Source organism: Parus major, chromosome 1 (assembly GCF_001522545.3).
Source record: "Parus major isolate Abel chromosome 1, Parus_major1.1, whole genome shotgun sequence".
Taxonomy (NCBI): domain Eukaryota; kingdom Metazoa; phylum Chordata; class Aves; order Passeriformes; family Paridae; genus Parus; species Parus major.
The window spans coordinates 33,954,784-34,026,872 of record NC_031768.1 but is presented as its reverse complement, the minus strand read 5'-3'; the positions used below and the strand labels follow the sequence as shown (position 1 = coordinate 34,026,872).

Sequence of the window (72,089 nt, the reverse complement as noted above, 5' to 3'; positions counted from 1 at the left end):
CTTTTATCAAGGAAGGCTTGTCAGAGTAGAGCATCTAATTTTTCCAAATTCAGGACAAGCATTTTTTCCCATTTGATCAATTCCAGGTGTCATTTTGATTAGATCTGGCAGGAAAGCAGTTGTCAATCTGCAGGGAATGTAACTTAAAAGAAAATATAAGGGCTTCTGAGCTTATTCAAGCCAAAGTCTGTGATGTTACCTGAAAGAGAGATATTCCATGGATATTTGCACTTTCTAACTCTGGAGCCCCCCTGGCAGCTCTGCCTGGCAGCCTCCTCCAGGACCACTGACTCAGAAGCTTGTCCAGCACCTCTGGGTGCTTTCTCCTTTTTTCCTGAAATGGGCAGAGGAAGATCTTACAGATGGATTATTTAGACTATTCAGCAGAGACCAGAAAAAGCTGTTGCTGAATCAGCCTTAACAGTGCTGAAGCAGGAGCTCAAAAATTTGCTTCTAGGGAACTTGTTTTACTGATTTATCTCTTTTGCCCTCAAAAGTCTGCAGCACTTCTAACACATGCTACTATAGCAGGGTAACTGATGGAATCAGAAAGAAATAAAAATGCTTTGTACTTTTGGTCCAGTCAGTTTAACTCTCTGCAATCAACAGGAGGTTTGTCAAAGGGAGAAGAAACAGGTCCTCTCTTTGAAGTTTATTTAACACTATTTTGAAGCATCCTATGATGGCTCAAATGCAGGACAAAAATTGAAGGGTTGAAAACCTCAATTAAAAAGAAAATCAACAACCCAAACCCCAAACTTCAAAGTCATAAAGAAAAGCTTTGGCTCTAAAGACTTTCTCTAAAAACCCTTCTGGGACAAATTATTGTGATTGTTAGCTTTGCACCAATGCGCAGTCACTTCCACTGGAGAGAAAGAAAGCAAAACAAAAAGGAAAGAGTTTTCAGCTTGATTGTGTTGATTCATCGTCATTAACCGTTAAACTCGAGAGGAAGGAAAGGGAAAAACACTTCCTAGCTGCTATAAGGCAGAGCTACTGCTGACTTCATCTTCTTTAGATCAAAGCAAAGAAAGAAGAGACTTATCTCAAGTGCCCTAGTGAGGGTTCCTCTGAAATAAACAAGTGAGCCTGCGGGAAGAGAAAGAGATTTTCTTCTTGCTTTTGTAATCACAACTCCCTCAAAGAGGAAAAGGGAGGAATGGAGAGGTGCTCTGGCGTGCTGTTCTGTGCTCCTCTAGCCCAGCAGCAGTGTTTCATGCTGGATTACCCTGGCTGGCACAGGATCTCCTGCTCTCTGCTTGGCTGGGTTTATGGCTGAGGGAGCACTCACTGGCTCTTTCAAGATTTCCCTTCTTCCTTCTATACCCAGTGCAAAAAAGGATTCAACAAGAAGCAAGTATGGCCTGAATAAATGATCGGAAAACTGACAAGGGTGGAAAATATTTTAATACATTTGTACTGATATTTTCTTCTTAGAGGTTACTGTATGGACATCATGTGGGAGAGAAAAGGCAGAAAAATTGACCAGGATAAATGGCTGATATTACTGAAGTCCTTGCAGTCATTGGCTTTGACATCAAAGAAGGTGTCTCATCTGAAGGGGAAATCTGTTCAAAATAGCTATCAGAGAGCTGATAAATAGTAGCCAAGGTGACAAAACAATTATATAGCAATTTCCATATTCTTTGTGTTTATTTAGTAGCACATTTAATCATTTTGTAAACTATTGGTGCATCTGAGATAATGAACACTATATAGAGACAGATGAAGGGACAGTGATGATACATGTCAGCCTACAACACATACAGCAGTCAGTATTAATCAATGAAAGCACTGCTGTGATTATTCCAAAAAGACGCTCTTACAAATAGTTTTTCACTTTCCTTGAGAAATGTGTCACAACTTCCAATATTCCAGCTTGTCAAGACATGACAGATGAAGTGTCACAGCATGATTAGTAATGGAGAAGGGCAGTGGTTATGTTAAATAAAATCTGATCCACCATTCCTGATGCAAGCCCAGTTACAGAGTGTCTGAGAAAGACCGAGGACATACGAGACGCCCATCTTCTGTCAATCCCTGTTGCATCATCCTTCACTGAAACACTCTCCACCTACACTCCACACTCATCTGCTTTCAGCCCTGATTCCCCTGCATATACCTCTCCTTTTCATGGGAAGCATCATGACCCCCAGAAAAAACCTCTGCTGGGTCCTGGCCCCCATCAGTTTGAAGTGAGTGTCCTGCAGGAGGTTAAAACTAAACCAAAACTGCAGGACCCAGCTGCACTGGGAATATGTTTGTGTTGGCAGAGGAAGAGGCAAGAGCAGTTGTGCCTGCATGCCATGTAGTGCATGTACTGTCTGCAACCACAGCTTTCCAAGCCTGTGAATCCATGTTTGCCCCCAGGATGTGTTAAACAGCAGCCCAGGATGGAGCTTTTCAGAGAAATTTGCCAAGGAGTTGCAGAGAAGCAAAAGGGAAGCACATAAGGAATTTGCTGTAGAAGGTTAACAAGAGCCAGCTGAATGACTAGCTTTCCAGCAAATAGATAACACTGAGCAGACATAAGAAAAGGGAAACCTTGAGATTAACCTCTAATGACAAGAGGTAAGAGTAGGAATACATCTGCTTGCATTTATTTTTACCAGGTACAAAATACAGCACAGCCAAGAAAACAGTTCAACAAATGCTGCCATCCTTAATATTATTTTTTTAAGTTAATTAAAAATTAAAATTTATGTCTTTTTTACTACCTTTTTACTACATTTCCTCTGTAGAGATCTTTCTCTTCCTTTCACATTTTAGGAAAAAATTTCCAGCTTTCAAAGTATTCATTGCCAGACTCATTTTTGACAAATTATTTCCATTTCTTATTCACTACCATCTTGCAGATTATGCCTGATACTTTACTAGCTTCCTGTCAGAAATTAGTTCAGCTCCCCTTAGGCACCTTTGAGAATATTAGAGTAGAAGAAGTAGGTAAGATTATTTTATAAAATTTTTAGTCTATAAAAAATGAAGAGTTGGGGAAGAGATTATTTTAAAAAGGAATGGAAGCATTATGCTGGGAAGAAAAGCGAATATGTTGAGGTCCTAGGAAAAAAGAAAAAAGAAATAAAGCATTGAAAACCCAAGATTATAAAAATCTCTTGCTTCTGTTCCTTCCAAATGTAAAGGACATTTTTAAATGCTGTGGAGGCACACACAATTCTGAAAGCAGTTCCCAGAATACTAGGACATACTAATTGGTAGAACTGGGAAAGAGGCATCCCACCCTGTATGATTAAGGGCATGTGTTTCTGGCCCTAAGGATTTATAGCAATGAGGGTTTAAAGTGGTGTCTTGTCTCACCAATGCTTGTCCTTGGTGCTGCATAAATAAGTAAGCCTCAGTGTTTCAAATGCAAGACAGTCATCTGAAGCATTAGATGCTACCATACTGATCAATTTGTTTTCTTTGAAGACACTCTTTTATACTTTTAATCAGTAAATCTAATAACTTCTTTTTCTAGAGCACTTTATCTTTCTCTAGGCCAGACTTATACATTTTTAACTGCTTCTACCCTGTAGTCAGACTGGTAAATTTATAATTGTCTTTATGGTGCTCCACTACAGTCATCTCATCTAGGACTGTAAGTTTCTTTATCTTAGTGTCATATAACAAGACTTTTCTGGCCATCAATTCATAGGTTTCTCTTTTCAGAATAACATAACTACAGAATTAAAGTTATCATCATGTTTGTTGTTGGCATTAGATTGGTATTCTATATAGCTGAATTCCTACTCCAGCAGAATTACAACAAATAACATTTTCCCTTATGAAATATAAATACATTTTTTGTCTTCCAGTGCTGAAGCCTTTCTATTCATGTTTCACCTCCTCTAATTTTAGGAATTTTCTCCTGACAGATTGAAAATATCTGGGTTTGATGTCAATCTATGTTTTATCCATTTCCACAAGCATTCAAGTAATTGTCTCCTAACACTACTGTCCTCCACTTAATCTTGCAAAAGGACCTGACAGCTGTGGTTAGTGATAGCTCATATGAAGGGATTGTGTCCTCATATCCTACACAGTAACACAGAAGGCCCACTAACTGGTTTTTATCCACTGAGTTTATCCCTACTCCTCCCTTTCAATTTTTTTCTTGAGTGTTTTATCCAATTCTGCATGATCTAACAATCTATTCTTTATTCTGTCCTCCTAGGCCATCAACCAAATTTGATTCTCCTAGGAGGAAAAGTATGTCTATTTAGAAGGATTACATCTAGATTTTATAGCGCCTCCCTGAATTAATTATAAAAAAGCAATTATTTACAGCATCATGTAAAAAAATCCCTTCTGTTATTTCAGAGTTTTAGGCAGGTCATTCCTACTCAACTTTAATTTGGTTCAAACATTTTCTCAGTTAAAATTAACAAAGCACACAGATGCTTCTCTCTCTAACCCTCTGCCCCCAAAATATTTCTTTTCCTTCTTTCATCCACATTTTAACATAAAAATCTTCACTAGTCTAGCCACTGAAGACAATAGATCTCATAATATTTCAAGTCTCATTTGAGAGCAAAATGCCATTCATTAGCTTCTCTAGCACAGCAGTGTGATAGGGACAGAGATATTCTGTTTCTTTCAACCCATTCCAGTGAGAAATCTCATGCTACAGCATGCAACCCTACTGCAAAGTAAAGTCAGGACAGACAGCTTCCTGTTTTTTCTAGCCAGTTCTTTACTGTTTTGAAGGTGGCTGAACTTCTTCCAATAAATGTTCGTTTTAGAACAGATTATGTGTAGAGAAAAGTTTTTTAATGTCACATTATTTCAAGAAAATGAAAACATGAAAATATATTTTGTCAACTCACTTTTTTGCATCATATTTTTTTAGTAGAGAAACAGACAAACAAGGCGGAGGGCAGAAATTGGTGTGGGAAAAACCTCAGCTTTGTACTGAAATTCAATTGAAAATTTCTGGTTGTATAAACAACCATTTTGTAGACTTGTGGAATAAAAAAAGTTGAATATTTCCAATCATTTCCCCCTATTTTTTTTTACTAGATCTAAGAATTTTCTCTGGACATTAAGCAATAAATGAGTTAATTTTAATTTGTGTTTCATTTCTAATGAGATATACTGTCTCTCAGCCTTTCTAAATGTTAATCATATTTGTTATATAAGAAAAACTCATTCTGCAGTCAAAATAGCCTGAAAGACAGGCCAGGTATTATTATAAAATTACTTCATTTTACTGGAAATAGTTACGCCTGGAAAGTCAAGAATAGAATTTGTCAAGAAAATCAGTCTATTCCTAGGTCTGTGACAAAGATATATATTTCCCTTTTTGAAAAACCTTTTCAACTAAAAGACATGTGATGTCAGTAAGAGACTTAGAAGAAAAACATACTAAATTCAAACCAAATTGGCATTTGCAGGGCACTTGTCCTGTAAAGTGGAATAGGACACTGAGTTCCCCAGTCAGCTGACACTCAGGAAGGAGATAATCCAGTCCATGAGATGCCCTGTCTGAATGAGTAACCTGTCCAGAGCAGGAAGGTGAATTAGGCCATGGTCAGCACTGTGCTAACTCCTCTACCCTTGGGACTGGTGCTGGCACCTGCAGAGCATTGTCCTGCAGAGTGTGGATACATTCCTTAGCTTGCAGCTGTGTTGCAAATGTTACACAATGCTTTTCTCTGTGTGCCAACCTACCTCTGGAGCTGCCATCTTTTGAAATGCATGTGCTCATCTATCTAATTTGAATTCCTGAACCTTGCTGTGATGCCACAACTCTATTAAGTCCTAGTTCGCTTCAAATTATATGGACGTTCCTGAGTTTAAACATTCCTTTCAGCAAATGCATCACTTGAAAAATGGATGTTAAACCAGAAAGGCACAAGCCAAACCTACATATTTCATATCTCAGCGGAAATGTTTCAACTAACTCTGTGTTCCTCCTGGCACACGTGCATGTCTCAGCAATATTCAGACCTTTTCCTGACTTTTATGCTTTGACTAAGGAGAATATAATAGCATTTGGTTTGGAAATCTGAGAATTGATCTGACACAGGAAGCAGCAGCTCCACCCCACACAAGTGCTCCTCAGTCTTCTTAAGGTCCCACTCTCCATTCCTTAACAAAGCCATTACAGGACCAAACAAGCAAAGCAAATTTACATAAAGTTGTATTAAGAGTACCATCTACCAATTACTGTGTCTGCAGCTTCTACAAGTGAGTCAGTATCAAGTAAAACTCTGCACCTACAAAAATGTGGAAGTTGTTGTGATATGTGAGAATGGAGGTACCCCTCCAGGTTCCTTGCAAGGTTCCACATTTGCACACAAGGCTCTGCAGGTGTCCCTAGACAGGAGGACATTGTCTACTGTTGTATTTAGTCAGTGGGTGCCAAATATGTGATGTCCCCTTGGTTTATTTACAGACTGTTACAGTGATGCACTAAGGATGCACAAGCAATTTCTCTTCAGCAGCCAATCTCCTGCTTATCCAGAAGGACTGTATGGAGGTTTTGGGGTAACATTGTTGAATGCCCCTAAATTTACCTTTCACATTTCTTTCAGTGAATCTGTATCCCCACTCTAGCATGCCAATTCAGTTTTCTAGGCTAAGTGAAGTCTCTTCCAAGGAAAGAATGATCCCAGGATGCTTTTCTTATCAAAGTTTTCTACTTGCTAAATGGTAGCAGCTCCTTATATCCTGCATGGTGACATAATTTTGTGGAATCCTTGTGTCCTCCCTTGACACTTAAAAGTCCAGCTATCACTTCTGTCCTTCTGTTTTCTTCAAGGTACCAAGACCTTATTCATATGTCCAGCTTGGATCTATACTCCAAAGGCTAAAAAGCCTGTAATTCAAAACAGTGTTTCTTGGGAGGAAGAAAAGTAGACAAGAGAATGACAGCTCTCTCAGACAGTGGGTGCAAGAAGGTCTGATATAATGACATGAAGAGAAAACCCTCTGGTTTTTCTTTTCTCTCTAGTCGTCTGTGCATTTTCTTTAAAACTAAAGTGCTTTGTGCCTCCACCCACTAGCATGGCATAAAATAGAGAACAGGTTTGAGACATGGAGTTATTTAAAACCTCTGATCCTGAAAGTTCAATTCATTCTTAGCTGTTTTGAAAACTGTATTTTGCGGGAAAGATGTAAAGTGTTCCATTCTTACAATAAAGACAGGAATCAAGAGAATATCTGCTACCATCCTCTGAGCTTTCCTTGTCAGATGAAGAAGCATGAGACACAGAGTGTATGAACAAATTCAGAAGGATAAACTATTCTTCACTCTTTTACCATAGACTATCCTCTGGCTTTAGCATATGGCCAGGATATCACACAGAACAACGGTTTCTTAATATAGATTAGGAACAGCACTGAGCCAACTGCAGTTTCAAATCCATCTGCCCATGCAAAAATAGTTTCTCACTGGGATCTTCCTTCTAATGCTGAATTATTTCTGCCCACAAACCCCTTCTTCCCAAATAACTTATGAAACAATGCACTTAAAAAAAAATTGAAAGAAACAGAGGGCTCCCGCTACCCAGTGTCCCTACAGTGGCCTGTCATTAGGCATGAGGCTCAAAGTCCTCCAAGGTCCTGTCAGGATAACTTTATAATGCTTATTGTCATTGTGTTGATTCTGCATTCTGTGAATATCCATATGCAAGCTTTCTCCTGTAATCAGATTTATCAGAGCAGACTAGTGTCTATGCAGAGTCCCTCATAGTCTGTACATTCAGAATCTTTACAAAGATCTATGGCACTCTCCGGACCTGCATCCGCTGGACCATTTCCTAATTTTCCAGTTGTCTATCCAAGATTTCTGTTTTATGGGGGAAAAAATTGTGCTAGCTTTTTTGGGTGCTTGAGGTTTTTCCTCAATCTGGCTGCTTTTTTTGTTCTGTGAGGGTTTTTTCCCCCAATTTTCTTGTTTTTCTTTCCAGACTTCTGATATTCTTACTCAATTTTTTTTTCAAAATAATAAAAATACATCCACCATATTTCCAATTTCTTCTAATCATTATCAGTTCAAAACTAACTACATTTCCTTCCAACAGAAACAATATTCAGCAATTTTTCGTGAGCTTAAAGGTTTCTTCACTAAATTGTCTGATGAAAACATTACTCATATTTGTAAAAGGGAGTGAGGATGTGGGATTAGACAGTTAATATGACTATTTTCTCTTTTGCATTTTGAATTCAATACTGCAGAGCAGGCACTGCACTGCAGCATGCTTCCCAAAACTCACAGGAGCCCAGCTCTCATCTCTCTTGTTTTTGCTCTCTATTGGTTTAACTTTATGCAAGCCTAAGAGATTATACCAATAAAAACTTGAGATGACACATTAGAGAATCAGGTCTATATTAATTTGATTTTTACAAAGCCAAATCTTTTCCTAACTCAGTTCAAAGCATTCAGATTTTTTTCTAGCTGTTCTTTCAAATTATTACCTTCAATTTGGAGCCTGCTGTTGAAGTACTTTGTATATAGCTCAGCCACTTCTGTGCTCTTGCTGCATTTTAGTGAGCTGCCTATCACATACATCAGGCCCAGAATGGAGGAAAACTTTTTGGACAGGCAGAAATTAAGCTGTACAAGCTGAAGTGGCTGTATGAAGTTTCTTACACATAGGTAAGTAACTATAAGGAAATTGAGATCTAAATCAAATACTACATTAACAATTTAACAGGCTATGTAAATCATAGCTGACCATCACCCCTTAACTCAAGAGTATCTATTACAGATAGACTTTCAAAAAAAAAGTTAGAAATGAATCAGAGGCTCAAAGTGCTTTTTGGTAGTGAAATCATTGTCCATATACACATTACAGATTCATCAAAGAATGATGAGATTTATGTTTTCCATTAGCTGTTGAAATGGTCCATTAGCCGTTCTTGGTCCCCAACAAGAAAACTTGTGAGTAAATAAAAATAAATTGCTGTAGAGTGTAGCTCACTTCACTCTTCAGAGTAAAAACCTGGCTGGATGGCTAAGCCTAGAAAGTGGTGCTGAATGGAGTTCCAGCCAGCTGGTAGCCAGTGACAAGTGGTGTTCCCCAGAGTACAATAATGGGGCCAGATCTGTTAAATATCTTTCAATGGTCTGGAGGAGTGGATCAAGTGCACCCTCAGTCAGTTTGCAGATGGCATCGAGTTGGGCTGGACCATTGATCTGATGGAAGGTAGGAAGGCTCTGCAGAGGGATGTGAACAGGCTGTGTTGATGGGCTGAGGGCAACAGTATGAGGTTCAAAAATTCAAAGTGCTGGGTTCAGCCAGCCTTGGGGCACATTAACCCCCTGCAGCACTCCAGGCTGGGAAAAGTTGCTGGAGAGTTGCCAAGTGCAAAAGGACCTGGGGGTGTTGGTTTAGAGCAATTGAACATGAACCAGCTCAGGTGTGGCCAGCAGGACCGGGGCAGTGATTGTCCCCCTGTACATGGCCATGGTGAGGCCATGCTGTGTTCAGCTCTGAGCCCCTCACTACAAGAAAGACATTAAAGTGCTGGAGCAAGTCCAGAGAAGGGCAGCAAAGCTGGTGGAGTTTCCAGAGCCCAAGTCCTATGAGGAGTGGCTGAGGGAGCTGGGGGTCTTTAGACTGAAGGAAAAGGAGGCTGAGAATTGACCTTACCACTCTCTACAACCATCCTAAAAGAAGGTTGTTGCAAAGTGAGGGGCTGCTCTTTTCTCCCAGGCAACCAGTGACAGGACAAGAGGCACTGTCCCCAAGTTGCACCAGGGGAGGTTTATATTAGAAATCAGGAAAAACTGCTTCATCTGAAAGCTTGCCATGCACTGAAACAGGCTGTCCAAGGGAGTTTGAGTCACCTGGAGGCGTTTAAAAGACACTAAGGGACATGGTATAGTGGTGGAGCTGGCAGTGATGGAATAATGATTGGACTTGTTGATCTTTTGGGATTTTTTAACCTAAAGAATTCAATAATTTTTATTCTGGATTTTTTTAAATAAAACTAATAACAAGCCTTGAATATGATATCTTGTTGAAAAATATTAGTTAAAACAACTATTAAATTTTCTTTACATTGGGGATATGTCCTGAGACATATGACAAGGCATCATGCAAGTCACAAGACAATGAATGTTGCAGAAGGATTTACATCTACCTGAGAGGGTTCTTTTCCATTCAGACTTAATGTGTTCATCTCAGCTTTTGTTACTTGGTCTAAGTAATTAGCAGACATTCTAAAAGATATGACAACAGAAGACATTTTCCACTTACTCCTACCCTTCTCCATAAGAACTGAAATGCAGAGGATTCCTGATGACAACCCAGATCTAAAATACACTCCAGTAAAAGATATGAAATAAAAATGTCCAGGGTTTCCCAATTTCCCCTCAAAAGAGATGAACACACAACTATTTTAGCCTCATTTCCCAAAAAAAATGAGAATAAATAATTGCATGGCCTGTGTGCCATATGTGACCATCCTTCCACTGGTAACTAGTGATTATACAGTTACCTATATTGAAAAGAGATTATTTAGTGGGAAAATCCAGTGAGATATTTTATTCCTACAAGTTTGAGAAAATAAGGAGTCCTTAATTTGGTGATGTTGATGTTAAGTGCAGCAATAATGAGACATATATTACTTATTTTTTTTTACTGTGGGAATTTTTATAACAGTAAGAGTGGAATATCTGCTGCAGGAATAATAAAAATAGTAAATAGTAAGAAGAGCTGAAAATGTACTTAGATATGCACATTCTTGGCAGAAAGTGGATTTAAATCAAGAGCAAAAGTTCTGATGGACACAGCCAGGATGGGATCTGAATGCCCAGCATGCAGGGGGTTAACTGTATTGCTGCTGGTCTCAACTGGAAGCACATTTCAGGAGGCTTCATTCCCATGACTTATGGAGTCTCCTAGGCTGCACTTGGTGAGCCTTTAGGAAAGTCATTTTCACAGCAGAAACTGGGTAGAGCAAAGAGATGATAGGTCTTGCCTTAAAACTTGTTGATAGAGACTCTGTTTCACAGAACTACAGAACAGTTGAGGTTAGGAAGGAACTCTGGAGATCATCTGGTCCAATCCCCCTGGTAAAACAAGGCCACTTAGAGCTGGCTGACCAGGACCATGTCCAGGCAGGTTATGAACATATATATATAGATAGATAGATAGATAGATAGATAGATAGATAGATAGATAGATAGATAGATAGATAGATAGACACTCTACAACTGCCCTGGGAAGCCTGTGTGACCTGGAGGAGTTCTTTCTTAGATTATATATAGATTCTAAAAAGCATATCTAATTATTCTCACCAAGGATGATATAGGGTTTGTGGTTTATTTATCAATAGTCAAAAGATTATAGAAACATACTCTAAAAAAGTAGTTTTTACCCAAAAAAGTAGTTTTTACCCAAGCTGACAATATAAAAACATTATGACCAGCCTTTCAGTGTTTTCCATCATATTCACTCAATTATGCTTTTTTTTTTTTTTTGCCACTTATCTAGTCAACCAGTATTTTTTTAAATACTCATCTCTCTCCTTAGTGATTAAATATAGCCATTAATGAAAGATTTGCCAGAATAAAAAGTGAACAATTATTGCTCTGGACAAAAGCTAACAAGAACATTTCTTAAACAGCTAGAATAAAGTACATGGGAACCCTAAATGTCAGTCTTCTGCAAAATAAAGATAATTACATACAGCAAGATTTACACTCTCACCCATTTTTAATGAGAGGTCTCAAATAGTGATACAAAGCTTCTGCTGTTCATTTAGGTTCTTACACCCTTCATTTTCCTTCTTTTGGTGCATCTTCTCATGGTGAGGCAGCTCAGCCTCTGCCTCACAGCTGCAGTGCTGGCGCTAAGCAGGGAGAGCCCTCCACTCCAGCATCTATCCAGCCTGATTCCAGCTCTGTTTCATCCTTCTCTTCCTCTTTGTGTCTCCAAGCATTCATAATACCTCTTACTCCTGGGGCTATCTGCATGTTCTGGTTGCTTAGAAACCATTCCTGAATGGCTACAAAGGATTTTAAAAAATTGTCTTCGATAATTCTCCCACCTCTTTTCTCATAGTGGAGTACTGTTTTAAGTACTGCAAGCAATTCTTTTCAGCTTTCATTTTCATTATGGTTAATGTGGTTCTTAGGTTGTGCTCTGATCTTAAAAACAGCATATTTTTATTTTTTTTTTTGCTTTCCTTTCCTTTCATCTTTATGGTCCAATGTAACTTTTAGTGCCACAGTTCTGTAGTGTCCTTCTGATGCAGAGCAAATGAAAAGTCATCACAGCCAGAGCCATGGAAACAGGATTTGTCTGAAGGTACAATGCAAAATCACAAAGATCTAGTCCTAAAAATGTCATAAGAACATAAAAAAGATCTGTTCCTTTTATCCATGTTAACTTGATGATGCCATCAAATGCGGAGAACTGCAGGGCCTTCTCAGGTGTTTCAGAGGCTGAGAAAAAAGAAGTGTGATGAGGTCTTACCAGATTAACATCTTTATAAAGATCAAAGGCTAAAATAGGTAGAAGATCCATTGTGAGAACCCAAATAAGAGCAGATAAAAGGCAAAAAGGCTCATTGTCTTCACAATGACTTAAGTGGACAGAGCATAATTCACCAGTAGCCCTGTAGCTACACTTTGCTTTTTTATGGACACCATAAAAAATTGCATATTTTATGCTGTATATTGATTTTCAATATTCTGATAAAAAAATAACAATTGTTATATGTGCAGCAGAGTATCTTCTAGTGCACTTTATTAAATCTGTGGACAGAGTTAATATTTTCAAAAGACAACACATTTGTTTCACTTTTTAGAACTCTTGAATTTACACCCACTTTTCCTATAATTCCCTGGATCAAATATAAAATTTATTACATTCTTTTGCACTACTAATGTGCATCTGAGTCTTATGGATATTCTAGTTGACTGTCTAAAAATTTTTGTGAATAAGAAAGCAATAACTTACTATAACTAGCTATTTTGATTGTCCTATGTAATCTGGATCACAAATAAACTCTTTGGTAGCTGAACAAAAAACTGCCCAGTTATAATGGCTGTGGAAAAGTTTGTGGTTAAGACCAAGAATAGTGACTATTCATTTGTCAGCTGTGTATCTTCCTTATCATCCTAGCTGAGAGTCTGATCTTTCCCAGGATCCTGGCACAGGTAATTCCCTGATAATCTATAGTTATAAGTGCTGAAGGATCTGCAGATCTACAAACTTGTGTGAAGTTCATGAAAACACCTGGTTGTGCTAGTGCAAGTCAGGGCTAGAACTCCCTCTCTTTAACGAACACCAATATACAGTATTAGTACATTATTTTTCTCATCTGTGTTTTATGGTATTCCAAAACCAAAACTACTGTGTCAGCTGAAGCTTCAAGAGCTCAGAAGTCAGATTTAGGTAATTAAAAAAAAAAAAAAAAGTTTGAAAAATTAAGCTGTTAGTGCTAAAACCAGAAGTGTGTCTGACACCCCTCAGTATGATTACAGAGACTCTATCCCTGCCTGGAGGTAGCTGTCTTCAAGTGAAGACACAGCATGATGGACCTTCACAAGGAGTCTCCCAGACCTCACTTATGCTACTATGATTTCCATCTGGCAAGATCTGCTTCCATAAGCTACAAGAGAGAGAATGTGACTCTTCTGTCCTTCCCCTGGGAAGTCACATATGTCTTGTGCTCCAGAAGAGCAGGAAGCGGACTAGCCCTTGATATAGGGGAATGTGCTTCCCCCTGCCATCTGAATGCAAAAATCTCAGAAGCTCTAATTTCTATCACTCTTCAATTGATTTTGTTGCTGCATCATACCCCTATCTTAAAAGCAATGCTTATAAGCAGCCTACATTCAGACTTTTAAATTTGTACATAAGCAGTGGTTTAAGCCTGGTGAACTCTTCAATAGATCAGAGAAGATTCAATGGTCACCTTGTTGTCTTGGCTTAGTCCTGTAATCCTATTACTTCTCTTACTTTTTCTGCTAACATTTTAAAGAGCAGCTGAGTACTTACATCTCAGTGTCATATATGTTGGGGAAGGAGAGAGAGGGAAGGAAAACCATTTATTTTGCTGCCTTTATTCCCATGAGAACAACTAATCACGTGGGAGTAGAACAACAAGTTCTGCTAGGCACACAGAATCTGCTTATGAGACATCTCTGCATACTCTCAAGGTTTCATTAGCTTTAAGTAGATTTTTTCCACTCCTCCAGATCATTGTTATTTCAAAACCAAATTTATTCAAAGCAGGGAAAGACACATCTCCTCAAGTATGTCAACTTCAAACTCAAGCACAAAATGTACTATATGTAATTTTTCAATATTAAAATATGCATCAGTGACAACAATGGGTTTATGGCAAATTCTCTTCCTGCTGTAAGGAATGCTAATAATTAGAGTGATTTCTGTCATCCTTCTAAGACACCTCTGAAACAGGAGTTATTATGGAGAAATTATTTTTCTATATGGGCTGTCTTGCAAAAATAACCAGTTCCATGTTTGTTATACGATTGTCTAGGGAGAGAGTAACACAATAGCTACACCCAATGGCAACTTCACTAACAGTTTTCAAAGAAAACTAGGAATTTCTTACCAGGGACTCAACAAAAAAGGTCAAATATAAATACTTAGGCCAGTTTTAACAGTTGTTTTTTCATGAAGATAAATGCTTTTCTTAATAGTGATACATTGAGTAATCTTTGATAATTCAATTTTTTCTTGCAATTTATCTTTTAATGCACAACAGTGTTGTACTTTTGCCTGGTTTACTATCTTCAATCAGACTAACATAACGAATTGAGCCACTTACTCTTCTCCTTACCAGATTCTCAGGTTTTGATCTGTCTATTCCATTGTTGTGACAAAAGTAGCTTTCAGATTATTAACCACAGGAATTGATGCTATGTTACATTCTGGTTTTGCAAAGAAAACTGGAAGTGATGCTCTAACATGCATAAAATATGTCTCCTGTTCTGTAGAACATGTTAGCATCTGAGACTATAGAAACCAATAAAAAAATAAAGAAGAGAGCCCCTTCTCTGGCTTCTGAATTTTGTTAGGACAATTATTTTTCCTACTGCAATGTTAGAACATTTTCATGGAAGTCTAAAATTTCCATTTTGCCTTAAGGATAATGAAAAACCATATTACATAGTTTCTCTGTAGGTGTGTAACTACACTGAGTAGAAAGAAGTGCATTTGTGAGCTTTGCTACTAATTGAAACAGACCACGGAAAAATAAAATAAAGAAAATCATAGTCTGAAATTTTAGAGTCATCAGTGCATGGGACACAATTTTGACATCATGAAATGAATGTCAGAGAAAGATCTGAGAAATGGGAAGAAATAAAACAATGAAGTTGCAGTCAATGCTTCTCATGAAAAGCAGAGACCTCCATAATATGATTTTTCTTTAATCTTTTTTTTTAAATTAGCATCACAGCTACTTTAAGTTTGATGGATTAACTTTTGCCTCAGAATAAGTGGCGAAATATTGAATTTCAGTTAAGTTTCACTACTAGTAATTTTGAGGCAATTCCTCTAAAATTTAATAAATGAAAGGTTAGAATTTGCATACTGTCCTTATCGTTCCTGAACTTGTATAGTTCATAGATGCATTTTCCAGTCACATTCTGCACTGGTGTGAAAGAAAAGGGACTCATGATCTGCATCATGCTTTCAGAGCCATGAAATTCAATGTCTCCCCTGAGCAGTTTCATTGCATGTCATGTTGCATGTCACAAAAACAAATCATGTTCCTTCTAGACACATAAGAAGAGTTGATCCTCCTCTGCATCAAAGACCCCAAGATACAAGAAAATATAAAGGCAGAAAAGGTGTAAAGGGATCTTAAGTATGGGATTAGCCAATTTTCTTCCCCCATTCCACTACTCTAGGAAGAACTCAGTCAGGTGCCAAGAAAGCCAAAATGACACAGAATGACTGAGCAAAAGTTATTATTCAAATATACAAACATGTTATCTCAGCTTCACCTAAAAAGGCTTAGAGGGGCAGCAAAGCCTCTGCTAAAATCAAGAATATATTTTCCTTTTTGAAATACCTTCATCATGGTAAAAAAAAAAAAAAAAAGCCTTCATCATTGCCTGTGGAAATACAACACCCTCACTGATTCAAGGTTTTTTTCCACACTCAGCCTACATATTTGCTCCAAGCTTGGAACTGCATTTTGGTTTCATAGCTGGAAGTTCAACCCAGCTGAAAATTCATCATGTGGAAAACCTAAGTCCAAAGTTACTTGCTTATTAGCAAAAATGCTTTTAGTGAGATTCATGTAGATTGTACTATTTAACCATATGTAAGAGCCTCCCACACCACGTTCCTCAATCAAAGTTCTGCTAAAACTAGTTATGCTGATTGCAATTTGCTTAAAGGACGGTTAAAGGTTGCTGGAAGGATGCCAGTGTGCCTATTGCTGGAATATATGCATTAAAATACCAATGACAGGCAAAAATATAGCAGAAGCATTTCAGATATAAAAAAGTGTAATCAGAAAACCCTGTTTTAGCATAAAAATGATAGCATAAACAGGGTTTAAATTTCCCTGCATACAGTAAACTACTTGTTACACAGAAAGATCCCTGAAAAAGCAGGTTTTGTGTTTTTTTCTCGAGGTTTATCAGCAGTGTTAGCAGACACCTTGCAGGGGTGGCTCCTCTTCACACAGCAGTGTCCTCGTAGGCAAAAGAAACAGCTTGGTTCTGCTAAGCACGTGTTTTCCCCGTGTCGGGAACAGCTCTTCTTCAGGGTTTGTCATTTATCGGGAAAAATGGGAGGAGTCTCTGGTGAGACTGATGACACCTCAGGGCCTCTGTTTTAAATGCGCAGCACCCAGGGATTACCCTGCCACTGATCTGGCCAGCACAGCTCCACTTCAGGCTCTTTCAGATCCTCAATATAGAGTTCATGCAGAGAAGAAAATAAGAAAAAAATTAAAAGAATCCTTTTAAAGGGGAGGTGGCAGGGTTTTAGATTAAGATCATCCATCCAAGTTGATACTTACCTTCCCTATAAAGATGCTGATGCCTTAAACAAAATAACTTCAGCATTCAGAAGAAGATAAAGGACTCTGAGCTCACTCTGTAAAAGTTTCCCGGCAAAGACACTGTTGTGGTAAGTCCATGTCATAGTCCTTTTCCTACTGAAATGAAATAACTCACAGGAGCATTGTGCTTAGGGAATTAGGTCTGACAAATCAAAATGCCCCATTCTTGCACTCACTGAAGACAAGAGAAGAATTAGCACTGACTCTGGGACAGGAATTTTTTGGCTCACCAAGCTTAAACATCAGTTTATAGATGCAGCTTAGCATATTGACTATGACTAACCTATTTGCTGACTTGGGGAACAAAGCAGCAACATGAGCAAATGGCAGTCCATGTTCATGCCCTGGTTTCACCTCTTTTTCCACCTTTACTTCTTTGCACACCTCCAGATTCATCCTGGGAACCAAAGGCCCCTTGTTTCAATTTTTTGGCAAGCCTTCTTATTTAGGGTGTAAAGTTCTTCAGGACTGAGACCACCACCTGAGACCAAATTTTCTCTTGAATGAATTCATGGGCATGAAGGGTGTTTTACAAGTACATGAAGTGACAGCTTCATAACCTGAATATCTGACTGTTTATAGCTTAACACAGCAAGGGCCACCACAGATAATGGCAGGGTTGAAAAGGGTATAAGAGAACAGAATTATAAGCAGGGAAGACACTGAGATGGGCTTGATGTTGTGTGTCCTCTGTGGGAAGGAAGTTTTTGGGAGACCTCACAGGCACACATGTATGGGATTTTTTTTTTCCCCCTTGCATATACCATAGGCTGATTTTGTAGTCCTCCTCAATCAAGAGTAAATTAACATTTCCTTGGTAAGAACTGTGGAGAGTTTACATTTAGCCACTTAATTCATCCACTTAAAAGGGTAATTAATTCACAGATACCACCACTTCCTTCAGGCTACTTTTTAGCATGAAACTAATATAACTGGTACCATCAAATAAGCAAAATCGTTTCTCTGAACTGTTTTATTTTTAAGATGGTGGTAGGGGAATAGACAAAGATCTGAGTCAGCCCCACACATCCCTGCTGGCTGTTTGGTCAGCCTCATTTCACTATTTGTGTTCATGCCTGGCTGCTGCAGCATGTAACACCTCACTTTGTCTGGAAAGTGAGCAAGCATTCAGAACACATTACTCACAGGCTGCAGCTCCTGGAAAAGTCACCTTCATGCCACATAATTTGCAGGTAGGACACACTGCACAGGGACTGCAGCTTAGCAGGGAAGTCCCCAAAACCACTTGCCCCAACTCCTGCAGGATGTACCACTGCCCCAACTATCTTACAGGATGCACCATCTCACAGGACAAGATTCTACCTGAGCATAAGTGGCTCATGAACTGTGTCCTGTTAATTGTCAGGATAATAAAGACCATTACAACCTCATGATTTAATTTCATGCCTATGACAGAATGTGACAAACTTTCCAACTTTCCTCCTCTGAGGCTACTTTCTCCCTGTGCTACTCCTACAACCAAGGGAGAAGGATGTTCCCGTACATGTCTATGAGCTCAGTCTCCTGTACCTTATTCATTCAGTCTCCTCTGATTATAATGAGAGCCCAGTGAGATTACCCAAAAGTTAATAGCTTTTGCAAAGACTCCTTAAGTGTGCTTTGTTGTCTATTACTGAGCTCAACAACTCAGTGAACATTCATTTCAGAAAGGCATCTGCTCTTGAATTGAAGGCACTACAGATAAGATCATCTGATATCTTTGTCTCAGCCAGTCACCTTCACTTTGCTTTCTAGTCCTTCTAGAAAAATACGGCATGCAAAAATACTTTGGAGAAATGTTTCCCTGGAGTGCCTTGAACATAAGGGATCACTTTCAGAGGTTCAGATGAGATGAGTCCACCTCAAATAATGTTGAATACACCACTGCTTCACTGCTTTCATTATCACTAGAATTTACTTTTCTTTCTTTACCTGGTTGGAGGTTTTTCCTGATAACCAGAGAATCACAAGCAAGTAAAATATCATCCTTCAATATAAGAGAGAGACAGAAAGGCTTCTAGCCTATGTATATGTGCAGACATGCTCATAAACATAAAAAAGTCCTACAGTCTCATAAATGTGAAAGATTAAAATGTCAATATATTTTAAAAACAAATCTCATGATTTTCAGACCTTTCTAATCTTTGAGCAGTTAAGGTTGACAACACTGTAAATAGCAGCTTCTGGCCAAAAACATAAGGCAAATTTTAAAACTTAATGCAGAATGACACAAAAGATAAATAAAGATGACCTTAAACTTCTGTCAAAACATTCATAAACAAGATAAGCCATTAAGGAAAAAGGTGTTGCATTTGAAATATCTGCTTACACCATAAAGCAATCTTTCAGATCCACAAGGCAGATTAGGAAAGAGTAACAATACATTTCCACCATCTGCCCCAGTGGAATGAAAAGAGAAATATAAGACTTTGCCAACAGATCCAGAAGAAACTCCAAACCTACAGACCACACAGCAGGTGAAAGACAAGAATTTAAGTTTGGGCTAAGTCTTCAACAAAGTCATCAAGCCATTATCATGACTAAAAGCTTCTTGCACTCAAGTTCTCTTTGCAGCAAATCATTCTTATTGACAACTTATTTCCAGAGTAGCTTCACCTGGAGCTCTAGGCTCTTTTTTCAGCCCAAACATTATCCCTAGCCTAAAGCCTAAATGAACCAAATAGATTGCCTCTTTCAAACCCACACTTTCTGTATTATTTCTACTATACTATCTTTGTGCAGATCAGGTGTATAGATTTTGTGAAGGATCTGGGAAGGCAAACTGCAGCATGTCCAGGCTCAGCTCCTTATTTCAATTGTCCCATGACATTTATTTAACATACACCTGGCGTTGGCTTCTTCCTGGTACTTACACTGCCCTCTTCAGCACATTTTATGCATCTCCTTCAGTAGTCTTGTATGATTTAATCCTCTACGTTTGTCAGACCTGAATGTTCATCCAGGTGCTCAGAGAATTCTGTTTTAAGACAACAGGACAAGCTTACAAGTTCATTTACATAAATATAAATCATCCTGAGAAGGTAGGCACAGGGAAAGTCTGCACTTTGAAAGTCATTAATTAGACTTACAAGAAGCCTTTCTTTAGAAGAATTTATGATTTTTTTCTTTTATTTAGCATTGATCTGTTAATCATCACCATGCACCTAGACTGCATTATCAGTACTTTTCCTTTGAAAAAGGTAATTAAAAGGTATTTAGAAATTAAAAAAGGTATTCTTAGACACAGATCACTCTAGAAGCTTGAACTTTGGCATGGTCATCACATATGCAGAATAAAAATGTGTTTCCCATTAAGTACTTTCCTCTACTATCTGCAATGAAGAATAAGACATGAAAGAAAGTGAAGACTTCTCAGATGCAAACCACTGATAGCTCAGAAATTTACTTTAGTTGGCCATACCAAATCATGACCTTGAATCCCTATGGAACTATATTTTAAATTGGTGTACTGGGTCTATTTGAGATGGCACTAATTTTCTCCATAGCCAGGGCTGACATGGGATATTATCAGTGTCCACACTCAGCCAGCAGTGTCCCATGTCCATACAGGTGATGTCCCACACCAGCACCTATGGCAGAGAGAGCACTGAACCATCCATGTAACCCTGGGCCAGTGTGGGAGCCTGGGGTCCCTAGAGGAATGCCCTAGAGTCCCCATGTCATATTCTGTCCCCCACCAGGCAGCACTGGATGAGAAGCACCAACCCCATGGCGTAACCTGGCTCTGTTTCTGCAAGGATGTTTCTGTTCATAGGGTAAGAAGAAGAAATTAAACGTAAGGGCCATATACAAGTGTTGGTTTTCCTGTGGTGCCGTAACAGGAATTTACAGCCCAGGTCTGTAAAACCTTCTGTGAAGAACCCTGGGCTCAGCTTGACAGTAAGGAAGGACGGGCTCATATTGTCATCTCCATCATTGCATTCAAGGAAGGTTTTGCTCCTTCTTCCACGCATGAGCTGCAGGACAAAAACAGGCCTGAATTTACTGACAGCTGGGTGCAGAGGCTCTTTAACCACTTTTACCGTGACCCTCAGTGCCTAAACTGTTTAGTTTACAAGGCACTTTATCTGTGACCGCAAATGACCGCGCAGAGCTGGGTGCTTTCCCTTCTCCGCTGGCCATGCCTCTCATCAGACAGGCGCAGCAACAGCAGCATCTAGTGGCAAGTGGCATGCGTGGCTGCAGCAGGGCAGAAACCATCTCCCAGTTAAGGAAGTATAAACCAGGCACAAATGGTCAAGGTTAGAAAGTAGCAAACAGCAAAAAAATCTGCAATATTTTTTATTACAAAGTTTCATCATGTTTGCATGCATACACAACATATAGAATATACATATCAAAAATAAGCTACTCTTAACTCATTTTTTACTTCACACGACTAACACTCACTACTTCAAACACCAACTGATTTGATGACAATATGTTTATATCCTATTTAGCTTGCTTAGATTTTTCACATCAGAAGCATAACCGCAGAATTTCAAGGGAAATTATACATGCAATTATAGTTTTGTTAGGTACTCAGGCAGTGAACAGTATGATGCCTCAAGCATCAGAAGAACATTATATGTACAATAAGACATTCAGTTCCCCTGCAAGGACAGGATTCTACCTTGTTTTCCAAAGCAAGATTTAAAACAATTAATTTTTTTTCTCCTCTTCTGGCACAAGTCCTGGGTTTCTTATGCTGAACAACCATTGCTCAAGATAGAAGATTTTTTAGTGAAAACATTCAGTTAATCTACACCTCCTTGTTGGCATTGTACTGAGTGGCTGGGATGGAGTTGTTTTCTCACAGCAGCCCATATAGAGCTCTGTCTTAGGTCTGTTACCAAACCAGTGCTGATAGCACAGGTATATTTTAGGCATGGCTGATCAGTACTTGCACAGCATCAGAGAGTTCTCTGTTTCTCGGTCTGAGCTCACACTGAGTAACCTTGGAGTGAGCAAGGGGCTGGGAGAGGCCATAGCAGGTACACAGCTGACCCAGACTGAGCAGAGGAATATCCCATATCATGAAACTTCATGCTCAGTGGTAAAAACTGTGGGTAATCTTTCCAAGGCAGCTGATGCTAAAGGAGTTGCTGGCCATCAGTCCCCTGGTGGGGAGTAGTGAGCGATTGTCTTTTCCCCCACTTGGAGTTTTTTAGTTTGGTTGGTTTTGTTTTTTCCCCATATATCTTTCTTTCACTTGTTAAACTGCCTTTATAATGCTCCAGAAGGTCTTTCTTGCTTTTCCTCATTCATTGTCCGTCACACTGCTGGGGGCAGGGAGTGAGCATGTCGTGGGTCTGTTGTGTGATTGCTGGTCAGCATAACCCACCACAACCAAGCTTCCTTTGCCTAAAATCCTGTTCCAAATGTGCACATTCCACTGTGTCCAGAACTACCAAGTGTGATATTTCACATATTGCTGTGAAGTTCCAAATTTTCACAAGTTAAACTATATACAAAAGGAAATACAGCATTATTTATCGTATCAGCTTACCCAAAATATTTCTGGTGTCTTGGCTTCTTCATGAACTTATCCCTGAACACTGCCTTTCCCTTGAATTGATCACTTACAACCAAATTTTCCACCCCCCAAAATTATCACAACAAAACTCAGTCTGGACTTGTGCTCCCCCAAGTCCCTTCCTCATCCAGGATGCTTTTTCCTTGAAGTACATTTTCCACAGATGAGAAGAGCCACAGCAAAAGGGCATCTTTCCCCACTATTCAGCTTCTGGTTAGAGCAAAACTGTCTTCAGCAGCAAGGTTCCTCTTGAAATCTGGCATATGTAGGCAATGCATATACATATATCAACTGCTTAAATCCTAAGGAAGATATGGAACAAGTATATTTATTCCTCTAACAGCAAATCATATTGCTAACCCTGTCCAGATCTTGTGTAAATGCTGTTCTACATCCTGCAACAATGTGTGTCACAAACTGTAGCAAAGGAAGGTAGGTTCTTCTTTTCTTCATTTCTTGATAGATTCTTTTTTCTCTTGAATTCCTCTATCAACTATCACCTGTTCTGCTTTAGGACAGAATTACAGGTTCAAAAGAGGCTTGTCACAAGGAGTTAGAATTTTCTAACATCAGTCCGCAAGGAATGTGAAGAAACTGGGAACTCACTACAGTGAACAGTTTTATTTTACAGGAAGCAAACAGAGTACAAATTGAAAATTGTCTTTGTCAAGTACTGTGTTAAAATTTGAAAAACAGGGGTAAAACATGAAACAGAGACTGTGAACAGATAAGGAAGTATAATCTCTCCTTGGAAGATTTCTTTTCATAGGTAATTTCTTATGGAGTATGTGTTAATTTATTTTTCCCACTCTCAGACAACAATCCGTATGTGTTTAATAGTTGGTGTTTCTACTGACAGTGTATCAACTTACCAAAGGGATGATTGCCCTAAATAAAAACTAAGTGGATGGAATATTTCACTTTCCCACTTATGCATGCAAAATGGCAGAAGAAAGAAGAGAGAATTATTTCCTTCCTAAAACAGCATCATAGAGTTTTCCAGTTCTCTTGACCTGAATCACTCCAAAGCCAGCTGCCTCCAGGAGCTTGCTGTACTCTGCTGCTGTTCGCTCTTTCCCTTCTGTCTGGACCAACATATTCAGAGAGTACAGTTGGGTTTCTACAGGCCCAGTTTTATCTTCATTCAGAAGAGATTCAACCAGCAGCACTCCACCACCTGGTGGAGAGAAGAGAAAGAAAACACATCTTGAGCAATGAGAAGCAGTCTTTACATTGGCATATTTCAGCATCATCGAAGACAATGAAAGAGCCAAATCATCAGAGCATGTCTTTGCTTGGCTATGTTGGTGCTGATGTCCCAGGGCTGAAGGGGGTGCTATCACTGGGATGGAAATTTCCCATTTTCCCCTGCTGAAATTGACAGGACCTTACTGATTTTGCTCAGAAGATGACTCTGTAGGCAGTGCTTTCAAAGCTCCAAGGGTTCAATGTAATTATTAATGAGATTTTTTATATGACTTATACACTTGTCTAAAACAGTGTTATGGCATATATCTGATATTCCTTCTGAGAGCAGTTGTTTTTAAAATAAAATACCACAATAGATTTAAGTGTTAATCCTTCTGAGAAAAATGTCTTTTAAGGAGCTTACAAATTTTTCTCATTAAAAATGTACAACCATTGGCAGAAATTAGATGACCACTGTTTGTTAGATTTCATATCTTGTACAATAATAAGCTAAAAAAGATGGCAGCTGAACTTGAAGCACAAAGGCACTGCAGGGTCTCTCCCCTTGGAGATGGCTGAAGCTCATCAGAGGCACGTATGGAGCCCTCACAGCCAGACATGCAGACACAGAGTTCATGAGAGCAAAGACACAAAGGCTAATGAAAGTGAACTGTGTCACCTCCAGCCTAATGGCAACCCTCTTAGTGGCCCTTGGTAACAAACCACTGTGAATCACAACTTTGGTATTTAAAAAGTGAAAGGAGTCACTGCAGACTAGCCTTCCTTGGCTTCCTCTTTCCACATTTAGAAAGATGGGAAATTAAGAACAGGGCACTAAACCAAGCACTGGGAAAGCCGTGATGGAGCCCACAAGGGAGCCATATGACTCTTATGAATCCTGGCAGTGCTCAGCAGCACTGGGACAGCAGTGTAAGAGGCTGCAGAGAGTCTCTCAACCTAATGGCACTGACTGAAGGGCAGAAGGGAAAGTCTGGCAGCAGAAAAATGTATCAAGCAGGCATGAGAAAAAGCCACAGCTGCCATGTACACAAGGGCATAAACCACTTCTCACACAAATGAGATGGTAGAAAAAAACATTGAGCTTTCTAAAGCTCTCATCACTCATATTCCTCTTTTTAACCCAACCGATACAGTAAAATGTTCCCTTTACAGCTTACAAGATTCTGGCATATGTCCTGTTTTCCAGTGTCATACCTATCATATATTATAGTTTGTTCTTTTTTTTTTTTTCATTGTTTGTTAAAGACAGTTTAGAGGCATGTTAAGGAAGATGTATTGTCAGTAACATCCCTGGTCACAGACATGCCTGAAAGGGGAAAGGCATAATGCAGCAAGAATATCTCTGCCACACTTACTCTACAGAGTTCTGGCCAGTCATGAATTTCAGACCCAATGAGGCAGTTGTCCATTTTAGCACCACAGAAAATTGGTGGTTCCTACTGAGCTTATGATTATTATGGTTATGGTTATGATAGAACCAAAACACAAAGATCCCTTCCTGCAGAACTACTCTCAAGCCCCAGTACCCCTGTCTATAAGTACATCCAGGATTACACCATCCCAGGTTCAGAATCTGGAATTTGTCCTTCTAAAATTTCATACAGCTAGTGATTGTGCAGTGGTCTAATCTATCAAGATAACTCTACAAGTACTCTCTACCCTCAAGGGATTCAATGCTTCCCACTAATTTAACATCATAAGCTACCTTGTTCAGCATCATTGGAAAATGACTTGGTAAGATCCATCAGAGGGAAGACTCTTTTATCTTCAGTTAGAACATGGCTGAGATTACTTCCCAAAAACATGACGAGAATGAGAATTTTGAAATCACTATAGGCCGTTAATGAGGAAAATTCAAACTGAAACTGAATAGAGGAATTTTATGCAAATGCACATACACACAGGAAAACAGCATCAGCAAACATTAAGGAAATTGAAACTGCTCCCTGTCTGTCTTAATGATATGCTGTCTGGCAGAGAGTCATTATAAGACACTGTATTCACAGTCCCTTCCATCTGAAGGGACATAACATACAAATGTTATCTGCATGGCAAATTAGGAAGGGGAAGAAAATATTTGAAAAATCTTATTCTTCACATGGTATAACAAGACGGAGGAAAAGGCAATTGAAGTCAGCCCTCTGTTTCTCAGACTTCAAAAATTATAAGTGGGAAATAATCCCACCACAGAAGAGACCTTCCACATTTAAGGCAGTCAGACAACAAAATACTATGTTTTTAAACCTTCATGCAGAGACAAGGTCTATTCAACCAAGCCTCCAAAGGTCAGTGGGGGTCTCAACAAATGTTAGGTCCATCCTGAAGGCCAGATCTGCCTTAGTTGTTTGTTGGGATTTTTTTTCCTTTAGACTTCTGTCATGCTTATTCAAGTCCAAAGTCAGTTTACATTATGATGCTTTATTATGAACTGTTATATACTCAGAGAAGAATGTCCCTGAGCATTTCAGTCTTAGATGTCTATAGAAGACTGAGTTGTATTTCTTGCCTTTGGGACTAAAAATCCATGGATATATTGCACAGTGATTTGGGAATAGTCAAGGTCTTTTGTCGAATTCATCTTTCCGGGCTGAGACAGAGATTTTCTGCCTCTCTTAATTTAAATAAGCTTCTTTTCACCAGACACAAAACACACCAGCTGATCCACATAATCTTATTCCTTCCCAGAAACACACTGGTTACAAAACATTTTAGCTGAGTTATTTGGCTTTGATGTGTTCTTCTATCAGGTTCAGCTGTTTCTTCCATCATCAAGTATAAAGCTAAAGAAGCAGTGTGGATTAAAGCTTGTATTGTCAGTTCATCAGTCAGCAATACGCTGGCACCTCAGAAGCACTTGAAAGCTTGGAACAAGCAAAACTGGAATCAGTACAGAAGAATTCCAAGAACCTGAACTCAGTGTGATGAGCCAGAGTTCATAAACCAAAGCAGAATCTTACTTTAGGCTTGTTCAGAAGCACAGCTTCTCCACTGAACTGGCTTTTGATGTGGGAAGGCTTCACAAAAAGAAACAGAAGATAGCAAGGGATAGAGTGTAATATGAAGAAAACCTCTACTGATCTGGCTTGCAGCTTGGCCAGACAGGTGTGCAGAAGAGCAGCTTGCAAAACATGATCAGTATATTTTCCCTCACCTTTTCTCTATTTCACTAGGCTGGTTCCTGCCCTGCCCACTTTGATTCCTCCATTTCTTTCCTTTGGCCCTTTCTTTAACTACTCTCAAGTTCCCCACAACTCCCATAGTAATTACCACAAGCCCACTTTAACTCCTCATGATGTTTTCACTCTGATAAGTCCTTTGATCATTTTGTTCCTACTTTTCTTCTCAGATAAAAATATTTAGATGAACTTCTTTATGGCTTTGTGGGCATCCTCCAGTGGTCCTCCACTAAGGGGACAGGGAGTTCTGATATTTGTCACTGTGCTTCTCATTGTCTCTTTGCTAGCTTTTATACCTAGATGAGGTTGATTACTGCTTTTGTCTCTTGCCTTTGTCTGTGAGGCTGAAGAGCCCTTAATGATCTGTCTCAAAACTCAGGTACCCTCACATTATGGATTTCTTAATATCCTTAACATTCAAAATGTCCCACTATATACAACTCAGAAACAGTATCTGTTTCCCAGTTTCTAATACTATAGGGTCTACTGTGTTACAAAAATAGTAGGTCTAAACATACAAAAGTCAGAGCAAATTCCAAACTCTAAAAAAATGTACAGCTCCTCACTCCGGACAACATAACCCAGACTCTGTGCAGCTTGCATTTGACAAGGCACCATTTTTAATTTTTGCATGTTTTTAATATGCACTGAGAGGTGAACAGTTTTGTCAGGCTGTGGCATCCTTAGCATTCCTATCACAGCCTGGAACTGCAGTATTCCTTCTGTACTATAAATGCTGAAAGAAGAAATCAGCAAGGTGTATCAGAGGCACTGCTTCATTTATCACACAGAAGGTTTATGGGCTGAAGACTGTATTCCATTTCAAAAAAGCATTACCTGTCTTAAAGGTACGAGATACAGCACAGAACAAAGGCTTAATATGTAGCCTTCTGACAGCATGAGTCTTAAGGCATTCTCAAGTCTCATACTGAGATGTTGGAAAAAAACAGTAAGTTTTAAGTGCTTTAAGTCAGCCCCTGACAGCCTGATTGCACTAATATGTAACATAAAGACTATTTCCTATTTCAAGGGAACTGTTTCACCCTGTAACAATGAAATTGCTTTTAGCAAGCCTGGACATGTACACTGCACCCTTTCAGAAGCTGAATGATGTGAGGATACCCAGTTATGAAAAGGCTGCTCTCCTGGCAGAGGATATTGTGCTCAGGGTGTCAGTGTCTTGGACAGGCCCCGTCTGGTCCTAGGGCCTGACAAACCCATGTGTTATCAAGGTCATCTGTAACCCATACAATATTTGGGAAAGGTTAGGTGCATGTGGACCAAGGGGTGGAATGCATTGATCCTGAGCAGGAGCTTTTTGCACATCCAGGAGCAAGTGTCCCCCATGGCAGCTGCCAGGGTGGTCTCAGGTCTATGCTGTGCCACAAACATCCCTCAGCTGCAGGAGGGGCTCAGGCAGCTCCTGCTCAGTGCCACTGCCCACACAGCCCTGCCTTTAATGATCCAGCAATGTGTTCTTGTGAGAATTGCCTCTTTCTTGTACGAAAATAATAACCCAAATGACCCAAAATGAGCTGCTTCCTTCCACCGACAGTGTCTGTACAAAGTAATGTGGGAAAATCCAACATGGCTTCATACAAAGCTGGATGGAGCACAGACATAGGTGTCTGGCATCTGGATTTACTTGCTATGTATATCCCTCTTCTTTTGTATTAAAGCCTTAATCTTTAGTTGCTTTATCAAACCACTTGTTGCAGGCCTTCCTTGCTGAGTTCCAGAAAGCACTCTTGTCTTCAGTGTAGAGCATTCTCCGCAACCCTGAGAGATTTTTCTCTTAAAATATTTCTTCATTCAAAATATTGCCCTACACTAAGCTAGTCTGCAATAATGTATTTTTGAAGGGCTAAAGCATTAGAAATGAGAAGTGTGGAGAATTTTGGGGGGGAAAACCACACACTTATAGAAGCACACACAGTTCAGCACAACCTATGGACAGGTCCCCAAGGGTTCTCTAGAGAAGCTCAGTGGAAGAAGGGAGAGCTGAACATTGGAGCCAGGAGGGAGCCTGGAGTGTGGGTTTTACTGTCCCACAGTGGTTCTACAGCCACAGATCCCATGGGAAAATTTCCCACCCTTCCGCCCTCCATTTGAGGTCTCCTTTGGCAAGGTGTTTCTAGGCAGCATTCAGCCCCCAGCCTGTGCCTGTTCCTGCTGCAATGGGGCTGTGTCTTTCTAAGCAGGGGTTCCTTACTCAGGGAATCCCCTGTTTTATTTCTTGCTTAGTTACTGTTTCTTCTGTTATATTTGAGGCAGCATTTTCCTAGTGCTCAAGGCTGTGCTTCTTCAAAGACCCATGACTATCAACAAGTTCTGAAAAGCAGCAGCCACCAGCTTCCAGTTAGCACATTAAGATGGCAAATTTCCTGGCTTTTCCTGTCCTCTGCTGTTTCGTATAACTCCCAGGCCATCAGGCCAAGGCCCTGCTGGAAGTTTCTGTCCTCCCAAACAGAGCAGCCTGGGAACAGTTGACTTCATTCAGCCCAGCCCAACACGGCCAGTCTCACTCAGCTCAGAGGCTGTGTTTCCTGCCCCAGGCAGTCTTCTGCTCTGGGCTGGTTCCCTCCAGCTATGGCCAGGTTTCATTCATTACTCCTAAGCCATATTGGAGCTAGAAAATTTATCTCAGTCTATATGGTGAAAAACTCCATGGAAGGGGGAAAGAACTCTATTGGCAGAGCCATGTGCTTCAAACAGAAAACCTCCCACTGCAGCACCATGAAAGGGCACAAACTTGGGAAGAGCTTTTGTTACCCAAAACATGAATATCTTGGAAACCTCCACCTTATTTCCATTGTTCCTGCACAAACTTTTTTAAAGTTAACATATCCAAGGACAAGCAAAAAACATGGACAAGAGACCTTATATATAGCAAGTTGTCATCAGAAATATCTGTTGGAACATGGAAACTACAGAACAAACAGGATTTTAGTTTGCCTGCACGTAGCAAAGTGCTTGTTCAGGTTCTCTTTACCCTGTTTGTTTTTTAAAAGAAAAAAATATAGACAACTCCCCAAAACCCAACATTCCAATCATGCAAGCTGTCCCACCATGTCTCTATAATTGCAATAACATTAAAACCTTGTGTTTCCTGTGTGTACTGAGGCTACTTTGTCCCTGTCCATCTCCTACAATCATTAGTGGGAGGCTCCTGTAGAGGGGTACTGAGTAAACTATCTCAAGCTCCTCTAGCATCCAGCTTAATGGGCAAATGCAACTACTCTTCCAGAAACAATAGCAGAGTGACTTCCTAGTGCCTTCTCCAAATGCTTGTCACTTCAGTAATGTGTAATTCTGCTTCCAAAAACTGCATGGATAATGGCAGACCACGTTTGATCAAATGATTTAAAAAAATGGCAGGAGGCATGCAGTAAGAACTACCCAAGTACATAACAAAATTACTTAGCTGCATCATCTTCCCACCTGTTTTGTAATAAGAATCCCTGGGCTTCAACCAGTCAATAAGGTACCACACTTCTTCATAATTTAAATCAAAGTGTACAGGAAATAAAAAATTAATATCATTTTTTTCATGCAAAACTCCCCAAGGCTCAAACAAGGTTTCTTGTGGAACTCTGAAAAGACCACAGGGAGACATAATTTGGTCTGATTTTATTATACCAATATCTCAGGAATAAAAATGCAGGCAAGAAAGCTCAGTACAGGGATTAGCTTTATTTTGCAGGAACTCAAGTACAAATTCAGCTCTGCTTTGTTCAGATACGGGGTTAAAATCAGAGAGACTGATACAAGCTGAAGCAGACATACTACACATTTCTTTTGTGGATTGTTTTTTGTGGAACAGGTGCTGATTTCTTTCTTTTCCTCCCAGATCCAAAGGCAAGCCAAGCCAGGCTTCCAGATTTGCAATACATGCATGTTGAAGATCTGTTATTAGTGAGTCTTCTGACAATGTATCTGCTTACAAAAAAGTTGGCAGCCTTAACTAAAAGCTAAGTTGATCATTGCATCCTAAGAAGAGAATAGCACATTTCTCAGCTTTTTCTGTCTGGTTACATACATAAAACACATACTACAATTTCCTTCCTAAAACAGCATCATAGAGTTTTCCAGTTCTCTTGACCTGAATCACTCCAAAGCCAGCTGCCTCCAGGAGCTTGCTGTACTCTGCTGCTGTTCGCTCTTTCCCTTCTGTCTGGACCAACATATTCAGAGAGTACAGTTGGGTTTCTACAGGCCCACTTTTATCCTCGTTCAGAAGAGATTCTACCAGCAGCACTCCACCACCTGGTGGAGAGAAGAGAAAGAAAACACACCTTGAGCAATGAGAAGTTGAGCTATTTTTAAGCTGTTACTAGGACAGATCCTAATCTTACTTCCAGGAAGAAGCAGTATCTTCTTCCAGGAAGAAGCGTCACAGAAGACAATGAAGGAGCCAAAGCATCAGAGCATGTCTTTGCTTGACTATGTTGGTGCTGATGACCCAGAGCTGAAGGGGGTGCTGTTGCTAGGATGGAAATTTCCCATTTTCCCCAGATGAAATTAACAAGACCTTATTGATTTTGCTCCGTAGGCAGTGCTTTTGAAACTCTGAGGCTTCATTGTGAGGTTTAATGGGATTTTTACTATAATGTATATACCTATCTAAACAATACTCAAAATTCTCAATCCTTACACTTTATGCCTTGAAAGAGGAGTTCCTGCAGAGGAGACAAAAACTGGAAACCAGACAAAGAGAAATCAGACCAGGTGTTGTTTGTCTCAGCTGCACGTGGCTGGCTTAGGGGAAGCAATGGACTAAACCAAGGAACTCCTGCAGGGAAACTCTGACACCCAAACTGAGCACTGAGACTGGTGTGCTTCGCATTGCTAACAGGTAAGGGTCTCTCTGCTCTCCAAGAGTTCACACCTACCAGGTTTGCAAGCTTTGTAGACTTTTGCCAGCAGTTGTTTGCATTTGTCATCATCCCAATCATGCAGTATCTTGGATAAAATATACAGTTCAGCTTCAGGTATTGAATTATTAAAGAAGTCTCCTGTAAAGCAAAAAATACATATGTTATATAAATTCCCACCACACTGAGTGCAGAGTTAAGCAAATATTTTCAGTTCTGTTCAATTCCAGCCTTGCAATGTGCTTCAGAGATATCAGACAGCAATGGAGTTACCAGGTAAAAGTCCTCTGTTGCACTGCATAGGGAATTTTGCTCCTGATCAGTCTCAAGAAGATGTGAAATATTTAAAGGCAATAATCATCCTGAAACAGACTGATGCACAGGAAAACATTTGAGTTTATTTCCCCAGTGACAGAAATTCAAATTCATAAAGCACTAAGGAGATAGGTTCACATGGTTTCTGTCATGAGAAAGAGGAAAGAATATTGCCTTCTCTAAGAAAGTTTAAAAATATCTTCAGTAATCACAAGTTACTTCATAATTCCACAGGTAAAAATACACATCTCTCACCTCCTAGCACTAGCTTTGTTATTCCTTTTGTTTACCACCTAGTGTATTGCATTCAGATTTTTCTCTCAGCATTTTACTTTGACATTTCTTCTCCCATTTTGTTGCATCTTTGTTTTTATACACTTCCTGCTCTCCTCAAGGCTTCTTTTCTCTCTCTGAGCTTTGAGCAATATTAAGCACTTCCAGCACTTTGAAGACTATATTAAACATTAAAAATGAGATTTCCCTGTAGCCATTTTCCTCATAGATGGTACAAAAACTATGGAGGATCAGTGGCCTGGGCAAGAGGAATAGGAGCTAGCTCACCCACTTTCATGGTCTAAAATATCTTAGGACTTGAAAGTCAATTGGTTGTGACCAGAGAAGGGAAAACCCTTGTTCAGAGCAGGCCTGGCATCTCACATCTGCCAGAAGGTTTGCACAGGAGAAAAGGGGAGTGTTAGACAGATTTATAACAAAGCATAGCAGATTTCAAAATTGCAAGCTGCCTTTTTTTTTTTTTGCTAATGTACCCTTGGTCTTAAGAAATGAAATAGTTCTCTTCAGGAATTAACGTTGCTGAATAACTGAGTTGTGTCTCTGACAGCTGCTGATGGACAACTGGGACAGCTGCAGGCCCGGCTAGGGAGGCTGCAACCTGAGACACTGCCCCCATAAGGGGCAGCTGGAGACCTGAGCCTCCAGTGTGACACCTCTGAGCAGAGCCAGGGCTCTGGAGCAACAGCTGTGACACCACCACACCCCTGTCCACACCTACCTTCATGGAAAGTGATCTGTCGCTCCTCGGGGGAAACAAATTGTTCTTTGGCCACTCGAACAACTTTGGGCAGGTCATAAATTGTGACAGTAGAATTTGGATACAAAGAAACACACTCTTGGGCCAAAGCTCCTCCACCTCCTGTGGGGACAGTAGAAGAAGGTCAGTACTGACACAAATCCAACCTAAGCAATGTACATTTGCACTCCATGTGTTGCTGAGAGGCAAGAGAAGGGGTAGGAAAAGCCACTGTCTCCATGTGTTGTTCAGGAAGATCTGGGGTGTGCAGCACCCAGGCGTGTGGGGTTAGCCCCAGCCCTTACCGCTCTTACACTCCCTCCTAGCCAGACCTGCTGCAGGTGCTGGAAGGTGAAAAATGAAAAACAGAGTCACTAAACCAGGCTCTGGGGAAGAAGTGAGGGAGGCCAGGGGAGAGCCTGCCTTGTCCCATGAATCCTGGCAGCACTCAGCAGTGCTGGGACAGCAGGCTGCTGCAGGATAAGAGGCTGTAGGCAGTACCTCAACCACGGTGTTTTGAAGGGGAGGAAGGAAATAGTCTAGAGCACTGAAAGAATGCATCAAGTAAGGCATGAAAAAATGCTAAAGTTGCCACATCCACAAGGGGATGAGTGGCTACTTACTTACTTACATAAGTCAGACTGCAGAGAAAAGCATTCAGCTTCCTAATGCTCTCATCACTCTCAAATTTTTGTTTTTAACCCAACCAAATCAGCAAAATGCTCCTTATATTGTTGTGTCCTGCTTTCCATTGTTTTGCCCATCATATAACATAGGAGTTGTTTTCCTCTAGAGAGCTTATAAAAGACAGTTCAGAGGCTTGTTAAAGAACTTCTGACACTCACCTCCCAGGTCATAGATCTGCGTGAAAGGGGAAAGGTCGAATGCAGCAAGAACATCTCTGCCACATATGCTCCATACTGAGTTCTGGCCAGCCATGAATTTTAGCATTTCTTCATCTGATCTAGCAATGCAAACAGAGACAGCACAGAGAGAGGGCTCCTTACCACATCCTTCTTGGGGATTCCTATCATATAACTGCTGCTACATGTTTTCGCTTAAACAAAAATCTCTGGTTTTATTGACACAAAGTACGTCGTCTTTGCATATAAACCTACCTTGAATATTACTTTATCAGGAGGGTACAGCTATGAATTCATGCATTTAAATAGGGAATTAAGACTAGCAAAATCCAACAGTTTATTATGCTACTCATTCTCAGAATTTCCAAGGAATTTTTTTTCCTTCAACTATCATTTCGTCTGTCAGAGATCTGTGTTGTTTTTCAGATTAGTGAATTATACACTTCAAAATATCAGACAATGCCTCAGCAATTGATATTGTTGAGAAATAAAAACATTGCATGATGCTGATGAGAGGAATTCTCGCGTTGTTATATTTAATTGTTCTGAGCCATAATTAAAAGCATTAGTCTTATCCACAGCAAGAATAAAATTTCTCTAAATATTCTAATGATTACCTGTACATTGCTCCAAAAGAGTCTTTAGATGAAATGCCAAAAGCTCTTTCATATTGGTTTCTTCCTTCTCTAAAATAGCAATTGAAAAAGCCTATGAGAGTGCTGATATATTAACGTCTCACAAGAATAACTAATTCTTTTCAAAGTCAGGGTGGGACAGCAATTTGAACAACCTGATCTAGTGAGTGCCATCCATGGTAGGAAGGTTGGAACTAGATGATCTTTAGAGCCTCTTCCAACCCAAACCATTTTAGGATTCTGTGATTTATGGGAACACACCTGAGGTAAAGGTACAAGACTGATGCAATCATCACCATCATCTACACCATGTTTGCTCATCAGTTGCATGGACTGATAGAAGTGAGGCTCCAGACCCATATTAAACTGCCCCTATAAACCTTTGCAACAGAAGGATCCTTATCCACCATTACTCATTATTTACTTTGTTGATGTCATGTCCAGTAAGAGCCACTGTAATGATACAGTGTTTCACTGAAGGTGAAACAAAGAAATCTGATTTCTAGATCATCTCTATAATGGCAGGGAAAAAAAAATAAGAACATACACAAATGGAAAGCAAGGAGGGGGAAAAAGCACACATATTGGCCATGTTAACAGCTGGATTATCTGTTGCTTTTAATTTCTGAGAACCAGCCAGCATCTTTATTGTGCTCCTCCCCAGAAACACACCACTCAGAGCAGCGACACTGATGCTGCAAAGCACCAGACAGTACACAACACACCTTCTTACCTGACAGCATCAGCCAGGTACTGCCAGCACAAGTAGACTGTGTTGGAATAATACATCATAATATGATACTGAGACTTTGTACTTGATTTTGTAAGGTAGATGTTGGAAATTTCTGTGTTTCTGTAGAGGGCTAAAGGTAAAATAAATACCTTTTATTTATATCATAACATATATAATATAACATCTTGCCAAGTCTATTGTACAGCTTGGTGTTTATCACCAGAAGATGTCTATACAGCCAAAGACAAAACCACATTACTTCTACAACCAAATCCTTCCACTGCAATGAGCAGTGGGTGAGGGCTGCTGAAATCTGTGTTGCCCCATTCCTTCTAGGTAAACACTGTCTCCCTATGCTTAATTTCAGCACCAAGTATTTCTTTCAAGGAGAGCAAAAAAAAAATACCGTAGAGGTGTTACCATTTACATAGCGGCTTCTGCTCTCAGAAGAAGCTTTCAGTCTCTACTTAAGTGAGTAGTCTTTGCAGACAAGTCTTTTTTCCTGATCAACATGGTCAGCAGGTGGGGGGAAAGTCCCCAAAGCAGCAGGCCAACAACACCTACCCTCAATCAGTTCACTAGGGCAGGACCTTCTGCAGGCAGAAGAATGCTTAAAGGACTCCCAGAAATCTCCCCCACTCTCTCCAATGCATCTGCAGTGGCGTCACTCACCCACCAAACTGGAATATCAAATGAATATAAAACGGAGATCCTGCTCTCCCCAACTCATTGGGCAACAACTATAATCCCTAAAACAAAGCATGCCAGCACAAGGCAGAGCAGAGGGGACAACTTGTGAGACTCTAGCTAGTCCTGACCAGCTGTCTGATGGCCAGAAATCCTTTCTGTCCAAGTGGATTCTATGTTTCTGACATTTTCTAAGGAAAAACTTACATCACCTCTCAGTTCTGATCAACAACCTAACAAAATAGTTCACATAATGGTAAAAACCTTAAGAAAAACAAAACCTGATTTAAATTATGCTGTTACCATCCACCCTGGCATTTTTTTTAAGTTTAAAATCCTGCCCAAACCCCAGATTTCTTGCGACAAGCTCCACAGAGATCCTAAATATCTTCTCCAAGGTCACATGAGGCTCTTGTACAAAGATATTTAGAGATATAGAGCCCTGTACCCATGTTTCACTTTATACCAGTGATCATGCTGACATTTGCCTCTTTCAGCTGAAGAGTGAATCCTAAGAGTGATTCTCTCCTTCTTCCAGCTATATTAACTGATGTAACATTTGATATCACCTTTGCCCACACAGCTTACATCACTTTCAGAACCATCAGAGGTTTAAATTATTGTTATAACTTATTCCCATTCCTCTGCCTTTATTACCTCCTTCTTGTGTCATCTCTACTGCCAAGAGCTTCAATCCCACACAAGCATCCAGCAGTCTTTTCATCCCCATGGTGCTGGCACCCAGATGTGCAGCAATGGCATCTGAAGACAGAGGCTTTCCTGACTCCAGAAGAAGATCAAACACCCCCAGCTCACAGGCAGTGAACATAACCTGGGGATAGGGAAAGATGGAACTGAGGGATTAGGTGAAAGCACAAACCCTACTGCATTTCACAGGCTGCTTAATTAGGGAAAATAGAAATTTAATTTATTTCAGATAAATTTGTATTTCATATAAACAAGTCCAATTATTAAATTGTAGTTCATCTGAGCAACGATATAATATCCAATTCATGCAATGCACTCATTGGTGGTTTTTTTGGGGTTTTTTTTTTTGGTTTTTTGGGGTTTTTTTACTTTTTCCAGTGAAGACAGCCAATGTTTTTTGGCTTCCAAAAGTCCACCTTTAGAGACCAGATTTTGTTTGTAAATATTCCCAACTCTTCCTTAGTTTAGAAATACATTCTCACAATCTCCTGGAAAGAGCACAAAGGCAAGACTGGGTGATGGTGCTTGTTCTCTGTTTATGTTTCTGTTCTTTATCTAAGGATCTAACATATGCCTTGGGGTGGGATGGAGACTCTCTCATGGCTTGCAATAGGGGGACCATCCCATTCTATGGATCTTGTTTTCAAAGACTGATGTGAAAGACTACAGTGATCTTCCAGAAGCAGGCAGTGTCCTCTCATGCAGAAGAAGTGATTCATTCAACCCAACAACATTGCCCAGTCTTTCCACAGAACTGTGTAACTTCTCCAACAACATCTGTCAACCTTCAGACAGACATTGCTAACCATACATAAACAAACAGAACAAAAACCACCCGTTTTATTTAACTATACAGTCAACCTTAAAAGTATTAGCCTTTTACTCTGGTCACATAAACACTCCTGAAACAGTAACAAAGACATCAATTTAAATGACTGCCTGTATCTACAATGATTTGAGCTACAATGATTCCTGTACAATGAAGCTCCTTTTACCTTGAATAAGAATATGGCTTAACCAAAGCTGAAATTATTTCTCAAAAACATAGTACTAACAGTGTTAATCTGGGACGTATTGGGCACTTATTTTTCTCACAGTGACTTTTCATTATGTATTTTTCCTCCCTTTATTGTCAGCTCTGCCTTTCAGGAGCTTAAGGTGCAGTGGTATTTGCACAAACCAAAGAGCATTCCTCCTGTTACCATGTTGGCCAGAGGTACAGCAAGGGACAACAGGAAAGTTAAGTGGTAAATGAAGAAAAAATCATCCACTGCACTGGATATTATAATTTTATGTCCATGTGCTTAGGCAAATAACATCAGCAAACAATAAGAAGAGTGGAATTGCTAGTTTTGCCTTTGTGCCTTAAAAATATGTTTGGAAGAGCAGCCACTGTACTACTGCTTTCACTTCTTCCAAAGACTTGCATTCAGGACCTAAAGAGAAATCCCTAAATATTTCTGTCTGCATACTCTCTCTAAGAGATATATTTCTTACCTTTGAGATTAAAAATCCATTGCTGTATTGCACGATGATTTGAGGATAGTCAAGGTCTTCTGTGGAACCCATCTTCCTTCTGGACTGAGAGACAGATTTCCTGGCTCTCTTAATTTAAATAAGCTTCTTTTCACCAGACACAAAACACACCAGCTGATCCACATAATCTTATTCCTTCCGAGAAACACACTGGTTACAAAACATTTTAGCTGAGTTATTTGGCTTTGATGGGTCTTTTTACCTGGTTCAGCTGTTTCTTTGTATCTTCCATCATCAAGTATAAAGCTAAAGAAGCAGTGTGGATTAAAGCTTGTATTGTCAGTTCATCAGTCAGCAATACACTAGCACCTCAGAAGCACTTGAAAGCTTGGAACAAGCAAAACAGGAATCAGTGCAGAAGAATACCAAGAACCTGAACTCTGTAATGCACCAGAATTCATAAACTAAAGCAGAATCTTACTTGGAACTTGAAACTTGCTGTGGGCACAGCCCAGGGAACCCTGGGCTGGCAGTAGCATACACCCCCCCATCCCCAAGTACAGAAGCAGCAAGTACAAAGAGAAGCTGTAAGAATCTGTTTCTGTTTTCTCACTGTGACTACTCTGCTCTGATGATGATCACTCAGGTAAAGTCTACCAGGAATTAAAACTACATTTGTTACTTTTCTGTATTTTGCAGGTCCCCCCATCCACCTTGACACCAGCTTAGAAAGGAATAGCTGTTTGATAGCAGCACCTCAGCAGGGGTGTTGTACTTGTGCTTTGCCATTTTTTGACAGAGTGGGGTGCTGAGGGATGACAATACATTTTACATTTTCCAGCTGGCTACCACAGTCTTCCTCCCCTTCTCTGCAAAACTAACCATGGGCAGCAGAAGGCCCTTGGGAAAAAACAATGAAATGACTGCAAAGTGCAAGATGGGTCATGGATTTCAAATTCACATAGGACATACCTCATAGGTTTTCATCAGAAAATTAAACCCCTGGATTACTTTCCTGAAATCTTGCTGACCCACTGTTCATTTTTCTGTCTCTATCTGACATCTTTCCCACCTCACCTTGGGGTAGATGTGGCAACACTCAGGTGAGGAAAGATCCTTCCCAGCAAGGAAAAGAGTCACACTTTGTATCACACATTTAGTGAACCTTCAGGAAACAATGTTAAATTAAGCCTTATTTAGGTAATACACTAAAGGCAAAATGTTACAAACCAGTATTTTTTCAGTGGCAGCTTTCTCCATGCTTCAGATTCTACTGCATAACCCTTCTCTGGATCTGTATTTTCCATTCAGATCCCTACATTGTAACCAGAAGATGATCTACTTCTTTTAGCCAGTAGTGAAATAGCTACTTTCTTTGAGAGTTAGCTATTAAAGTTAGTTAAGCAGGTATAACAGTTTTCAGCCTTTTTCCCCTTCGTATGCAAACTCAGAAATTCTCAGATTCTAACACCATGATTCCCTGTGTTATCAGAGTACTAGGTGTGAACATTACAGGAATTACAAGTTGCAGAAACATGTAGAACTGCTCCTCCTGGCAAACACAGCCTATAGACATAGTGCTATTGTCTTGTTAGTACACCAGATTCAGTGTTCAGTACAGATTACATACTAATATTTTGTGTATTTAGTATGTGCAGGCTGGACACCCCAGCACCAGCAAACCTCTGACAGACTGACTGTGAAACTGTGCACCTTGCATTTAACAAGACACTGAAGGTTTCAAATACACAGCTATATTCATAACAGAAATATTCCCCTGCTATCCTCAGCTCAAGGAGAGCACATGAGCTCAGTTACTATTTCTGAACTTCTGTGTGCATATGCAATAAGCTGTCAGCAGAGTTCACTTATTTGGACAAATCTAGATCTGCTTTTGGTGAACACACTACAGCTTTTCCAGGTCTTTGGTTTCATTCCAAAGACAGCTTTGTAGAAGAAGAAAGTTTAAGAAAGACTCACTAAGTCTCCATCTGCATGGGTAACCAAGTCAACTTATTTCCCTCTATTTCTACCATCTCCTCTCCTCCAATGAAAATGGAGAACTAAATTGTACATAATAACCAGCCAAAGATAACTACTGTTAGCCAAAAAGATTAGAAAGTTGTATGAAAATAAAAATATTTCTCTTCTAAAGGCAAATTCTACCTGCTGCTGAGAAACTGGTGCAATTTCATGCAAGCTTAAGGATTTCCCACTCCTGGGAACATAACAGCTATTCAGCCCCAGGCCATAAATGCACTTCACTTAAGTTTCCCACTCCTGGGAACATAACAGCTATTCAGCCCCAGGCCATAAATGCACTTCACTTAAGGCAAAGTAAAATGGTAAATGACTGTCCACTAATAAAATGACCACACAGTTGATTAAACACACTTGAAGTTCTTTTTCAATTATGACTAAATCTGTCTGTTGAGGATACAAATTATAATCAGCTAATGGGATTACTACTGGTAGTGAGATGTAGGGGAGGAGACTTGCAGATAACTCACACCAGATTGAAAAAAGCAGTGTAGATGTTTCCAAGTAAATTGTTAGTGAGGCTTAAGGTTTAAGCCCCTCTTAAGCTAAAAATGCATTCATGAGATGAAATTGCAAAGGCTTGCTTTCTCTGACAACCCTATCAAGGTTTCTCTCATAGGGCTTAGACAACATGCAGACTAAAGACCTTATTTTACCCCCACAGTTCTATTTCAGTGATGCATTTTTCTTTGCCTGAATAACTCAATACAGTCAAATGCTACACAAAAACCAATTATACCATTTTTGCATAATATTTGAAAGTAAGAAATTATCTATGAACAGAGGAGATTTAGTGAAATGAATGTGTCTGCGGGTGAGAAATGGCAGATAACACTATCTTCTCACATGAAACCTTCCTTATAAACAAAAACTACAAATCCCAGGGATGTGACTATGTTAAATTTCAGTAATGCCAGTGGGGAAACAACTGTGCTTTGCTATAATGACTAAGTCTCTAGTATACCCAGGTTATAACAGATGCCCTGGAATGGCACTAAGGTAATAGTTTGTGGCCTTTTTTTAACAATCCTAATAAACCAGGATACTCAGTATCATACTTTTTCTTTGAAATAGAATATCAAGTTTAAAATACTCATTTTCTTCTTTGTAGTTTCTAATTATTCTTTTATTTTATAATAGATGCATTTTCCTAGTAATATTATTTCCATCACTTTTGACACAAACCAATTTTATTTTTTTCCTGTTTTCATCACATATACTACTGGCAAACATTTGGAGTGGGCAGGAAAACCTGTATATCCAGCTCATTTTCTAAGCAAACCCTCCCTTCCCTTTAGATTCACGTACTGTAAAAACTCTGAGAACATCTTTTAAAGTGCATCTCAGGAAATCCGGAGTTTTTCTCCATTCAACTTGTGGACTGCAAATAATCTCTCAACAAATAATTCAACTAAATAGTCATTGAGATTTCTAACAGAGGAAAGTCTCAACAGGTAAGTCATACTCTTCCTGAGGCTAGCCAGCTACACCAGCTAGAAGTGGTATGTCGCTAGAGGACACAAAATGATTCACACAAACACGTCCCAGTGTCAGAACAGAAAAAGGCACTTTTATTCTCTGACTCCAGTATTTATAGATTTTTGACAATGACCAGGGATTGGATAATTAAGTTATGACCTTCCCAAGCACACTGGTCATGCAAAACATCCATCAAAAGGTATTTCCTAGAAGGAATGTGATAAAAACTTATGTTTACAGAACTTTCATGGGAAAGTAACTAAAATTATGAAAACGTTAGCAGAAGGCCTAATTTTCAGGGTGACAGTGGTAGATGCAGAAATTTGAGAGAGAGAGAGAGAGAGAGGAGAGAGGAGAGAGGAAGATATAAACAGAACACCAAGATGGACAGCAGCTGAGGCAGGCTCTGATTTCAGAAATTATTTGTGTTCTGTCAAGCATCACAAAGGAAAATTGTGGATATACAAACTGCCTTAACAGGCTGTTTTAGAGGCTTGGCTTTGCTGAGATGGCAGGAACACCTTCCTGCCCAGGGGAGGTGGTGAATAAGTTCCTCATTTTGCCTTGCTTGTGCATGCAGCTTTGGTTTTACCTTTACATTGTGTTTATCTCAATCCATGAGTTTTCTCACTTTCCCTCACAATTCTCTACCCCATCCCACCAGGGGTGCATGAACAGCTGCATGGAGCCGATTTGCCAGTTGCTATAAATCACAGCAGTAAGCCATGCAAAATGAACAGAAGATTTTTCCAGGCCTTCCTTTTTACAGGGAAGGTAGAAATCAACAGACACCACTAGGCAATTCCTCAAAGCATTGACAAACACACATCCAGGATCATATGCAGAATTGCAGGGGAAATCTATTCTCAAGGTGATCAATTCTTGTTCAGACACTTTGCTGGCAGTGCCTGGGAATGACATCCTTTCTCACTGTCCTACAAGTAATCCAGTATCATGGACAGCACACCTGAACATCCCATGCACAGCAGGTAGAACTCACCTGGCAGGTGCCACAGTGCACATGCAGCTAGGTAAATTATCAATTAGAGAGAAATTCCAACCAGCCTTAGCCCTTCAGAAATTTCATAACATAAGCTATGGCAAAGCATTAGCCTGAGGTAACCTATGAATTATCTTTCTTATCAGGCAGCAGGAGATTGAGAAGGTGTGGCATATGAGGGAGAACCAGACCAAATTCATTTTCTGTGCTGCGACTAAGGAAGAAAGGATGGTGGTGTGCACATCACTTCAAACAAGCCTCAAGAGCCCAGTATTGGATTAATATAGGACACTTGACTCATTCTGAGCACCCAGCTCTGAAGAAGCAACAGCAACTAGATTGCTGCTTTATACAAACACTACAGACAACAGCAAATTTACTGCAAAGCAGCAAAATATACCTTCTGCAAATATGTTCATTAGACTTGGGAAAGGCCAGATCAACAGAATGCAATGTAAGCTTACTGAAATGGGTTGTTGCATCCAGAATAACCAAACTTCAAAAGCAGGATACCAGATCAAGACACAGGCAATACATAATAAACACAAATTTGATCTGTACTGTAATACAAGACATCAGTGGCCAATTTTGCCAACATATTTATAAATTAAGGTATTTGCCAAACTAGTTGGTTTAATTGCTGTCTTGTGTAGCATCTAACAACATCTCTAGCTCTGCTATCAAACATGAGAAGGGACAATAGTCTCTTATATGATCCTATACAAGAACTGCCCTAAAGCTGACATTGGTGCAGAATCCAGGTAGTCTTGATCACCAATTGACTCTCACTAGTTTGTCTTCATAGCCTTATGGCACTGACAGAATCTTGCGTTCACAACTTTGGAAGCAACTGCAAAAATTCCCCTTTCTCTGTCAGCTTTAAAGATGATGCTTCCAGGTAACATATCAAGTATTTTTTACACACATACCTAATTATGCCTATGTCTTTATTGTAGCACACTGAATACTCTACAAAGGTAGAGTCAATTAGAAACAGGATTTGGATATGGTTACAGCTTTGGTAATCATTTTGACTAGTATCACTTACTGCTGGCAATTGGATTCATACATTATCAAAATTCCTTTACCACATCAGGGAGTAACCAGATAGAAAACATCACAATAATAAATATTTACAATATTGAAGGGCTTTGGCCTTGCTCTTGTAGCAAAGCTGTCATTGGACTAAGCTGCTTCCTGAGCCACCTAGTGCATGCTCAGGCCAGGAGATAAAAAGAAAATTGCAGGCCAATAGGCTTGTATGTGCAGAGGCTCATCAGCCCTCAGGCAGATACAAGAGGAGACATTCCTTAAGGGTAAGAACAGGACTATGCAATAACACTCTACACATAGCAACAGGAACTTAGGATTTCTTAGCCCTTCAAGACTCCTGTTCTTTGCCTCACAAGGGCTGCAGAAAAACCACTCCTGGTTGCCGCTGCCAACAGTTATGATGAGGCAGCAGCACATGCAGAGAGCACATGCACCAGCTCCTGCACAGAAAAGGAAGCTCAGGAGCTCTGGCCCACAGACTTCCTACAGACCTTACTGAAAGCAGTCTGTGAATAGCAGGGTTCACATCCTCCACTAGGAAGAGGTCACACATCCCTTCTATCACTAGATGATCAGTGCACTCCAAAACCCTGTGCAATCTCAAAAGCCAAGTGGGTTCCCACTTGATCCCATCCTTCTGGGAAGGACATAAAGGTGACATTGTGGCAACAGATGTGAAATATCTCCTGGAGACAAGTGCAACAACTGAGGTGCATTCTCAGAACTGAGAAAATGCTCCTCCTATCTCATCATATGAGTTAAGAATGATCAAGAATGACAGCAGAACACTGGAATAAACACTGGGCATTTCTTGGGACTCAGTACATGAAACAGGGCTCAGAGGTCTCTTTCACTGCTGCCTAGGCTTTCAAGCAAGCATGAACACAATGCTGTAGCATAAAGTTGCCGAATCCACGGTTTCATAGGATTTATACCCTGTATTTATACCACACCAATCATGCTCACTGGGGAAATTTTTCCACTAGTGAAGAAAAAGACTACCAGTTAAGAGTGAACCTGAGCTTTCCCCAGCAATAAAGCCTGATTTTAAACTAAGCTTAAACTGACAGGTGTGCCTGCCTGACACAGGGCAAGAAGCTGAGTGAGCTCTTGGCTTTGCAAGGGAAGAATTCCAGATTTTGGAAGGAGGACACACAAGAAACAATCCCCTCCCTTGACCAGATGGCAACACTGTAACTGATGTGCCCCAGGACACAGCGGGCTGACACTGAAACCCATGGTTCAACTTGCCATGGATCACAACCCTCAGGTCCCTTTCTGCAGGGCTGCTCTCCAGAGTCTCATTCCCCAGTCTGTGTACATCCAGGGTTGCCCCATCCCAGGTGCAGAATCCAGCACTTGCCCTTCATATGGCTGGTGATTGCCCAGCCCTCTGACTTGTCTATGCCTCTCTGCCTTTGAGGGACACAACAGCTCCTCAAAATTTGGTGTTGGCAATGTCTTACCTTTTTTTTTGTCCACAGCTAGTAACTACAAAGATTTCAGCAGCATGGTCTAGTAAGAAACAAACCCAGATGGATTCTGAAAGTAAAGCAGACAAACTCAGCCAAGGATCCAGCTGAGCTGCAGTACTAATGTGCTTCTCAGACACTCCAGGAAATGGATGCACTTTGATTTCACGCATCAGCGTGAGGAAAATGGCATCTGAAGGCTGTAGTTAAAGAGCACACATCCTGCTGGATTAAGAGTTGACATAGTTGTAACATAACAGGACCATCAAGAAAAGAAGCTGAACTTCATTATTCAAATATGCTGAGTGATGCTTTGAACAAACAGGTTCTTAACACAACACTTCTTCAGATTTTAATATACTGACACATGAAAACAGCAACTTCAGTTCACTGGAAACAGTTTTCTTTTTAATTTTACCATAAAAATGCAAAATAAATTCATTCACTGTAACATTATAGCTTTTAATATTCCTGAGCTGCATTTTAAAAGCAAAGGTATTCTTAAATGGATTTAACAAGAGACACTGCAGCCTTACTTTTCAACAACACAAGTAAAAATAATTTAGCAAGAAGGCCCCTTTTTCAAGACAATGTTCAGCTCTTTATGTACCTGAAAAAATGTTTCAAGTGGCCCTATGCCACCTGAAATAATAACAAAGCCAAATATGTCAACAAAATATCAGAACAACTTTCAACCATTTTACCACTGCTTGTTACTTCCTACACCAGGTGTGCCTCTCTTACATGGAAAGTATTATACAAAGGCATCACGTGCCAGAATAATTTGGGCCACAAAGCTTGGCATCATAAAGACATGAAGGAATCAAAGCAGTTTAAAAGGTATCCTGCATAACTTTATAGTCAGTTTTAAGAAAAAAGTAAGAAAGTCCTGCTATCCACCTCAATCAATAAAACCTCTACTTCGATAAACATGATTTCATTGAATGCACCAGGAAACACTTTAATCAAATCTGTATGTAATCGCTTGTCACCTCTGAAGTTCCCATAACTGGCACCCAAGTATTTCTTAAGCCAAATTAGGTGATAAAAACTAAATACACTAAAATGAACATTTAGAAAACTGAAACTGAAGAAAACAGGTTGGCTTTTACCACTTTAGGAACTTGAGCACAAGCACAGGTGAATATACCTACATTGTGGTAGAAACCTAGAAAAAGACAACAAAGGAAGGAAGGTCAAAAAAATCAGGCATCTCTTTTCTTGATTTCAGAGACTAGATGCAAGCTAAGAATTGGTTGAAACAATTGTGTTTTCTATAGCAGTCACGCCAATGAGGTCTGGTGTCCAATTTTGAGGCCCTTTTGTCCTATCACAGCCTTTCAAAGGAGCCAAGGCCTCCACTACCCACTCCAAGTACTCCTTCGCTCCCTCAGTGATCACCTCCGGTGCCTCCGCCTCCTGCTCACACTTCTGCGACTACGGCTCCTTTCTCTTCTGTCCCGCCTGCGCTCCCTACTGCGTGTTCGTCTGTAACGGGAACGTCTGGGGCTTGCACTCCTTCGCCGAGGACTGCGGCTTCGGCGAGGGCTGTAACTTCTGCTGGAGTGTCTGTAATACCTCCTGTCCTTCCGATGCTTTTCACCCCGGTAACTCGCGTCTCTTCTGTGTCTGCTGCTCTCCCGCCTACCCTTACTCTCATCACTGTTTATGCTGCTACATGAATGGCTCTTTCTTCTCCTTGGCTCTGTTCCACGTTTGTCCTGCTCACAGTGCAAGTCCTTCTTGCAAGTGCTCTGGTCATAGCTGGAGAGGCCCTGGTTATTGGTGGGAACACATGAAAGTACCCCCAGGCCTCTTTTGTCAGAACACCTCTCAGAGTTTGTAGTATGAAGATTCTGACCTTCTTTGACATGAACTTTGTCATGAATGTTGCCATTCAAGTACTTGCATTGAGTGTTTACACTTTCAGGTGACGCTACTTCTATTTGAGAGCCAGGAGCCAGTTTGCCTGCAACAGCCTGTCCTGAGGTAGAAGTGATGCAGCTGGATGACACAGTGTGGGGAACAGCACTAGGGCTTTTCAGCACATCAGTCTGAGATGCTTCAGTTTCTTCTTTGTTTTGATTAACTGCATCCATTTTCTTGCTGAGAAGATTGTTCAGTAGTTTCTCCCTCAGTTCCTTTTCTTTTCTCTGCAATCCCAGCGCTCTCTCTTTTTCCTCTTCCACACGTTTAAGCTCAGCCTCCTGGAGCTTTCGTCTCTCCTCTAGCTGCTGAAGACAAATCTTTTCTTCATTTTGTTCTTGCTCCAGAAGCTTTACTGTCTGAAAGACAGTCAAAAGGAATAAACAAAAAAAATACCTGCTCATGCTTCCAAGTTACAACATAACATAAAGGCAGCAATCTGGCAAGAAAATAAAATCTAACCAACAGAACTTAACCAAAAATAAAATGGTGTTTCCTTTTTAAAGGGAAAAAAAAAATCAAAACCAATCAACCAACAAAACCCACTAATCCAAAATTGCTGTAAGCTGAAACATTATTAAGAGCAAGTTTTGCCTTCTTGGCTCATCAAAACAAAAACAAACAAACAAAAAAAAAAGCAACAACATGTGAAATCTGGTGTATTTAAATACATTTATCAGGGTCAAAACTTGAAGGTTTCAGTCAAATTTAAAATTTAAAAATTAAAAATTCAGTCAAATTAAAAATGTTTTAAATTTTATGGAGAAGAACTTTTTTAGATGATTGCCATCTGTAAAGTTCATAGATGATTTTACAATGAGTAGATAAAAACAAGTAATTAAATGGACAAACATTACATAGAAACTGACTGTCATTTTATCAAACACTTTAAAAACTCACAATACTGGAGAAAGTTCAAACTTTTTTCTATTCTGACCTAGTCAAGTGGCTTAGTATAGATCTCAGAATTCTCTAAATGAAAGAAACACATTCTATGTTTCATCAGGCAACCTTTCTCTTCTACAGCTACAAAGTTAAAAAGTCTGCAAAAGGCATTTCTCCCTTCTTCTAGTATGTAACTTATCTGTACCTAGCACTGAGTTCAAAAACACTCCTGAAGTGCACTGGCATCAAGAAAAAAACCTTGCTTTTCCACACAGCTTTTCAGTTCTACAGAAAACATTTAGCAAACAGTACACCCTAATATGGTTTCATCCAAGTCTTAAGCTTTGGAGTTTCAGTGAAAAAAAATAACAATACTGTTAGAGAGACAGGATCTAACATTTGAAGTCTTTGCTGACAGTACTTTTCCTACAGAAGAAACATTCTACACATTTCACACACTGACTAATGAAAGTTCAATCTCTGAAACTGCGAAGAACAATGAACAGAATTATACAGAATGTCTGTGAGGCAGACAGGAAACAGCATCCAAACTGGAATTAGAAAAGGAGTCTTGCATCTTATCCTCTGTGGTTAGCTCACTTCATCAGGCTCACACATTCTTTTATCAGACTTAAGAAAACCTGACAATTAATTTACAGCTAAAAATTGCTATTCAGGACTATAAGTTCAAGCTCACTTTCCATTTACCTGCAAGTGCATATCTTACCAAGAGAGAAATACTGTTCCATTGTGCTTTTCTGAAATTTTGGCCTAAGGAACAGCAGCTGCAGAGATAGTAAACCTGATGTTTAATGAACAGTGCCCCCCCCTCCTCTCAAGCCAGTAAAGGGCTTTGTTCTGTTGGGCTCTTCATTAGCTTCTGAAATAAAAATTGAAGTTACCTTTGCTCTGCTTAGCAGTTCTGCAATTAACCTAATGGACTGAAGATTTCTCTGAGCTAACAAGAGCTTCCTTTCTTCTAGCTTTATCTTCTCTTGAAGTTTTCTCTGTTCTTCAGCTTGAAGCTTTTCAAGTTGCTTTTTATTCCGTCGAACTTCACGATCTTTCTGCTTCTGTTCTCTCTTGCGCAACTTCTCTTCTCTTTTTCTCTCTCTCTCATATTCTTCAAGCTCTCTCTGCTTCCTAAAAAGAGATAAATATTTTTGCCTTATCTAGGCAAAGGACAATTTCAAACTCCTACTGTATGTACAATACATTTTATATTTCAAGTAAATTTGTTTCTAAATAAGTCATGTTGATGAAGAACAAATGTAGAAAACTGAACATTTTAATCCTTACTTGTGGTAGCAATCATGGTCTGTCTATTTTTAACAAGTTGGAATTCAAAGAAAAAAAAAATGGCCACAGCAAAGAATTTTTTTAACTACTTCAACCAGAGACAACAACAACACATGAGGCAGCTGGGCAGAGAATTATCACAGCAAGAAGAAAAATACCAAGCCAATGAATGTGTGCAGTGGTGGTGGGTTTTATTTCTGTGATTAGGACAAAATGGCAGCTTCTGCTAAAGGCCAACGGTCTCTGAAAATAGGTGTCTAATGGCAAGATTTTTAGGGAATTGAGTATTTTGCAGGTTGAATATTTTGAACTGAACATAAGCATAAGTGGTAAACTAAATAACCACACTCAGCTTTAGCTACGGGAAACTTGTGTTTCATTATTTTCTATCTTTTGTTGCTGATATGAAGGAACAGTTTTGTTATGCCTGAATGTTAAAACTATCACTGGGCAATAAGCAATAAATACCTTTCCTCTTCTTTTTGTTTCTCCTCAGCTTCTTTCTCTTTACGTTTTTGTTCTTCTCTCTGCTTTTCAAGCTCTTGAAGCTTTTGCCTTTCAAGCTGACGCTTTTTAATTGAGGCATCACTGAGGTGTTTTGTTGAGTCAAAAGAAACCTTCACATGATACAATTGAAAACAAGAAAAAAAAACAAAAATTACAACCTGCCAATTTTAACTTAGACCTTGGTGTAAGTACAATCAGATGTGTAAAACCTTTTTCAAAACAAAGGGAACTTCTCTATGCACCCAGAGAAAGAACCACATATTGTGATCAGGTAATTGGGTACTAACTGTGTGAACACATGTAGCAAAATCAGATACCACTTCATACTCCTGTGTCTCACAACCAAAAATAAACCTGAGTGTGGCTGAGGCCCTGTCTGTCCAATGTTTTCTATGTGTCAAAATGGGCACATATAGAACTCGTAATTAATGCATGCTGTCAGGGACTGTAAAGCACTATGTAGAAATAGGTTTAAATAAAGGCCTTCCTTTCTGTCTGGAACTGTGATCCTTAAATTCAGCAGAAGACATGGTTCTACAGCATTCAGCACCTGGTTCAACCCTCTCCACCAATTCTAAAACCAAGACTCCCAAATTGAGGTACACTGGGCAGAAGATCCCAGGTCATGGGAACAGAAAGAAAGACAGACACACACATTTGAAAAATGAGACTTCAGAGTCGCTTAGCTTCCAGGATATATGAACACACCTTGGTCATGTCCAGCTGCGTGCTGCAACAGGACACCACCAGACACCACAGCCCTGGCATCCTAATCTCCGATTCTGAGTGCAGGCAGGGATCTATAACACATTTCCACAGATCCATGGTCATTAACCATGGGGCAGAGAACAAGGAACACAGCCTCTATAGTTTAATCTACTCAGGCTTTATGCAAAACCATGTTTCACTACCAGACTGGGAGGACAAACAGGGACAAACAGACAAGGTGTGGTGACCTTGTATGACAGAGAGCTGCTGTCCTGACAGGGCAGCTCCCAGGAAAGCATGACTTCTTGCACAGCCAAACTAAATTTGGGAACCCTGATCCCCTGCACGTAAATGACAGTTTGAATTTCACCAGGTCAAAGCACGGTTTCTACTCCATGACTGATAAGCTTTGATAACAAGATAAAAGATTACAGTATTTTACTTACACTGACTAAACTACAACTTGAATAAATGGCTGCATGTTCCCACGTGGCACAAAGGAATACTCAAAAGGTTTTTTTCTGAAATACACTCCCTGGTTTGATGAATGACTACTGAGCATATCAAAATACATCCGCAAACATTTCATTCGACCAATATGCAAATGCACAAACCACCTCCAAACAGAGTAAGTTTTCCTGAGGCCGTGCTTTCAGAGACACTACATCTGAACAGACTGCCTTGTTCCCTCCTGTCACAGCTGTAATTTCTAAGACAATGAGGTTACAGAAAAGTTCTTCTGGAAAACTCTGTATGTAAATATTATGAAATAAGCATAAGGAATTCACAGGAAGCTGTGCTACAAATGAAAATTATAATTTAAATTTTTGTGGGGCCTTCCTATATATCAGGTACACTAACAATTAACTGTTTACTTCCCAGACCAGACAGGCTACATGCTACTAAACCTTTTAGTTCTGACCTTTGACTGGTAGGCCTAGTTATCAATGCAGGGACCAAATACAGAGACTGTAAAATTCTCCCCCAAAATGTCTCTCTGTAGTAAATGCGTGAAAGAATAACGCACTTTACAGTCCATCTTGTGGTGAAATTTTTCTGAACTTGTTCAGAACTGGAATTTTAAGTGAAATCACAATTTACAAACATATTCTTTTCTAAAGCAATTTAGAAAATCGTGTTCATAAACTTGATCCTTCCATCAGCAGTTCTCATTTCTAGAACTGTCTTGTTAAGGAAAAAAGCAAAATCCCACTCACTTTAGCCAAGTAGTCTAACAACACATTCTTCTACCACCATTTTCCTTTAGAAATTGTATTATGTACAGCTACATTACTGCTGTCAATGCCGCCTATTGTCATCACTATGGCATACAGATAAAGGCTTCAAGCACTACAGAAATAACATTTAGCTGTGCTCGGTCTTTCATGTGGGTTCCCACACAAAAGGCTGCAGTCTCTCACCTTTATATTGCAAGCCACTGCTTTGCCATCATCGCCCTTGTACATCAGCTTCATTCCTCGCAGGGCGTTCATGGCCTCGATGAAGCCTGCGTACTCCCGGTACTGAACGTACGCTTCAAAGTTTAGATGGCCTCCAAAGCTGAAAGTGTGAAAATTCCTGCCAGTCATTTCTTCTCTGTAAGGGTCCAGCATGGGTATGTCCACATTACGGATTTCTCCAAATTTCTGGAAAACTTTTATAAGGACTTCTTCACTTGGCTTTTCCGAGCCAGTCTCCTTTGCTGCAAACCACTTACAAGGCAAACCCTCCAAGTGAATGGTATCTGGCCTCTCCCCGGGCAAGGTTTCATTCATATCTTTTGCATCACGGAAAAATGAGTCCCAGTCATGTCTGGTAGGAAAGTCAATCTTGTATTCCGCAGCACGCACTTTTAAAATGTCAGAGAAGCCACTCAGCTTTATTGTTTTGCCATCAAGGCATGCCAGAAAAGATTTAACCAAACTTTTGTTCTCCACCTCTCCTTCAAACCGAATGAAATCCATTGTGCTTTTAGAAATCCGCAGAGTGGAAAACTGATGAGTTTGCACCATCCCCTTCAATCTTTCCATCACTTCCCAGTTCGAAATGGATTTTCCCGGTTGCTTCAGCTGAGGAAGTGCCACACTGATGGTCATTTTTGTAATGGGTTTAAGGTATAACCCACAGGGAGCACAGAGCTCTACAGCTTCTGATGTATCATGAACTATTGTTGCAGCAGCCATAACAAAGAAAAAGCATAGGATAAAAAAATAAAAGATGCAAGTTTAAGTTGCAGGCCAACAGTAGTCAAATAAAATAGCCCTTATCCATAAATAACTTAATTCTTTGGTGATTTAACCATTCCCAAGTTAAAACGATGTCTCTTAACACAAGAGTGAATTAGATAATTACAACCGAGTAGTACAAACATCTTAAATTACTTTACAACCTCTAGTGCCAATAAGTAATTAAAACTCTGTAAGGCCTCTGAATAGAAAACAAGAAGCTGGTGACAGTCTTAGGAATACATGAAGTTGGTATGTGATTGCTCAGAAAGCAGCTACCCTTTCTCAGGAGGGAAGGGACTGGCGGCGCGATGTCACACCGCTCCCAAATCTACTTAACAACCAGTGAACCCCAGCAGGCTGGCGCCGAGGCGGATCTCACGTTCTCCGGAAGGAAGACCTGGAAAGTGTCTGCAACGAGAGAAAAGCGCCCCTTTTATTTAAAAGCCCGAAGCCCCACCGCCCCTCGCTGCCGGCAGCGCCGAGCAGCCTCCGCAGGACAAGGCTGGGTAGCAGCGCGAATCACACCGGAGCCAGCGGCCACCGCCGGCAGCTGCCCCCGGCGGGCGGAGCCCGGGCGGCGCGGGGACACCCCGGGAAGACGCCAGCGGGGAAAGCGCGCCTCGCCGATGCCAGGGTCACCTGCGCCCCCCGCCGCCGGCTCCTGCGCGTCCCCCGGCGGGCAGAGCCCGGCTCCGCGTCGCTCGCTCCCGCCGCCCGAACGGGATCCCCGCGCCCGCCTCACCCGCCGCTGCCGGGACGCACCGCCCCGCGTGCGCCACCGCCGCCGCTTCCGCTTCCGCTTCCGCGTGGCGCCGGGCCCCGGCGTGCGGAGCGCCTCGCTGCGGCGGGACGGCGCCGCCTGGCGGCGGGGCGGGACGCGCGGCCCGGGACCGCGGGGACTCCGCTCCCCCGGGAAACACGGCCCGCAGCCGCCGGGAGCCTCCGTGTGCTGTGCCGAGCGCACACCCGGCGTCTGGAGAGCTGTGGGTCGCCGCCTGGCGCTGTTCCCCTTGCACAGAATCAGTTCGGTGGGAAAGGGACCCCTGAGTCATGGAGTCCAACCTGTGACCGAACACCACGGTGGCAATAGACCACAGCACTGAGTGCCGCGTCCAGTCGTTCCTTAAACACCTCCAGGGACGGTGACTGCACCAGCTCCCTGGGCAGCCCGTTCCAGCATCTAATCACCCTTCATGTGAAGAAATTCCTCCTAATACCCATCCTAAACCTTCCCTGGCACAGCTTGGGGCCGTTTCCTCTTGTCCTGTCGCTGGTTGCCGGGAGAAGAGGCCAACCCCCACCTGGCTACAGCCGCCTTTCAGGGCTCGGGGTTTCTCTCGAAGCGGTGGTTCTAGACAGTGATAAAGTCACCCCTGAGCCTCCCTTTTTCCAGGCTGAACACCCCCGGCTCCCTCAAGGGCTCCTGACAGGACTGCTCCGGGAGCTCCATAGGACATGTGTTCCCTCCGTGAGCCCAGGACACAGGGGCACAGCCAGGGCCACCTTTCCCCTGGGAGGCAGAGCCGGGCTGGCTCTGGTCACCTGCCCCTGCTCCGCCCTTTTAAAACAGACACCAGGTCTAGCCTCGGACAGAATTCCACCACCGGAGAAACTGTGACTGCAGAAACCTTCAGCAACAGGCTGGCTGTAAATAATGGCTTTGGAGCACCACTGACCTCCGTGCAGGAGGTCACCATCAATCCAGCAGCTGCAGCAAGACCGCAGCTGCTGTGCAGAGGTGTTATTTCACACCGCAGCCGCTGGTGACTGCTGGTCCTACTCTGCTTCTGTTATGATTAAGTAGTAGTATAAACACAGAACAAGGAACTACCATGCAACACTTGAAACTGTGTGTCCTTTGTAGTCTGAGAGCTGCTACATTGTATGTGACACCTTCTTCTACATACTTGACCTTCGGAGCGCTAAAAATTAAGCCAGATATGTTCCAGGGAGTTTCAGTAGCAGTGCAGGGAGACCCTGCATATGGCAATGATTTTGAATCCTGTGCATGATGATAGCCCCACTGCTCAAGACTGTGCCAGAAATTAATAATCTGTATTTTAAACCCAGAGACTAGAACAATGTTCTGAGAAGAAGAATTACAAAATACCAGCATTGAGGTTACTCATGACCTTTAGCCACAACTTTAAAAGCTATCAAATGCTATTTTGATAATATACTAAAAAAAAACAACCCCAAAACAAACCAGTTACAAACATTATATTTAAATGGGCAATAGGAGATATTGATACATACCTTTTAAAAGATATAATCAAGCATCAATACTACAGTATAGAAAGGGTAAACTGTCTCTGCTGAAATGCAGTCCTTTATGTTGGCAGATGTGTCAGTCTATTTTTTATTTTTTCAGTGAGATACTTAAATGAGTAAATGAAATGTCTCCATTTGGCTTCCAGCATCTGAAGTGAAGGTCAGTAAATCAAGGATATGACATCAACAAGGCAGAAGGATGAACCAGCAAAGTAAACATCAGTGGGGGACAGTATCTGAGTGAAACTGTGCATATCTGAGTGAAACTCTTTCTTACTGTAAGACAATGATTTCCCCCAACTCTGTCAAATACATTGTTCTGTCGCCCTTACAAACCATCTATCATGTCTAAAAGCTTGTACCTTTTTTCTGACTTCAGCAGAGAGTCTAATGGAAGATGTTGCTTCTACTTAATAACTCTCCTCTGAACCTTCAGTAGTTAAATCAGCAAATTCCACAAAATTTCACTAGAGGGAGTGCTTGCTACTTACATATTAGAGATCTATTCATAAACATAATTAAAATAGGCTATAAACAGCAGATACTAGGTTTTGTATTCGTGCCAGAATACAGATCATTCTTCCTTTCTTGGAAGAGGATATAATTCTCCCAACTACACACGGTCCTGTCTGTGTACTCCTTCTGCTCATCCTGAAATCCACCGTTTTCTAGACCTTAGTGGTCATTTCCAGAAATGCATGCAAGATGTTATGTGGGTGTTTACATAAAATAAAACAACACAGTATAATTCCATTTCCTTTCCTTTCATCTTCCTTTCTCTTGGAAACACACCAAAGAAAAAGAAAAATTTTTAGTTTAAAACTTATCTGTATCCCTTGGAGAATTATTTATCTCCTTTGCTCACCTAAATCTTTGCTGCTACCCCAGAAGTGCTTCTGGTACATATCTTTTCAGAAATAGAGTATGTTTCACCCTGTGGTTCGTTTGAATATGGTTTTGGTTTTCTGTTGTCACTGATCAGGGGATATCTCTTTATTCTTTCCCACAGGGGGAAAACTGAATGATTCACAGTGCAGTTGAATAGTTTGTGAATGGAAATTGGAAGTGGAGGCAGGAGTGCAGAAGAACCTCTCCGATGAAAATATTGCATAACCTTTGAATAGACATTACAATGTTGGTCTTAGGCTCTAAATAGCCTCTCCCCACAAAGCAAAATTAATCCCTGAAGTGGGTAGGAGCAGAGGAATGAACCTGAAATATATTGGTTTATTTCCTGTGACAAGAAAAGCTCCACAAATAATTCCATTTCCTTTCATTAGCTCTGCTCTTTCTTGTTTGGATCATTGTGTCAGTGAAGTTTGTGGGTGTGACAGATAATCTGCCTTAGAAACAATGCATAACATTAGAATTAATACATATGCTGATGTAGGGAAACTTCAATTAACTAGAATTAATAATCACTTCCTGGGCCTGGTTCTCTACTGGTCTAATTATTGCATTCTGCTTAAAGCAATAGAATATGACCATATAAAGATCCAGTTTCACTCTCTCTAACACAGCCTTATGACAGAGAATTAGCCTTGAAGCACTATGTAGGATGCAAAGCAATTAATTTTCTGCTAATTTGTCTCTGTGCCTGTACCCACTGCCATCTATCTCACACTAAACAGAAATGGCAACGTTTCTGCTTTTTGCTGTCATGAGGCAGAATTGGCATCTGTTGTGGTATTGGTTTGTGAACTGTCTGGTCAAACTACTGTGTGCTGTAGCCTATAAAACATAAAAATTAGATTTAATTGCCGAGACACATTGTACTTTACTTATTAGCACAATGTGTTTTTTAAAAGGTTGTAGTACTGTGCTATCAGATGCATTGCATATTTCAATTTTTTATACATGCATCCATGAAATGTTTTCACATAATGACAGATTTCAAGAACTATCACTTAAAATAAATCAAAATGTTAAGGTCTTAGATTTTTTTCCTACTTTTTTTCCATTGTCTGCTTAGGGGAAAATATTTTAATTTGATTCAAATTAATGCCTGAAAATTAAGTATTTCCCCCATAGTACTGCACGTTACAGATTGATACCAATCATGAAAGCATCTCATGCTTTTATGCACACTTTTTAAATCCAAAAATTTTCCTAGTAGTTTATGGAGTGAAAGGCAAGAACTGTTGACTTTTCTGAAGAAAAAAAGAGCAGCAGGTTAATAACACTAACCTTCCTCAGCAGCATATTTCTCTTGACAAGTTCCACAAGATTCATTTGAAGCGCAGCTGTTGAGTTTTGGTTGAGTAACTCACCATAAAGAGTTAGTCTGAGTTTTTTAAAGAGGTAAAACTGTATTATTAAAATTAAAGACTTACAATTCTGAAGAGGACAAGATTTTTTTAAGCAGATAAGATCCCCTCTGTAGGTTCAGGCTTCCCTGCCCACTACAAGTTTCACCTAATCCAAAAGAACCAGAGATATTTTGGTAGACCTGGCATAAGTATAAATGACTGGCATCAATTCCATGTTTCAGCAACAATGTCTATAGCTCAGCCTGTAGCTTCCCAACACACTCATCAGAGATGTCAGGGGAATCAGTGGCAGAATGCTCTGCTGAGTTTGCATTCTTTTTGCTCCTGGCAGCCTTTTCTCATTTCCCAGGGCCTGATTGTGGAATCTGAAAAGCTTAACAAAGAAGCCAGGTCACATTTGATTTCCACATAGCACTGCTCTTTTAGTGCAGACAGGTACTGTCAATATGTTCCAGCATGTGCTGGCAGGGCTCACTAATTACATCTTAAAAAATGTCTTCTTGTCATTTCTATTACCACATACTGAGTTTATACTAAGATGCATATTAAGACAGTTGAAATAATCATTAGGTAGCCTAAATCAGTGACATATATTTATATTTATCTGTGTGTGTTTATATATTTATATATGTATACATACTTCTGTATCCATCACTGTGCATCAATCTATTTATAAAAACATTTTTAGGTGTACATATATTAACTGGTTTTCTCCTAAGGTGTGTTTTCAGCTGAGAGAGACACTCAAGTTTGTGTAGGAAAAGTCCTCAGGTGTCTGGTGATTCTGGGCTGCAGAATGACAAGTCATCCCAAGACTAGTTTTTAAATATTCTCCTCCCTTCCCTCCCCAGGTATATCAGCAAGTAAAGAGACAATTTGCATAAGAAGACTGGATAGTCAGAATAAAATTCTGAAAGTCATGTTGGTGCTACATACTGGTTAATATCAGACAGCAAACAACATCCAGCCAGAGACTGAAAGCTCCCAAAAAGATTAAGTGGTTTAACTTGACACAAATAAGCAAATATTCAGGTACTGTTGCCTGTTGTGTCATCCAGAAGCAGCAGAAATTGTAAAAGTAAGGTGACATCATCACTGGTTTAGTGACATCAGCTTCAGGTATAGTATAGTTCGTTTTGAGCTGCACCACAGGAAAGTCTGACCCGTATCTGTGTAGAATTTACTTATTCTGTCCATGTCTAGACACTCACATAAATCCTGTGAGTTTCCAGTATTCTGGCTGCAAGACCCACAATATCACTAGAAGTGAGCTGTTTTTCCTAACAGTGCAATGAGTGAATGGAAAAAGCATTTTTTCATTATTTCTATTTAACCTTCACTTCTCTATTCTACAGACAGGAATATTATAGGCATGATGGGAAGAGAAGACAGAGGGAGAAGGGAGGTTGCCGTGTATTTCATATCTTTGGGCAGTAGTTATCTCTAATATAATGGCAGTCCTGTTTCAAGGATAAAGTGACAGTTTCCTGCAAGTGGGGAGAAAGTAAAAAGTTTTTATCAAGTAATTTTAAGTATAGAAGAAGTAATTAATTCTAACTTAACAGTGTATTTTCAGCTACTTACACTACAGTTTGTTGTCTTACTTGTAGTTTGGTATGAAATAACCACATGCAGCAACCTTTTAACCAAAGGAAGAGAAAAGTTATTTAGGTTAGTGCAAGGAGACTTAATTATGAGTCATAGGGTATGATTTAGAAAGGGAAAAGATCATGATTGCAAGACCCTTTCACCTATATAAAGGGAAAGGCATCATAAAAGCCAGATGGTTTTATTTGAAAGACTTTGTGGGAAATAAATCTCTCTGGGAAAAACTGCAAAGCCTGAAAACTTTTTAGCTTCAATTGTCCACTTTACCCTTTGCTGATTAAGCAGATGTAGTACAATACTTGAGCATGTCCCCTAGATTTCAGTGATATTTCTCTGGCTTCAAAAGCTTTCTAGTATTCCAGAGTACTTTTTACCTCTTTTAGAAAACCTTTGCTTAATGAGCTGAGGGATGGCAATTTTAAATGTTTCTTTCCTTCTCTCCTTGAGTCAGGGCAATACCAAGCACAAATACAGGTTGTGCAGAGAATTGATTCAGAGCACTCTTGAGAAGGACTTGGGGGTACTGGTGGATGAGAACCTGGATGTGACCTGACAATGTGGGTTTGCAGCCCAGAAGGGCAAACATGTCCTGGGCTGCTTCCAAAGCAGTGTGGCCAGTGCCTCAGCAGGGTGAGGGAAGGAATTCTGACCCTCTACTCTGCTTCCATGAGATCCCACACAGAATATTGGGAGCTCTCAGCACAGGAAAAACTTGGACCCCTGGAATGGGTCCAAAGCTGGGCCATAAAGATTTTCAGAATGCTACAGCACCTCTCTTATGAGAACAGGCTGAAAGAGTTGGAGTTGTTGAGCCTGGAGAAGAAAAGGCTCTGGGGAGATGTAATAATGCCATCTAAACAGGGGAAACACGAAGGTGGAGAGGGACTTTGTACAAGGGCATGCAGTGATAGTTCAAGGGAGAATGGTTTTAAAACAAAAGAGCATAGGTTTAAATTAAGTATAAGAAAGAAAGTCTTCTCTATAAGGGTGGTGAGGCACTGGAACAGGTTCCCCAGAGAAGCTGTGGATGCCCCCTCCCTTGGAATGTTCAAGGCCAGGTGGGGTTTGGAGAAGGGGGCTTTGAAGACCCTTTGCCTAGGGGAAGCTGTCCCTGCTGTAGCAGCTGGTTGGAACTAGATGGTCTTTAAGGTCACTTCCAGCCCAAACCATTCTGTGTTTCTATGATGTGTTTAAATATTTTATGTATATATGGCACAATATGTATGTATTGTATATTGTGGATTATGGTTTTGTAAGGGGACTTAAATTCTAGGACAGTGATTATCTACAACTTTATCACCCTTCTCTGCAGAGCCAGGCTATCCCAATTTTCTTTACAAATATGGATATTGTTCCTGTGATCTCAATCAGTTTTTCAGGGACCATGACTGTTTTTAAGCAATTTCTTCTCATCAGCAGATTGCAGGGAAGTATAGTTTTAGGAAAATGCTTGTAGTTTTCCTGAGTCTCAGCTCAGCTCTCCTTTTTTTGCTCAGCTTTCTTTCATTGGCATTCTGGCATGTTCTTACTAAAATAGTGAGTTTAGGGATATGGCATATCACTTTGAGCATAAAGCAGCATCCTAATAAGGCTAAACTCACAAGGCCTGCCAAGTCCAAGCTGATGACAGCTGATAGTGACTATACAGAATGCAGAAAAAGCAATTTGTTGAATTGTTTTTCCAACAGATTGAAATTTAATTTCTTTCCCTGTCAAAACTTCTCTATAAAGACTTTCTATCACAAAAATAATTAAACATGTTGGTGGTTAAATTTTAAATGTGAAGCTGTTGCTTCCTATAGGCACACCTGCATGAAGGGAGTCAAACACTTAAGTAAGGTTTTAAAAAGTCAATTGGGAGAAGAGAAACTACTCAAGACTGAAGTCAGTTACAGATTTCAGGTCTTCATTTCAGCTCTCCGCAGGAGACTAGTGCTGAATCTCTCTCTCCCAAAGACCAAACAGTTGTTTTTTTGTTAAGATCCTTTCAGTGGGAGGATCACAGGACCTTCATGATTCTTCAGGTGAAGTAGGAAGCCTAAACTCATTTCCCACTTCAGCCCAGAGGGAAACAAATGCACAACCAAAATTTTCAGGGCACATTTTTACTGCATAGTCAGAATAGGATGTTCTTAGCAAAGAAGCCACTGTTCACTGTTACAAATCTGAGGTGTTTGATTTCTAGCAAATTCTACTTTTCAGTACAGGCTCAGGGTATCAGAAATGTGGTAGTGTTTGTTAAATGATGAGTATAAAAGATAAAGGCAAATTGGGTTAGTATCTCAACTGCCCAGTTGGCAAAATATGTTGTGATGTCTGTTGTTCAGCCAACAGTTACCTAGGGCATGAACCTAGTGAGGGATATTCTAAAACCTGTGTGATGATGGGATTTAAGTCTGTGTGATGTTACTTGTAAGAAGTACTTGGGGAAATTTTCATTTGTATACAGTGTTTTTCAATTATTTCCATATTGTCTTAAAGTTTGTTATTTTATTTCAGATAAAAGTCCAGGTGTCCTGCTGGGCTCAGGGATGTCGAAGACAACCACATCTGCTAATCTGTAAGGGAAGCACTTCCTATGGGCCCTTTCTCATGCAAAAGATGAATGCCAGTCAGCCAGCTCCAGCCTGGCTGACCTGATTGATTTTGTCTGTGGTTATGGGGAGTCTAGCCCCATGCCTTCTCCTTCTCCAGCCAGAATCAGGCAGAAGTCACTGCCTCAGGTTAAGATGTTATCTGCACCACTCTGTCATCTCTGCTGGAGCTGAAATACCACAAGCAGAAGAAGGAAAATTTAATATTTGTTTACACCTCTGCTGGAGTCATGCACAGCCCAACTTAACTGTGGGAACTGGAGCACATGCCACACTTTGGTCTTCTGCAGCCAACACTTGTAAGTGCACTGAGTTATGTATTGAGCAATTGAGGTCAATGCTTCTGCATGTTACTTTGGGTTTTACACTGCTGCCAGATTCAAAATCACATCAATTAAGTTGAGCACTAAAGTAGATATGAGAAACAGCAGAAAGACAAAACTTACATTGTACTTTTCCCATCTTCCTCTCACCACTTCTCTGTGCAGGAAGTTGGCTGCAAAATTTGATGTTTCACCAAAGTGAGGAAAATTTCTTGTAAAGAACAGTGGCTTTTAGAAAGGCTTCTGTACACAGGGCACATTGCTCACTTTGTTGATCTTCATCTATAATCTAAAAACCTCAAGGGCTCAAGCAGTGTGCTCCAGAGTAACTAGGCTCTCACAGCAACAGGTGAAAAGAGGTGTATCTGACTTATAATAAAACAAAAATCATAGAATCATAGAATATTTTGAGTTGGAAGGGACCCACAAGGATCATCGAAGTCCAACTCCTCCACAAGCCACAAGAGTCACACCATGTGCCTGAGAGCATTGTCCAAAGCCCTCCTAACTCTGGCAGGCTGGTGCTGTGACTGCCTCCCTGGGGAGCCTGTTCCAGTGCCCCACTGAAGAGAAATTAAATACAGGCAAAACTAAAAGAATGCATAGATAATTATAGTATAAAATTTAGCTTATGTAGATAATAGCCAAGAAAGAAGAAAAATATTAATATTCAGAACTGAAGTTTCACCTTGAAGGTCACTAACAGGAGAAAACCTAATACAGGAAAAATGCAATGTAACTTAAATTGACTGACTAAACCTCAAGAAGGATGAGGAGCACTAGACATGGTGCTGTAGCATGGACTGTAGCCCAATGAAAGAGAGAGGGCCATATCTGAAAGTAAAACATTACTACATATTACTAATTCAGAACTGCATTAATTATAGGAAATTATTATTAGCACCAGTATTTTTACCAGGTACTTCTATTTTTTATCAAGAGTAATACACCTAAAACTAACATTGAGCTTTTGATTCTATATTAAGAGCTCTGAATATGTACTGGTTTTAATCACCAGGCTTTCTGACTTCTGCTTCTTGGAAAGCCCCAGCTTACTTCTCACTTCTGAATCTTTTCACCTCTGATGCTTTCAGGTTCTTGTATTTCTTGTTTGCATGAACAAAGCCATGCTGGACATATGGATTTTTTTTTTCATTTTTACTAGTTTTATGGAAGCTGCTATGTGTATTACTACTCCCATCTATTTTGCTTCTATCTTCTACTGCTTAATATATGTTTCCTTAGAGGAGCTGATGTTAAATGATCAATCTGCTAAGGAACAAATGAATAATTGAGCTAAAAATTTCTTTCAACATCCCTGCTAGACCTTGAAAAGGACAGCCTTTTCCCAGTCTCAGATATTTGCACCAGTAAGGAAAGATTCTTACATGATCTGTTTATCATGGGACACTACTACCAGTTCAGAGAAGTTCTCTGGTTTAAAAAATTAGGAAAACAAATGCAAATGCTATCATTAGGAAGAAGCTTTAGCACAGAAATGGATTTTGCAGGAATAACAGAGGTCTAAGGATCCTGTAGGCATTGCTGGCATTACCTAATGTGATGTTTCCAAAACATGGTGTCTGTACCCCAAGAAGTACGAAAAACAATTCAGTGGAGTGCAGGAAGAATATGTTTTTGTACCATTAACAAGTAAAATAAAAATATGAATTTTTAAAGTAGTGTTTCTTTCATCTTTATCTCATCCTTTTTCTTTCCTATTTCTTGTAGGTTTTATAATGTACATAATATGTTATTACAGTAATACATCTATAGAACTTATTCATAAATAAAGGCACATATATTGAGAGGTTGTGCTTAAGTCTTTCTGCTTGGGTTGTATTATCAAACCATGATGTTTGGAGACCTGTGTCATATTGGAACCATCCTGCACTGGACATTTGTCTGATCAGCTGCAGAGCATGAGCCTTGGTACAGATTAGGACTCCTCATGTGGCTAGCTTCAAGTAGCACTATTGAAACAGGTTACCTGTTTTTTCCACTACGGAAAATTAATCTTATGGGTGAGTAACAGGGACAGATCAGGCTGCTAATACAGATACAACATATTGTTTCCCTCATACTCATCTCCATCTTCTTCTTTCATAGTACTTAATATTTTAAGAAATTATTTGCAGTTTTCCTTTCTTTAAAGGGAAGGTACATAAACATTGGAATTTCACAGTTGTAAACCGCATGTCAGTTCCAGAAAAATGCCTCTGATGGTGACTCCAGAATTTGTGATGCAAGGTGAGTGAAACAACCTTACAGTGCTCCATGAGAAATAAAACAGGTTTTTGAACTACTTTAGCAAATATTCTAAAATAGCTTTGTCAGTGATTAAAAATAAAGAAAATAAGAAGTAACTGTAATAATATAACAGATGTTTATATTGGCATCCTACAGTAGAAATGCATTTAGTAAGATGAGACTGAAGAAATTCAATGTATGTTAAAAAAAATCAGGTAAAAGAATAATTTATTTAGAATTTATAAAGTCGTTAGGAGCAAAATTAACTCCACAGTTTGTTTGATTGACAGGAGTATTTGATTTGTGGTAGTATTTGTTCAATATTTGTAGTTTGAAAAGACTGAGTTTGTCTATACTGGAGAAGAAAAATGTTTGGAGGGCTTAGGTAAGAAGGAGCTCATTTTCTCTGTTAAGGGTGAGTTAAACAGGAGTTCCAGGCTTCAGACTGAGTAGAGTCACATCTTGAAGATTTTTTTTTTTTTTTCATTTAAAGGTGGCATTTGAACAAATTGCCTGAAAAATTTATACTCCATCATTCTAAGAAAATGTTAGATAAACATTTCATGTCAGAAATTTAACTGATTCAGTGATAGGGAAAGGATATGAAGAAATAAGACCCATCCAGCCCTATTTGAAACCGTGGCTGCTCTTTCTTAATAATATTTTGAGTTATATAAGGTTAAATCTGGGTTTTGGTCTACCTTTGCTCTGTCTGTCAGTGAAACAATTCCAGAAGGGTAAACCCCTGCACACCTAAAAAACATTTTACCCAAAGTCCCATGGGTTGTAAGTGATGTGTTTTTATTTTGCTGTATTGATTGTGTAATTATGTAAAGCTGTACTCTAAAAAGCCACATTCTCTTGAACATGTCTGTATGGAATTCAGTCTTGACCATGGTTAAATAAAGTTGTGAAAGAATCCCTGTTTAAGGCAATAGTTCTTTTCTGCAAACAGGGTTTCATTGTTTTATCTACTGATCTAGGCAGTTTTTTTAGCTAACTATGTATTTTGCTCTTGCTCAGTTGTGTAATTCCACTTGTGTTTTATGCTGCCAAGTACTTTACATACATAAGTCCATCTCAGGAAGAGGCTGAAGTTTTCAGAACTGCTTTTGTAATTTAAGAGGATGAGTCAGATTTTGCCTTCTGAAATCACTTAGGCTTCATAAAGAAATATTTCCCTCAGTGTTTCTTTCAAAAGACCTACTAGTGTTAAACGTGGACGATGTGCCCACAACAGCAGAAGTGAGTAGGACGAGGTCTGAGTGACAACAAAACCCAAAACTCAGAGAGCTGCTCAGTTTATTCTGTTTGTTCTTGAGTTTGCTGCAGGGAGAGGGGCTGTTCTTGCCCTCCTGCATGCATATGAACTCAACAAGCTGCTGAGAGGGAAAGTCAAAGTGGGGTGATGAGAACAAGGGAAGATGGGTGAGATGTGGATGCTGGAGGGACAATAGAGTACAGGGATATGACCTGTACTGGTGTTGACACACCATGGTCAGCTGGTTAATGTGGTGAGAAAATTGAATTTTCTGTGGAAAGCTTTCACTGTCCTGGAAAGACATATGTGGCTTTAAACATTGTGAAGAAATTATTGAATTAATGTTCATTGCATGCACAGCTTATAATACTCAAGCTGAAAATATACAGAGTTTCTCAAGGATTTCAGATAAAGAAATCAATTATAACTAGGCAAAAGGTTCTTTCTGAAGAGAAAAGCTAGTAGAGAAGTGGTTTTTTTGGTAGCTGTTTTTCTTGTGAAAGAGTTAATGTGAAAAAGTCTGGTTTCTGTCCTCACTGTTTTCCTCACAGGACAGTTACTTGACGATTTAGGATAAACCCCTGGGAGACAGTGAAGAAGTCTAATTGTTTTCACTGGTTTTTATATGACTTTTTTTAAAAGGATAGCATGTTATGTAAGGAAATTGATACCTTCTGTAAAAATTCCTACCAAAGGACTAAAGCAGAGCCTGGAGTCCTATAGATTTTGCCCTCCACTTCTGCGCGATATAACACCAGAGCTAGTGAGTTCACCTCATAGTCCATACCTATACCTCTCTGGTGAAAAGGTAAATCCTAATGAGAAATGTCAAAAATACTTCCTTTTCTGATCAGCTATGCTCTTTTAACCATGTGCTTGCATCTTCATGCACACACAGAGTAGCTGTATTTTCCCCTCATTTTTGTGCCCTGATTTTTATTTATGTCCACAAATGACAGTGGCTGAAACAAGAGCAGAAGAGCATCCTTTCTTCTTCACTGTTCCATAAGGATGTCACTGCACTGTGGGGTGGAGGAAGCCAGGAGCCAGGAGTGGCCGTGAGGTTGGTGGGGCTGTGCCCTCCTGTGGCAGGTCAATCCCCCAGCACCCAGCAGGATGCAGGGATAGGACAAGGATGGTGATGGTGTACCAGCCCAGAGCCCTGCAGCCATCTGGCATTGCCCCAGTGATGGGGCAGGCATGAAGCCCAGGTGGGGCAGTAGGTACAGACTGTACCAGCAGGTACAGACTGGGCAGAGACTGTGGTGGAGCTCAGGAAAGGGCCATGGCTGAGGATCTGGGCATGGATAAATGGATAAATTTCATTCCCAAGAAAATGACAGCTATAAAGCTACGTCAGTGACGCTCCTGACCCTTTCTGCCCTGACTCTTTCCCAGCAGTGTGAGCCTAGCTAGGCTGCAGAGCCAGGGGCAGCACCCCCAGCCTGGGAGAATGGGGGCTCAGCAGCAAAGCTGGACTGAATTTTTCTTGGATCACTGAGAAATGCTGCTGTATTACCTGGAGAGTTTTTTTCGAAGCATATCAACAAAGTCTCTGGGTTCCAAGCAGGGCTCTCTGGGTCCTGGAGCATGAAGCCAGCAGAGTGAAAAAGCTTTAGGGTCCAGCAGGGCCCGGGGTGGCCATGGCCTGAGGAGCCTGTACTGGGGACAGGTGCTTCAAAGTGTTTCTGCAAGCAGGCAAGGGGCACACTCAGTAAAATCCTTGAGGGTTTGAAACTTTCAGATGCATCAAGCTCCTGGAGGAAGGGTACTACCCAAGGTGTGTTTCCTCAGAGGAAACTTAATTTCTTGGAATCTTTGGTTTGTGAGAAATGAAGGGAAAAAGAATATCATTTATAGTTTTGTTCTGACTCAAACCAAACCCAAATTTTAAGAGAGCCTGAACTTCCCAGAAATGTCAGAACCCTTTCTGATAATCTCTGGAAGAAGGCTTGTTCTGCCACTCACCATTTTGCTCTTTAGAACAAAAAGAATTTATTTCTGCACAAGTTCTTTTCAGGAAGCACATTGTAATCTTGTGGTTGTACTTTACAGCACAGAATATGTATATTAAAAGAAAAAACTTTCACAGTAGACAAAAGAGAAGTCTCTAAAGCTGTAATGAGGCAGAAAAAACAGGAGCAGGTAAAAGCCTTAAATGCTAAGATCACCCTTATTTACACTTACTTCATACAGACACAAAGATAATGACTTTTTTTATTGTGGTATGGACTTACTGGTATCAGGAAGGGATAAAAGCAGACAGTTTTAAAATCTCTCTCTTCAGACAGTGGTTAGACCATCACAGAAATGTAAGTTGATAACAGTGTGGCTTATTTATATTTCAACACAAAGTTTCAATGTGCTACCTGATACTTGAGTGTGAAAAAATATTGCTATGGATGAACCAGTCATGAGCATGCAAATGAGTTTCATATCACTTGTTTTAGATGTTAAAGTCTCTTTCCAGGCAGTGATATACTTCATGTTGCACTCAGGTAAAAGATCTAATATGATCAATGTAAGGCGTTTCAGTTTCTCATCAGAGAAGCTTTTTGAGTTTTTATATATTTATTCCTACACAGGCAAGTGTAGGTATGTTATTTGGATGAAATCTTTTGTGGACAAGCAGCTGCATTGCCAAAACCACATCAATATAAAAGCCTTAATGGATTCCAGGAACTGGACTGCATCGTCAGTCTGACCCCTCCTAAGTGGCTTTTTCTTCAGAGAGTTTGCCACAGGGATGGGGTTCTAGCCTCAGCTGGATACAACAAAGTAAAAATTAACGTCATCTTGTTCTTGGTGATATCCTACAGGGAGGAAACAGAACTTTCTTGACAGTGGAAGTGAAGTTTCATTTATGGATTTAGATTGTGGCCATGCCATAGCATGAAAGCTGATAGATTTGACCTTTTATGCCCTCATAAGAGGTCATATGTACAGTGAAAACTACCTTTTCTATGTACCTGGTAGGAAATAAATCCTGCCTTAAATACATTGGTTGAGTGTTGAGCTTGTTAAATTGTGACATGTCCTTGCTTTGAACAGCTCAAAATTGGTTCAGTGCCAGTGACACTGCTCAGAGATAGAGATGGCTTGATGTTTTTAACTGTTGGATGTTAAACTGTCTTCGTAGTAAATCAAAGTCTTGGCTGCAATTTAGAGACAAGTGATAAGCTAGTCATAGAAGTCAAAGACCCCATTGCTAGGACACAAGGATGGGAAAAGTGAATCAATGAATAATTCACAGTCCAGGACTCCCATATTCTTGCCTTCTTGTACAGGTGATGCAAAGTACATTTTTCAAAAGTTTTTTGTGATACAGGGGAAGAAATGCTCATAGTCCTTCCCAATGCAGAATGTATAGCAAAAGGAAATAAAAATGCCATTTTTTGCCTTGCATTGTATTTATGAGTTTAAAGTTCAGCATAAAATCTTCATAAAGCCACAGCATTGACATGAAAAATCTAAAGGCACCTGGCATGAGTCAGAGTGAAAAAGTCCCTTTCTTCAGAGGTGTCTTGGGTGTTTTATTACTGTTACCAATTACAGTAATATGGGAATGAGCTTTCAGTTACAGCCTTCCACTTGGGGCTCAGAAACCTGACAATTCAGTCATACAACATGGCATTAAACATGTTCTTCCTGCCCTGCTTTGGCAGCAATTCCCTTGAAGTGAACAACAGGGGTTTTCAGCAGGTGCCACTGTCCCAGCCTCAGGAATCCAAACATGAGTCAGCAGCACCCCTTGCTATGACCCTGCTCAACCCAAGGCAGCTCTCTGACCTGCTGAGATGAGGGCATTGCCTCTCTGTCCTTCAGCCTCAGGTACCTTCATTCAAGGATTTCCTCTGACAGAGAGCCAAGCCAGCTGCACTGAGCCCTGGGCCTGGTAGTGTCCCAGGAGCTCTGAGGTAGGTGCAAGGGTTTTGCTTTCAGCATCTGAAAACTCTTCTCACTCCTCAGCTGAATATTTAGGGTTCTACTTCAAAATGGCTCTGTGTATGTTATGTTAATGCTTTGTATGAGCACTGATCCCTTGCAGCATTTGTGAATTAGACTGTCTGCCTCTGAAGTAGTTCTTTGGACAGTACTGAACTTTGACAATTGTGCTGTGGGCCATTGCTTCTTGGATTTTAACATTTTTCATAAAATTTTTTCAAATATTTTTTTAAATTATATTTAAGGGCTGTCTGGATGAAACTATCAGGACTCAGTTTTTTTCCTGACTTCCTCTCATTTGCATCAAACCTCCAAACAACCCAAGGAACCCCCCTAAAGAGAGGTGCATTGAGAATCCCTTCTCACCTTCTGCCTATACTTCAGTATTTATCTCCTGCCTTCAAAACTACCAGATTTTCCTACAGCTCGTGGGTCTTCAGCCCTGAGGATCAGCTGTGTCCAGGAAGGGATGACAGACACCTGGGAGGAATGAGTCGAATGGAAAGGAAGTCAAATGCTTGGTATAGATGAGTAAACAGTCCTACTGGGGAGTTCAGGAAGGAGGTGGAAGGCCAAGGATTGAAGATAACCTTTTTGGTTTCTGAAAAATAATTGTTAAGATGGGGAGAGGAGGAAGGAAAGGAAGAGGGGAAGGGCAGGCTAGTAAAAATAATTGTGAGTACAAGTGGAAGAAAGAGAGAGATTATTACTGGATGTCAGAGCTCACCTCCTTCTCTGGGACTGCAGACGTGTAATTCCATCCCAAGCTGTATTCTGTCAGTATTGATATTTGCTGACCAAACCCCAAAACTTTTCCTTTATTGTAACACCAGTGTTCCTGCTCACAGCTGATAAGCCCAAGCTTTTCAACTCTGAATCATCAACCAAAACTTTTATCTCAGGAATACATGCTCATGTATTCAGGGAAAAGGGGAAAGAAAGTACATGGAGACAGGATCAAAAAGCTATTAATTATATCAGTGATTTATTTCTTGTTCTTTCCTTCATGATTACCTTACATTGTTTCCTGAAAAATAGAATACAGCTCCAAAGATGAGGGTAGAAACAGATTTGCACGAATTATTTATTGGGGTTGATTTCTGCTTAGACAAACAAACAAACAAACAACATACCAAATCCAAAACAACAAAACCAAAACAAAAAAACAAATCAGATTTCCAGAGTTCGGAGGAGCCGCTGTGCCACCGGAGGTACCACGGTAAGCCAGGGATGACAACTCCTGTGCTATCATTGCATTTGCATGCATTTGCATCATTTGCAGCTTCCAAATCCCCCACCTGTGGTGGCAATGCCCCAGGCAGATGTTCGCACTTTGCCCACGGTTGTCTTTCAGTGGAGCCCAGATACACCCGCACTCCAGCCCAGCAGGCACAGGTGCAGCCAAGCCTTCAAAACTTTGTCCCATCGTCCCGCTTCTCCCCAGGTTTCAGAGGGATGGGGCACAGGTGAGGTCAAGTTTACTCCAGCCTCCACCCCTTGCAAATTGAGTCTGATTATCTTGTAGATACTGAGCCAAAACTGTGTCTAGTCTTGTGTGCAGACACAAAAGAAATGCAATTGTGGGGCTGGGAGTGCATTAATGAAGCTCCTGCCCTAATGAGCGGTATCAACAAAACCTGCTTTTTTAGCATTATGATTGACATTAGTAGTGTTCTGTATCCACAGAGGCAAGTAGATCTGAGGTAGCCTAGAAATAGGCATCCTCTGACTGAGGTCAAAGGAAGAGGGGGAATATGGTTATGTAGGCAAAAAACAAGCTTTCTCACCGTGTTCATGCAGGGGGAGAGTGGTTTTCTTGCTATTATCTCCTAATTTCCACAATGTAACATTCCAAGCTACTTTTAAAAGTGTCATTTTACATTTAATGAGTTCTAACTTTCCTTTTGGTGTTTCCTGTTGTTCTGGAAGCATTTAGATCTCAGTCTGTATCTCTGTGCTGCAGCTGCCACAATAACCTTCAGAGAAGGATTCTCCTACATCTTGCAACAGCAGCATGTGTCAGTGCAGCTGCCTGAGATTCTTCCATCAGGCCATATTCCAAACTTGATGATGCTGGATTTTTTCATTTCACTGGAGGGAAGTCTTTTGTGGATAAATGAAACTGGTTTAGGTTCAACTCCATATCATCTCAGATCCTTTTTTTATAAACATAATAAATTATTTTAAACTATCGCTTAGTACTTGTCACATCTAGGATTTCTAGATGCCTGAGACTGGCAGTAGGATTTCCAGGTAAAAGTGTGAAGGAATAAATAAGCATTATTTTATTGTTACAGTCTCTGATTCTGCCACATTTAATTTGAAAGATCTCTACACATAGCTGGCAATATTGTAGACTTAATCTGCTAGAGCATCAGTTGCACCAACTGGTACTAACTCAGACTCTTGTTTCAATTTTTCTAATGTGTACACCCACAGAAATGTCATAGTTATATCAGTTTATGAGAAATGGAGATGGGAGAGAGAAAATCACTTTTATACCCATCTGTTATCAAATTTCATCTAAGCTTCAGTCTAAAGTAGTTTAGTTTCATAGACTGAGTAAACCAAGGCTTATTTTGGGAACCTACATCCTGAATATATGCTCAGAAATGGCTGTAATGAGTTTAACTCATTAAAAGCTGTGAGCTAAGGCTTGCCTTTCTGGAGTAAGTCATGGAGGATGAGATTCAAATCCTGTGAATTAAACAGTCTAAAATG

At 40.3% G+C, this 72,089-nt stretch overlaps 2 protein-coding genes across 6 annotated transcripts; both read right to left on the bottom strand.

The window, feature by feature from the left end:
- Positions 1-30,543: 30,543 nt before the first annotated feature.
- On the bottom strand, positions 30,544-40,495 carry ASMT (acetylserotonin O-methyltransferase). Of its 2 annotated transcripts, XM_015642432.2 has the most exons (8): positions 38,271-40,495; positions 36,723-36,897; positions 35,379-35,508; positions 34,628-34,696; positions 33,993-34,111; positions 33,130-33,270; positions 31,821-31,943; positions 30,544-31,194 (listed from the first exon to the last, which is right to left on the bottom strand). In XM_015642432.2, the coding sequence occupies exons 1-8, from the start codon at positions 38,340-38,342 to the stop codon at positions 30,980-30,982; spliced, it is 1,044 nt and encodes a 347-aa protein (XP_015497918.1). In that variant the 5' UTR covers positions 38,343-40,495; the 3' UTR covers positions 30,544-30,979. The 2 variants fall into 2 exon arrangements, with proteins under 2 accessions (XP_015497918.1, XP_015497942.1); XM_015642456.2 differs by lacking the exon at positions 34,628-34,696.
- Positions 40,496-45,622: 5,127 nt separating this feature from the next.
- Positions 45,623-53,624, bottom strand: AKAP17A (A-kinase anchoring protein 17A). 4 transcript variants are annotated; one of them, XM_033513796.1, is made up of 5 exons: positions 53,589-53,624; positions 52,040-53,254; positions 49,872-50,020; positions 49,007-49,247; positions 45,623-47,578 (listed from the first exon to the last, which is right to left on the bottom strand). In XM_033513796.1, the coding sequence occupies exons 2-5, from the start codon at positions 52,799-52,801 to the stop codon at positions 46,691-46,693; spliced, it is 2,040 nt and encodes a 679-aa protein (XP_033369687.1). In that variant the 5' UTR covers positions 52,802-53,254; positions 53,589-53,624; the 3' UTR covers positions 45,623-46,690. The 4 variants fall into 4 exon arrangements, with proteins under 4 accessions (XP_033369687.1, XP_015494545.2, XP_033369688.1 ...); XM_015639059.2 differs by lacking the exon at positions 53,589-53,624 and adding an exon at positions 53,486-53,576; XM_033513797.1 differs by lacking the exon at positions 53,589-53,624 and having other exon boundaries at positions 52,040-52,782; positions 53,123-53,452.
- Between the last annotated feature and the right edge of the window lie 18,465 nt (positions 53,625-72,089).

Bases quoted from the DNA above. Each gene is read 5' to 3' on its own strand.
- ASMT (XM_015642432.2), bottom strand. From the start codon at position 38,342: ATGGGTTCCACAGAAGACCTTGACTATCCTCAAATCATCGTGCAATAC. The intron at 35,509-36,722 runs GTAATAAAGGCA...TTTTACCTTTAG, and splicing joins AGAGATGACACAAGAAGGAG to CCCTCTACAGAAACACAGAA. The intron at 33,271-33,992 runs GTGAGTGTCAGA...CTGTCCCCACAG, and splicing joins GCAGATCTATGACCTGGGAG to GAGGTGGAGGAGCTTTGGCC.
- AKAP17A (XM_033513796.1), bottom strand. From the start codon at position 52,801: ATGGCTGCTGCAACAATAGTTCATGATACATCAGAAGCTGTAGAGCTC. The intron at 50,021-52,039 runs GTGAGAGACTGC...TATCATGTGAAG, and splicing joins CAGTGGCTTGCAATATAAAG to GTTTCTTTTGACTCAACAAA. The intron at 47,579-49,006 runs GTAACTTCAATT...ACTGTCTTTCAG, and splicing joins AACTGCTAAGCAGAGCAAAG to ACAGTAAAGCTTCTGGAGCA.